The 70,173-nt window shown below is 53.2% G+C and overlaps 1 protein-coding gene across 1 annotated transcript; it reads left to right on the top strand.

Moving 5' to 3' along the window:
• The first annotated feature begins 13,891 nt into the window (after positions 1 to 13,891).
• On the top strand, positions 13,892 to 54,648 carry LOC121154143 (FXYD domain-containing ion transport regulator 6-like). Its single transcript, XM_040977013.1, has 12 exons — positions 13,892 to 14,020; positions 36,982 to 37,047; positions 37,634 to 37,672; positions 37,797 to 37,871; positions 38,251 to 38,287; positions 39,341 to 39,375; positions 47,041 to 47,055; positions 52,951 to 52,989; positions 53,142 to 53,216; positions 54,178 to 54,214; positions 54,345 to 54,374; positions 54,560 to 54,648. Exons 2-11 carry the CDS (start codon positions 36,987 to 36,989, stop codon positions 54,367 to 54,369), a joined length of 438 nt encoding a protein of 145 aa, XP_040832947.1. The 5' UTR covers positions 13,892 to 14,020; positions 36,982 to 36,986; the 3' UTR covers positions 54,370 to 54,374; positions 54,560 to 54,648.
• The last annotated feature ends 15,525 nt before the right edge of the window (positions 54,649 to 70,173 follow it).

Raw genomic sequence — 70,173 nt, 5'->3', positions numbered from 1 at the left:
CTTACCCTTACCTTTGCCTCCTTAGGCAAAACAGCGCCCAATTCGGCTCTAGGGGGCTGAGTGGGCTGTGAAATCCACCCTGTTCTTGCACTGCCCATCTGGGATCTGCTGCTCTGTCTCTGCTCCTGGTCAAATCAAACGGACCAGCAGGATGGACAGTTCTTTTTCCCAAGCTCCCAGTGAAAGTCCCTTCCCACCTGGTTGCTGGTGGAGTTCCGGCTGCTGGTGGAGTTCAGATCACCATTAGCTGAATGCTGCTGGAGTATCGGTCACTGCAACACCACACCATTGTGTCCACTGCTTTCCTGTGTCTGTCAGTCTCCAGGTACCCCTCTGCTGTTGTTCTGTCCTCTCCTATTTCCTGGAATGTGCCCTCTCTGCTTCATTATGATTAAATGTTTCTCCATCCATTTAAGCATGTTCTTACCCAATTCAGCCATCTTTCTTTTCGGAAATCAGCATTTTTGAGCGGTTTCAGTGCCCTCCATGGTATGGATGTGTCAGCTCCCTCAATCTTCCATGGTTTCAATGTTTCATGACACAGATAATACAGCAGAAAATTTCTTTTTTTTTTTTGTAATGTGTATTTTTTATTATATTTTTGACAATCTTTACATAGTTAATTGGGATAAGGTTACCTTTTTATCCCAATTAACTATATAAAAATTGTCAAAAATATAATTTTTAAAATTATATTTAAAAAGGTTCGAGAGCTATAGGCAAGTGGGTAAGACTATTATTTCCATATTGTTTCCTTCATGTTTAAAGGGGGGTATTAAGGGAGAAGGACCACCCAATTTCCCACCCTCCCCAGGTCCCGGATGTAGGGTATGCTCCGAGGTTCTTGCTCAAGTGGTTTTGATAGTTCTCCAGTTATGAATCACTGCCAATCTTGCCACTCCAAATGCTATGAGGTCCTTGAAGAATCCACTGATTGACAAAGTCCATTGTAGAGTCTCTGTTTGCCCTGTATTTCACTGCCAACATATAGCTGAAATGGTTGATTGACCTGTTCTGTCTTCTCTCTTTTCTTGGTTAGGGTTCTGAGTCCAGCATTTCGGTTGGGGAGATCTCCAAAGAAACTTTGAGGTGTTCTCAGACCAGATTCTTGTATGTACTAGCAAGTACAGGGCCTGGCACAGTCCATCGCCCTGATCAGCTGGTGATTGCATTCGCTGGGTTGGTTCTGTTTTCACTCCTGACTTCCACTGGAACCAATGGGTGTTGCAGTCCAGCCTGGTGCTGCCCAGCACATACTCAGCCCTCACATAAAACAGTGGGAGCTGCAGCCTAGTTGGAGCGACCCGCAATAACCCCCACCAGGCCCTCCCCCTACCCTGGTTTGCCAGTATGTATAGCAGACTAATCCAGTCTGTCCCACACCCCATTCCATCCCAGCCCCTGTCCTGGTTTTCATGCCCTCCTGTGGAAGTGGTAACCCAAGAGGGAAGAGCCCACTATTTCCCTCCCAGGCCTCTCCCACTCCCAGATTGTGCTCTTTCCAGGTAGTTCTGTGGTTTGACTTGACAGAACTAGGCCCCAGTGCCAGCTTCTGCCAGCTGATGCTGTGGCTAAGCCCAAACAACCCTCACCCACTCTAATTTTGTTTGCACCAGTAGGAATAATCAGCCCAGCCTGACTTTTCCCTGATCTAGTCCACATGAGGCTTACAGGTGTTGTAGGCCTGCTTAGTCTAGTCTGCCCCCATCCCAGCTCACGCTCTCCAGCGGGAGTAGCTATCCAGCAAAGGAACCACCCCTTATTCCCCTGCCGGCTCTGCCCCCTCCCTGCCTGGTTCTCACGTGTGCTGGTTGGGTGCTGCAGTCACATCCGGTACAGGAAACCTCACCTTGGCATTCCATATTGTGCACTAGTTTTTGTTGCGACCGAGCCTGGCCCGACCCACACTCTGTTCTGGTGCTTGGATTTGCCAGTGGATGACGTAAGCAGATTCAGCTTCGTCTGCCCCAACCCATGCCAAATGTATGCCAGTGGGAAACTTTCCATGGCCTGTTCTGGGCTGTTTCCTATCATGTTTCTTGCGCTTACCTGCCAGGTCTGTGTCTTGCCAGAGGAATTGCCCAGGCTCTTCCATCAGAACCTCTCCCAATGCCAGATTTTGCGCATACCAGTGGGTCCATGAGCCAGCCCTACTCAGTTCACCTCCCGTCTTAGCAGGAACAGTGGCTTTTCCTGACTGGCCTTCAACCCAAACTGGTCCTTGCTGTTGGATGTTTCAGCCCAGCCATGGCTCATCCATACCCACATATGGTTCACACATGGCTCAGTAGGGGTTGAGACCTTGCCTAGTCCATCGTACATCTACCCTGGTCCTCCAGGACACCAGACGGTGTTAGAGTCTGGCCCAGCTTGGCGTGTTGAATCCCAGTACACACTAGTGCCAAGGGAGACTACAACCACTTCCTGTTCAGAACGCAGCCCCCATTCCAGGCCAAGCGCCCCTTGGTGGGAACCTCAACCCAGCTAGGGTTGTCCCTTTAGCTCCCCAACCGGGCCTGTTCCCAGCCATAGATCACATGCATGCCAGTGATTGCTCTGACTCAGCTTGGCTCAGCCCCTCACCTGTCCCGACCTCTGCCCTAGACACTGTGGCTTAGTGTTCCTGGCTCATGTGGACCAGTAGGTGCAAGAGCCTAGCTCGGCATGACCTGTGCTCCCTCCTGGTTTCTAGTTTCGCCTGTGGGCTAAGGTTTGCTAGGTCCTGCCCGGTCCACCCTGTTGCATTACCATTCTGAATCAACAATCTCCAAAGGGCAAATGCTACTAAATGGGATTGCTTTTAGCCAAAATACTAACCTAGGTGTCAAAAAAAATTGCACATTTATTCCTTCAACAGTGTCCAAGTCAGCTACCTCATGTTTCAAGTTTTGCTAAAGGCTGACACAAAAGCATACATCAATGGATGCCTTGGACAGATGCCTGTGTGTGACTGTGAGCTGTCACATGTGTGAGGATTCATTTATTTATTTAACAAACAGTGTTGCGTGATAACACAAGACAGATTGCTAAGGGTGATACTGGAAGAAATTCCTCTGATCTCAAGTCTCATGGAGCCAGACATATGTCAGATACAATCACTGGCCATGAGGGTGTGAAGAATTTGCTAAGGATTCATCATCCATGGTGACAATCTGCCCTCCTCTGGCAATGGTGGCAGGGATCAAAAAGGGGGAAGAGATAAGAAAACTCTGTTGACCAAGGAGATTTCAGAGTTGATACCTGAAGAGGGAGGAGGCAGTCATTCACAGAACAAGGAGTCAAAAAGGGACCAGCATTGTGGTTTCTCAAGTAAAGTTACTGCCTGTAGCTCCAGTATCCCATCAGGCACCAGTTACAGTCCCAGCTGTTCCACTTCTGTAATGGGCATCTCCTCCTGGCCAAAAGGGGCCTGAGAACTGTGAGTCAAGGTCATGTCTTGCATAAGCCAAGGTCTATTTTGCACCCAGGTGGCACTCTCGGCTCTACCACTGAAGAGCTGAGTGACTCTGGACAAATTGCTTCTGCTTTTTCAGGTTCAGTCCTGTTTGCCTCTAAAATGGAATGACAGCATCTTCAAGGTGCAGGTCACCAGCTACAAGGGTGATGTAGTTGGCAGTGTGATGGGCACAGTACAGGCACACAGTAATCCCATAGTAGGTGTAGGTTAAGGGCAAGGTTCTGTGTAGCGGCTGGTCAGAGTGGCTTGAGCGAGCAGAACAGAATGATAAAACAACAGTCCCTGAGCAGATATGGAGGCAGTTCCACCTGAACTTCACTGTAACCCCTGGGACAAGGAGATGGATCTCACTCACATAGTCCTATCAGAGCAGATAACTGAGCACCCAGCAGCAGAGTCTCTTGTTCCAGACTCAGTCATGAAGTGGCAAAGCCTGGACACCAAGTGTGCCCTCCCCTGCTTTCCCCAAAGCACCATCCTGTTCCATGGCAGTTAGCAGTGTTGATCTCTCTTTCGAGGGAAAAAAAAAAGGTTGACCAAGGAAATGTGCAGGCCAGCCTGGCTCCCTTTGTCCTCTCTGGCCACAGGAAGAATACATTGCACTCTCTGACCTTGACCTCTCCCTCTACTGATTCTCTTGTTCTGTCCTCAGTGAAGGGCAGCTGAGAGCCTACAAATAGCTCACTTGACATCCGGCTGGCCGCCCTCTGGAGATTGGAAGTTAAAAATAACCTCGTCTGGGTGGTGTTTCAGGCCCCTTCCACGGGTAGAAGAGGACAGAACTCAGCTAGAGAGTCTCGACCCAGGGTCCAAAGCCTTTGGCCTTGCTGACTGAGTACTGGGAAGCCATTTTCTTAGCACAGAGGGCACAAGTTATGGGTTCAGGAAGTGTGTGTCGAAGGCTGCCCCACAAACACTACACACACTCACTTGGTCACCAGTCAGTGTTCCCTCCTCTCTGCTGGTGACCCAGAGACCCAGAGGAAACATCCAAAGCCCTATTCTTTCCCAGCAGGGCTCTCTGCACCTGCCAAGTGAGCAGCGTGCACGTCCCATACAGCTCATGTCTGCCCTCTACACCTGCTGACTCTGCCCCCATCCCAACCCCCTTTGGAGGTTAGCTCTGCCAAGAAGATGGCACCATGGACTCTTACCCTCCAGTCTTATCCAATTGCTTTGGATAGTCTCACTTTAATTGGCATATGAGTAACCAGGACTCTCAAGAACTCAGCATAACCCATGGTTAAAAACGTTTTTGGCACATTTTGGAATGTGTTTTTCATTCCTCAGTTAGGGCACAGGTATCCTGGAGATGAATGGGGACACACATTTAGCCACAAGCCATGTGACTCTGAGCAAGTTTGTATTCCTCTCTGGGCCTTGAACTCCAATTCATAAAATGTTCTCTGAGATCATACCCAGTTCTAAGATTCCATGGCTCTGTTTGGTTCGGGCTCTAGCTATAATAATCTCTTGTGTCTCTGGGACTGCCTCTCTGGAGCAAACCCCTCCTACCCATAGGAGAGAGAGAGAGAACAGACGGGACAGGAGACATTGCTGAGGCCATCTTTGGACATGCATTTCCCCACAGATGGTCTTATGGCAGTCCATGAGTCATGTTCCCAGAGGTTTGCCTCCCATCTCGCCCTTTCTCCTTCTCCCATGCAAAGAACCGCATCAGCCCTGGGATGCATTTTGCTTATTTCTGCCCTGTCTCCTCACTGCCTGTGTCCCTGGCTGCTATAACTCAGGACCACTGTGTGGCTCAAGACTTCACATCCACAATGCCATCTTTCTGGAAGCCACCCACAAAGCAGTCTGTAGGAGATAAAATGCTACACTCGGTGAGCATTTCCAGGGAGTCCTTGTCATAATCAGACAGCCCAGCCCCACCTCTGGAGAATCTGACTCTGGGGCCGGAACCTTGTCACCTTGCTCCAGTCACCTGCTACTGTGAAAGAAAAGCTCCCTACATCTTACATTGGAAACATTGCCCCCATCATTTAAAAGGTAGGGATTCCAGCAAGATCCTCCCAACAATTGCCAGTCAAGGTCAGTCAAGGGGGGCTGCCTTCAGCATGGGATGGGCACATGCAAGATAACTTCAGGACTCTCCCCAGCAGGGTACTGGTGACCTGGGAGACAGATGGCATCCCAGAAAAGTGGTCCTAACCTGTGAGGCATAAGCTGCATATTGCTTAGGGCCAGTTTAGGACGTTACATAATGATGCTTCTGCCTCTTGTGGTGCCTTAAAGCAATCCTGCCCACACTGAAGGAAGAGGAAATAGATCTACCTGGCAAAGTTTCATGGTGGAAGAATGGAGTTAGGGAGAGAGGGATGCATCTCTGGAGGCACAACTTATGACACCCGTAAAGGTGTTCCCCAGGGCAGTGTGTTGCACGCCAGGCCTGAGAGCCATGTCCCAGGCAGCCTGCCTCCCGCCTCCTCTGCTCTCCTGCTTGCGACACAGCGTGCAGCACCAGCACTTCAGGGAGTGGAACTCGTGACGGGTATTTGTCTACTTTCCTGGTCCTTATCATTCCCACCCTTTGTATCCCACAACTGCTCCTTGTATGTCCATTCTGCAGACACTGGGGGAGGGCTAAAAATACAAACCAGACTCCCTTTCTTGTCCTCAAGTTCCTCCCCAGCAGAGCAGAGAAAACAACAAGCGGGGCTGAGTCACGCCTTCCTCCTCCTGCACAGAGTTAGAAAGTTTCCAGCTCCAAGCTGGATAACAACTGTGGATTGTCTGTGTCATAGAGGCCAGGACTCTGTAAAGGTTTCATGAACACAGCCAGTGGCTACCAAGGGCGACTGTTGCAAGCCTGTCACCTGACCAACTACATCCAAAGCCCCTCCCACCCAGCGTGGAAAAAACAAATCAATAGAGGTAATGCATGGGAGGATGGAGAGGGGAAGAACAGGAAGGATACCAAACATGCCTCTGGCCTTAGAAACAATTATACCCGTGACATCATCCAAGAGAAAAGTGCATTCGGAGAGTGGAAAAGTGGGCGCACCCGAAGTCAGTTAGCAATAGACTGGAGAAGTCCGGGCTCAGCAGCAGCAACCTTCCTCTCCCCAAGGCAAGCCAGACAGCTAGCCCAGGAGCCACGGGTCCGCCTGGACTCCGTTGCTTGCAGCAACAGCACACTATCCTGCCTGGAACTTAGGGGGTTTCCCAATTAAGCAGCTCAACTGGCCTCTAGCCACAAATCACTTTTATTACTGCTTTTTCCCCCCAAACTCCAGGCAGGCGTGGGTGGGGTAGGGGTGAGAGAAGTTGATAGAAAGAAGAAAAGAGGGATCTCATCAGTCTTCCCTGCCCAACAAAAATGACTTGACTCGGGGTTACTGCCTGGTTGCAAAGCAGTACTACAGACTGAATGGGAGTGCCTGCTGCGGTCCCACACTTCCTCCTGGCTCAAGACCCCCATGGCTGCTCCCGCACCTGCCTCCTGGGTTGGAAGAGAGTGGATGATGATAAACAGGTGCCTCTCCACAGGAGTGCTGGCTCCAGACTCTCAGGGAGGGGTGGGGAGTGGCAGATGCCTGCTCATGCTAACAGGATGGCAGGCTTTCGGCATGGAAAGGCAAAAAGCCTGAGCTGCTCCAGTCTCGTCCACAGAGTCATTATGCCTTGAATTTCCAACATGATTATCTCCAAAGAGCATTAGCTCCTGAAAGAGTTGCTCCATTGGCCTCCAATTTGTATTCACTGGGAAAAGGCAAATGGGGTGGGTCTTTGCCAAATGGAAGCAGGCAGGGCAAAGGCAATCATGCACTCTCATTTCAGACACATGCCCACAAGCAGAGATCAGCAAGGTGACCCCTCACACTTAGGAAACAAGTGCCAGTTAGGCAATAATGGGTCTGGAGTGGATTTTTCACCAAGAACCCTATCTCATTCAGACCTTGATTGATGTTTTTTCTTCCTTACTGGCTCACAGTCTTCTGGTGGATTGGGATGGGAAGAGAGGGGATGCGGGAGATTTTGTTTCAGACTCCACCCTGCTGCACACTTCCACTGCTTTTGCTTTCTCCGCTTCTCCCACATCAAGAGCTTAGCCAAGAACGGGCACAGTGCAGGGACCACACTGATGTGCACATTGCTAGTGTCTCCCCTGGCATGTGCTAGGTGGCACTCACATGGCTGTAAGAGACAGGCAGGTGGTGGTCTTCTAGGGGAAAGGGACTTGTGCTGAATTTCTGCTTTCTCAGGTGAGAAGTCGGCTGCCCCCTGCACACATAGGCCATCCCACCTGATTTATATCAGTCAGGATTGTGTTGCTATGTGGAGAGGAAAACTAGCTGCTATGGCAGCAAGTCCAGAGTGACATCATTCATGGCTCTGGCAGCTTCTTTCCCTGCTATCCTTAATCAGGGGCTTCTTGTCCTCATGGTGGCAAAATGATTGCTTCACCTCCGGAAACTGCTCAGTCCGGCGTCAGAGTCTGATGAAACAAAGTAGGTGAAGGAGCAGGAGAAGGAGGGTTCAAAGGGCAAAGGACACATAACACTGTGTCATTTTTGGACATCTCACTCCTACTTTCTTGGCTAGAGGAAATGATAGGAACACCCACAGTTGTGTAAAAGTCTGAAGAAGTTAGCGCACTGCTGTTCAGTTTGATGAGAGGGAGAAAGAAGAGAAAGATCTGGCTAGGGAACCAATGACACCTGGCTCTCAGCCTTAGAACTCTACATATGGTTACAAAATCTTGCTGTTCGTGTCCTAACATCATGGGCAGAGTTACATTTTTGGGGTCCCAGGAAGGCTTCTTTTGTGATGTCCGAGTGGTGAGGTTCCCCTCTCATCTCTCCTCTGCTTCATCCTTCATCCCTGGGGACAGAAAGCAATGCTAACACACTCCACAGCTGCAGGTCAAGCTCAGGGGCCATTCCCTGAAGGCCCAGTTTTGAAACCACACTGAGGACTCTTGGTTAAGCTGCCAGGCAGGAATACAGCGAGCTGGCTCGGGGCAAGAACATGCAGGCATTTTTGAGTTTACAACAAGTCGCCAAATTTCTCCAGTGATGAATGAATTATCGTGCAAGACACTGGAGTTGATAATTGGGCTATAAGGACCAAGCTATTGCTATTCAGTGAGGACAGCAGACATAGGCCCTTAAACATGGCATAGGTCAGCTGTGTCTGTATGGCAGAGGAGCTACTGATGACCACAAAGGATGGCTTGAGTGCTGGCCTGGGGGTTCTATCTTCCATAGGGCAGGAAAGCACTGAGGCATACCTGCATGGCACGCTTGTCTTCTGGGAGGAGGATTCAGCAAGCCTCAGTAAGTAGAAGAAGCATCCATGTGGATTTAGCTACTGTTAGCTGACCAATTTATTTTTTTAAAAGATTTATTTTATTTTTTAAAATTTTTATTGGAAAGTCAGATATACAGAGAGAAGGAGAGACAGCGAGGAAGATCTTCCATTTGTTGATTCACTCCCCAAGCAGCCACAATGCTTGGAGCTGAGCCAATCTGAAGCCAGGAACCAGGAGCTCTTCCGGGTCTCCCACGTGGGGCAGGGTCCCAAGGCTTTGGGCCGTTCTCTACTGCTTTCACAGGCCACAAGCAGGAAGCTGGATGGGAAGCATGGCTGCTGGGATTAGAACAGGCACCCATATGGGATCCCAACACATGCAAGGTGAGGACTTTAGCAGCTAGGCTACCGCGCTGGCCCTCGCTGACCAATTTTATCCCAAAAACGAGTTAGTAGCAGACTCTTAGAAGCTCAGGAATCTTTACTCACTGGCCAGCAGACTGTCTAGTACCACCACAAGTGGAAGAGGAGAGCAGCTCAGAAGGGCTGCTGCTACTGACTTAAATTCACATTGGCAGGAAAAACTATCCAATCAACTAAGCTAGTCACAGAGGGAACTTTCAGGAATTCTTCTCAAGATTGGGCACTGGTTCTTCCCAGGGGTGTAAGAGATTTGTTTTCTCCTGGGCTGTCAGGGGAAACTATAGCTGAATGCTAATCGGAGGATGAGAGAAAGGCCGACTACCTGCAACCCAAACTGCAAGGCACCATTAAGAGAAACATTAGCATCATTAATTATGTTAGGCTACTCAAAGGGCAAGTGTTTATACAAACTAGGAGCTATATCCTGTTTCGTGGCAAGGAGCTGAAGCAAGCAAGCAAGCCTGCCTGGTTTATAGAAGCCAGTTTTGCAGTTAGCCACATTTTTGAGTTGACAATAGGTATCTTTCTAATATCCTGGTTCTGCATATGTGTCTTTAACTGAACACTTATTTTCTGCTCACCCTGAGATTCATACGGATTTAGAGGGCCTGACAAAACCGTCGTCATTTTGAATGGTTTTCACATGAGAAAAGAAGAAAAGGCCTGTGCAGGAGGGGTAAGAGATGCAGGACAGTGGAGTGGTTTGGAAATGAACAGACCTCTTTAGCCCAGGAGTTGGGAAATTGCTCAGTCCAGGGTCGGAGCCTCAAATCCAGGCACAGCAAAGCAAGCAAAGCAAGCGTGTGGCTGATGGAAGGCCGCACAGCAGCTGCAAGTGGCAAGCTTCTCTGCCCTGCATGCTGGCCACGCCTCAAGACGAGGCCCAGCTCACAGCCATTGGCTAGGTGGAGCAGAGTCTCCCCTGGAGGCTCCTGGCATCTCCCTTCCAGGCCCTCTGCATCCTGATGGGGCTATTTTGTGCCTGGGGAACTGACGTGTGTAAGTGCTATTTTTTGCCACACTACCAGGCACCTGGGGACAAGTGCTAGCCAAAGGAAGCTTTAGTGTACAGTTGCAAGTGACTTAGCACAAGCACAAGCTTTGAAGCATCCGGACAGCTAAGCTGTCCTCCCACGCCCTGTCTTTCTGTGGGTTCCAGTTGACCCTGCCCTCTCTCACCTTGCTTCCATGCATGGCTATGCAGCTTTGCTCTGGCACTCTATCTTCTCTGGGTTTCTACTTGTGGGTCAGGATGTGAGTCCGTTTCTCAGCTTCACAATAGCACCAAGCGCCTCGAGGGGTTCCCCGGAGCAGCCTAAGCTGCCTCTTCCAGACTGTTTCTTACACCAGTTGATATTCGCTAGTGGTGCCTGGCCTGCTGCCTGCTTCATTCTCCAGCCACTCTCTGCCACCGCCACAAAGTCTTTGCACAGACTGTTTCTGTTCCATTATCAGAATTGTTTCCTACCCTTGCCTGACACCTCCAATTCTTGCTTTACCCCCCTTCCTTTAGACTCGCTGACCCTTTAGCTTGCTTCTGAAATACTGCATTCTCAGGGCTCCAACCTCTAGAACATGCCCATGACGTGTTTACTCATGGAATAATTTGATAAATGTCTACCTTGCCATTGTTGTAAGGGACGGTGTCTCCTTTCCTCACTATTGAAACCAAACAAGCCCCCCCCCCTTGATGTTTAAGCAGGACCCAACCTCTTGTCTGCCCCGCTTAACCCGAAGTATCTTTGCCTGTCCTCCATCAAAAGGGAGTGAGTCTCTAACTGACTTAGGGAGTGAGCCAACTCGCCTTACCAGACCCCAGGAGTCCTTTGCTTCTCCAGTAGATAAGAACCTTAATGATTAGTGTTGTTCTGGGTGATTAGGGAAGGGAGATTCTAGCTCAAGGCAGAATATAACTACCACTTTCACATAACCCCCAGGCCAACTAGAGCCCACCTGGCCATCATAAATTCCCTAAAGAACCAGGCATCACCGACCAGTCCAAGAAAAGTCGCCAGCTCCACTGACCAACCAGGAACATGGCCACGAGGTGATCACACATTTCTCAGCCCTAATTTCAATCTGCAAGAACCTTTAACGCCAGTTCCCCTGAGAGCCCTGGAATTAAGCAATAGCTGTCTGGCTCCTTGCTCTGCACTCTGCAATAAACAACTGCTTTCATCTACCACACTGATGGCAGTGATTGGCTTTTTGCTCAGTGAGTGAGTGGACCCAGTTTGGGGATTCAACAGCAACACCTACAACTAAATCAGGGTGTTGTTCTGTAGCATTATATCCCCAAAGCTTGGTACAGAATTCAGCCAAAACGAGCTCTTCTCATCCATAAATGTGTTGATAAAGGGGGCAACTGAGTGCATTTTTCCTTGGTGGGAGGTATGGTTCTTCTCCCCCCAGACGAGAGATCTGATCTTCTCCAGGATAAACTCCTTATGTTGTATTATTACACCTGTCATACCTCAAATGCTTCCAGCAAGGCATCTAGGGAACATAAAAAAGCCTCAGCCATTCCTTGGACATAGCTAACTCCTGTTATTCCTGTGCAACCTCGGCTGGGTCATAGGGCTTGGCAGGGCTCTGCAGGAGCAATATAGCCAAACACTTGGGAGCTCTCTGGCAGGAAAAGAGGCTGAAGCAACAGGTGGTTGGGCTTTGGGATTCTTTCACCCACTGGCCTTTTCTTCCCTCACAAGGGCCTACAAAGCCTAGCTTAGCTGTGTCCTTGCCTGACTGATACTTTCAAAAGCAACGCAGACAAGTGGCAAGGGGTGGGACTTGAGGTTTATCTGGGGGCATGAATCTCCTTGACTGAGGACAGAGACTCCAAAGAAATGTGGTTTCATCTCTGCCCCCTGGAGCTAACATAAGGGAAAAGGAGAATTAGCTCCTGGGTTCATGGAAGGTTATATGATCTGCTTAAGGTCATATAGATTCCAAGACTTGAACCAGGCTTTGGCAAAAGAACCTTAGCTTTCACAGGAACCAGAGGACCTGGAGACTAGGTCAGAGGGGCAGCCATCTAGCCCAAAACCTGTGCTAGTGGATCAGGCTCTCTTGCCAAGGGTTTATTTCTCAGAAGGCATCAAAGTTTTCCTGAATTCATGGTTATTCCTGCTTTGGGATTTTTAAAAATATTCATTTTTTTTCTTGAAAAGTCAAATTTACAGAGATAAGGAGATAACACAGAGAAAGATTTTCCATTCACTGGTTCACTCCCTAAATTGCCCCAAGCAGCCAGCCAGAGCTGAGATCATCTGAAGCCAGAAGCCAGGAGCTCTTCCGGTTCTCCTATGCGGATGCAGGATCTCAAGGCTTTGGGCCATCCTCTACTGCTTTCCCAGGCCACAAGCAGGGAACTGGATGGGAGGTAGAGCAGCTGGAATTAGAACCAGAGCCCATATAGGATCCCAGTAAGTGCAAGCCAAGGTCTTTAGCCATTAGGCTACTGTGCTGGGCCCAATTGTGTGTGTGTGTGTTTTTTTTTAAAAGATGTATTTCTTTTTATTTGAAAGGCAGATTTTTACATAGGGAGAAAGAGAGACACAGAGAGGTGTCTTCCATCTGCTGGTTCACTCCCCAAATGGTTGCAATGGCCAGCTCTGAGCCAATCCAAAGCCGGGAGCTAGGAGCTGGTCAAGTCTATTCATAAGTGAGAGCACAAGGTCCTGGGCTGGGGCTGTTAAGAGGCCAGGCTGGATCTCTTGCTCAGTACTTACTGTCTCAGGGGTTGGGGTTTTTTTAAGGAAGTCCCTATGGCCCCGCCTGGACTTGGAAAATCACAGCCTCTCTAAGCAGCCCCTCCCTTTTTTCCTGTACATAACCTCCCCTCCAACACACAATTAGGTGCAGGCCTGGCAGCTTCCATCACAGTCCAGTGTCCCCTGCAGGGTTCACCTGCTGCTTGTCCCTACTTACAACTCCTGATGGCAACAGCCAGGTGACTGAGCACTCCCTCTAAGCAAGGGCTCCCTAGGGGAGCCAGGAAGTGGGGGTAGCAGCATCAACGATTCTCTTTTCCCAGATGAGGAAATGGAGACCTAAGAGGTCAGTACACAGAATCACTCATGGTCTCTTTTCAGGTAGTCGTACAAAGCTAGCGCATCTGGCTGGGGGCCTGGGCTAGGGAGGGTGTGGAGTGGTGGTGCTGCTGGGCACTAGGGTCAGGGTTGGATGAATAAAGTCAATCTGCCTTTCAGCAGACAGCCCCTAGTCCTAAAACCAAAGGGCAGCCACAACCAGGGCTCCTGCGGCTGCCACAGCCATTCGCGCTGTTGGTGCCTGTTGCACTCCATGGCCAAGGCTGCGATTCACGAACGCCAATCACTGTGCCCGGTACAAGGGTAGTCTCGCATTTCTCCATTTCCTAGCATTTACTATTTCGGAGAGCTGCTAGCTGTGTCCTGGGGTTTGCTCACTTCCTCATCTTCTCTTGGGGAAGGGCCAGAAAGCAACAACGGATCTCAGCCGCTCTGGCGCTTGCACGCCCCCTTGGCGGTTCCTCCTGTTGCATCGCGCAAGCCGAGCGCCACTTGGAAAAATTCTCCCGCTCACAAGCGAGCGCGCGAACACATTGTGCTGCGGAGAGGGGTCCGCGCGGTCCCGCGCCCGCTCCCCGGCTGCCCCGCGCCCCCGGGTAGCAGCCCAGCCCACCAGGAGCGCCCCGCCCCGCGCGGCCGCGCCCCCTCCCACCCGGGCCGTGCGCTCCCGCTCCTTGGAGGAGGGGAGGCGGGAAAACCGCGCAAGCCGCGCCCACTGCCCTGCCCCCAGCCCCGCCACTCCCCGGCTGCTCCGGACTCCTTCTGCTCCTGCCACGTCCTTCGGGGAGCATCTAGGAGGGCACCCGTCGCGCAGGTGAGCGGCTGGCAGGTGGGCAAAGTTGACCGGGTCTTGGGAGCAGGATAGCGGTGGGATGGGGTTCGATGCCCCACGCGCCAGCGATGCGGCTGGGTTTGTTTCCGTGGGTGGGTGCGGCTACCGCCAAGTCTCCGCGGGGCAGTGGAGAGCAGGCGGCTTCAGAGATGTAAACAAGGAGGGTGGGCATCGTTAGAGAAAGGGGACCTCGAAGGGAAAGGCAGACCCTGGGACCGAGTAGCCCTGGGGGCCAGGCAGTCTCTGCTTTCGCGGCTACATGGAGCCTGGAGCTTGGGTTTTCACGGGGGTAGGCGCCACTCCCACCCCTTATCCAGCAGGGAGTTTTCCTTTGTTACACGGAAGCCTGGACACTTGGCTTGGAACATGAGGATGTGAGACTGGTTACGCTAGCAGTAACCATTACAACTTGCTGGCCTGGTGCTTGGGGTCTGGGGACTGGGATGTGGCTGGACTGTGGGCAGCACGAAGGGGGACCCCCAGTGAAAAGACGCTAGGGTTCCTGTGTCAGCCCACAACACTTTTGCCCTCCGCCTTGGCGGTCCAGTCCTGTCTTCTTACTGGACTCCTGGGGTCTCATGTCTTCCAGAGCCCAGCGAAGCTGGCCCTGGCAGACCCTTTGTGCCTGCTGTGCTTCACACAAAATTGAATGAGCAACTCCGGTCTCCCCAACCCTTCTTTCCTGGCGCTGGCTCCAGGCTCTTATAAGTGGTGGCTGGTAAACAGAGCAATAGGAGAGAGTGAGAGCAGAGCATGGCCTGCAGGAAGCCCCCACCCAGCGAGGTCAGGCCCTTGCTGGCAACCTCCAGGCCTGCGGGGGGGGGGGGGGTGGAGGTGGGAGCTGTAGCTGCTGGAGGCTGCTCTCCCAGCATTGTGGCCAGGGTTTGCCACTTCTTTTGTTTCCTGGCTTCTGCGCTCTGGTTTGGAGATGAAGGAATGAGCATTCCTTCTGAGAAAGAAACGTCATGGGGCACCCGCCCCTCCTCCCCATGTTGTGTATGTGTGGATGTGTCTGTCAGTTTCCGCAACTTGGCCTTTTGCACGTGACCTGCCTGGTGGTTGCCATGGAAACTCCTCCAAGTCGGCCTCCCTCCTTTCCCTGCCCATTCCTCACCTCCCTGCCTCCTCCCTCCCCTCCCCCCATATGGTTGCCTAGATACTGGTGAGCCCTGGCTTCTCTGGATGGGAGACCCTAGAAATCTGGCTCCTGCCAAGGGCTCAGTGAGTGACCTTTACCCATCTCACCCCCTCACATACACTGTAGATGACCATCACACGTGTGTGCGTCTTGCTCTCCACACACACTGTAGATAACACCCTCATGCGTATCACCTGCAGTGCTAAGCTTACACTACCCTAGCACGGTGAGTTGGCACCTGCACACGTGCACAATGCCACATCCCTCCCCCACATCTCACACATACACACATGTGTGCGCTCACACACATGCACATGTACACACACATACACACTCTCTTCTGAGTAGGGCTGAGCTTAGGATGAAAGGGCCATTTCCTACCCCATCTGGCTCTAGGCTCCCAGGCCTACGAGAATGGGGGTAGGGAGGCTCCCAAAGCCTAAGGGAAAACCCCCGGCTGTCCCTGGGAACCCCGCCAGAGGAAGAGGAGAAAGGCCCTTGCAGAGTCCCTTTAGAGAGGGAGCAGTGGCAGAGGCCGGGCGCCACTTCTTCAGGTCCATGTCTCTGCCTACCTCCAAGGAAGACTGAGAGGCTGGGGCAGGCTGTGGGGCTGGGAGCTCCCACAAAGGCAGGAAGGACAGTGGAGGAGGCCAGAGCAGGGGAGGGGAGCAAGGAAGAGGAAGGGAGGTTAAGTGCTGGAAGTGGGGGTCCTTTGCTCCTGTCCGCAGCTGTGCTTCCCACTCAGCCCGTGTGACCGGCTGTGTCTGCAGGATGCAGGTTTGCAGAGGCCCCCAGGCTGCCCAGGCTCTTGCCAGATCTGTGCCTCGTGTGATCTTCAGAGTGCGCGTGTCCAGAGGAAGAGGCTCCCAGAGCGGCTCCTTGGACTGACCGAAGACCTCCTTCATGCTGGTGCAAAGTGAGGGCCATGGCTGGGGATGTGACCCTTAGGAGATAGGCACCGTCCTGGGTCTCAGAGTCCTAGATTTCTCAGAGCTGAAAGGGGCACTGAGGGATCATCCAGATTTATTCACTCACTCATTTATCTGAAAGAAAGAGTGACACAGAGAGAGGGGACAGAGATTTTTCTCTTTGCAGGTTCACTCCCCAAATGGCTGCAAGGGCTGTGACTGGGCCAGACTGAAGCCAGGAAGGAGCCTGGAGACTCCCTCCTCATCTTTCTCACAAGTGACAGGGGCCCAAACTTGCCTAGGTACGTTAGTGTGGGGACAGATCAGTAGAACAGCTGGACCCAGCATGATGACTCAGTTAGCTAATCCTCCCCCTGCAAGCACTGGGATCCTATATGGGTGCCGGTTCGTGTCCTGGTTGCTTCTTTTCTGATCTAGCTCCCTGCTTATGGCTTGGAAAAGCAGAAGATAGCCTAAGGCCTTGGAACCCTGCACCCATGTGGGAGACCCGGAAGAAGCTCCTGGCTCCTGGCTTCAAATTGGCTCAGCTCCAGCTGTTGAGGCCACTTGGAGAGTAAACCAGTAGACAGAAGATCTTTCTCTTTGTCTCTCCTTCTCTCTCTGTAAATTTGTCTTTCCAATAAAAATAAATAAATCTTTTTGAAAAAAGCACCCATGGCTCTAGCCAGTGCTCCTATGTGATGCTGGTGTCACAGGTAGTAGAACAGCCTCCTTGCACTACAATGTTAGTCCCAGTAGCTGACTTCTGACTCACCAGTGAGGATTTTAGAGTATACCTCACCTAGTCTGCTACTTTTGCTTGTGTGTGTGTGTGTGTGTTAACGTTGGTATTCTGGACACTGGGGTGCCCATTCCAAAGTGAGGGGTCCCCGGTGGGTGGGTGGTGGCTGAAGGGTGCATCAGGGAGAGGGGGAAGAGACAGGGTGGGTCCCTAGAAATTCCCTGTAGCTTTTGGGGACTCAACCTTCCCAGACAGGACCCCTGTCATCCATCAGAACACACATCTCCCACCCCAGGTCCTGCTTGGATGGCTGCCCTGCCCTTCCCCAGCTCCCTGCCCCATCCTTCTGTCCCAGTCCCCTGGAGGGAGCCGAGCTGTCTGGAAGGAGCACAGCCCTGCAGGGGGAAGAGGTAATTGGTGCCTTCCAGTCCCTGCATCACCCCTGATCCACTGTGCTTCCCAAGAGAGAATGCGCTCCAAGCAGATTGCTCCTCGCCAGAGTATCTATTGCTCTGGGACACAAGCTGAGCTGCGGCTGACTTCCTGGAGTACCTGACCCTGCTCTCCTGCAACTGGTCGCTTCCTCCAGGATTTCAGACCTCTGCCTCGGGGGTGAATCATGCCTGCTAGGACACAATCTCTATAGGGGTGTGGATTACACTGTCCTGTCCCCACTTCCCTCCGGGTCCCAAACTGTGCTAAGGATTCCACAACACAAGTTTGGAGCCAAGCCGCAAAGGAGGGGCGTCCAGGCTCTGGGCACTTTAAGGAAGCTCCCCTTTCACCCAGTGGGTAGAAAGTGAGGTGGGTTCCATGCAGGGCAGGGACCAGACCCAGGCTCTAGGAAGTCCTCACGGGGCGGGGAGCTTTTGGCCACCTGCAAGTCTCTGACCAGAAGAAGTGGCCGGAGACACAACACACAGGACATGTTCTGGCTGGGATGAAAGCTTGGAGCCCATTTGGCTGTATCTGTTCTGCTCTAGAAAGTGTCAAAGAGTGAGGCCTTGACCTGGAAAGGCAGGAAGCCAGCATGCAGGCCATGTAGGGAAATGTGTGTCTCAAAGGTTTATGGCGGAAAAGGAGGCCCAGAGAGAGCAGGGTGGGGACTGCAGGAATGTGGCTGCAGCAACCTCTCCCCACCGGCACGTTATTTGAGTGGAGGCGTCCAGAGGTGCCAGGGGTGGGGTGCAGAAGGGGTGGTTCTAGCTGGAGGGAAAGTCGGGCCTGGGTCTAAGACTTGCCCCTTTATTCCTGTGGGCCTCTGCTGTCCCCACCGAACCATGAGAGAATGCCTGGTTGTTTGCCAGAGGTACAACCACCTACTTCGTCCTGTACCTTTCCCACCCCACATCTCCACTTGCCACAGAAAAGATTCTGCACCTCTTGTCCCCCCAGGAGGGCCCCACACTTCCTCACAGGTGCACAGTCGCTGGCACCGCATCCCCTTCCTCACGCACACATCAGCTTCCACGCTTGATGGGCAGCAGGTGTTGGCACATCCCTGTAGCCTTCTTGCTGCACTCAGCCTCAGTCTGCCACTCAGGCCCTAGGAATGGCCTCTGAATTTCCATTCTCTCAGCCCTACCCATTGTACCTGGGAATGCTGCAGCTGAAGTGCACCTGTGTCAGCCCTCTCAGGGCTCCGGTAGACTGGCTGGACGCTCCAGGCATTGTATCATCTGGCTCTGCTGCCTCTCCGGGTACTTATCCCAAGCCTTAATGCTCTGTCCTCTGCCTGTGCTCAGGCCGTCTTGCCCCAACTGTGGAATTGGAGTTCATGACCTTGGGAGATGCACAAACTTGGGGTTATAATCTAGATTCTGGTTCTTTCTAGCTTTGTGAACTTTTCTGAGCCTCATTTCATTGATTCATGTAAGAAATAGTGATACAGAGAGACAAAAAAACAGAGAAGACTTCCATCCACTGAGTCATTCCCCCAATGCCTTCACCTGTCTGGGACTGGGTCAAAGCTGGAGCCAGGAAATAGGAACTTAATCCAGTTCTTTGGGGTAGAAAGCAGGGCCTCCGTTGGCAGGGCAGTTGGGGTCAGGAAGCCAGAGCCACATAGGTGCTTCGGTGTGGAACCTCGGCAGGTGCCCCCTCTACAAGCCTTAGTTCCTTCAGCTATGAAGTAAGAGTGTGTGGGGACTCAGTGGGGCCCAGTATGTAGGAAACATTCCACGGAGGCTGGCTGTTGTCATGATGATGATAGGAAAGATACATTGCTATTGGAACCATATTATTCTTGCTATGATAGCATCCTTTAAGACGCCTCCCCTCTCTCCTTCCACACCCTTCCCCACCCCACCAGGGTTTAGAATTCCAAGTATCAATCCCAGGGTACTATGGAGGTTCTTCTCCCTCAAGGATCTGGCTTGCTGTGCCCCTTTTCCTCCGCACACACGTCTTCTCCCTTCTGTCTCCCATGGGTCTCATCGAGGGCACTCTGTCTGTTCTGCCCACAGTGTCTGGCTTATAAGGAGTATGCATGCCAGTGTGCCCACCTACTGAGAACTGCCAAGCCAATGCCCTTGGGAGCCCTCCCTTGCCCGTCAGTATCCCCGGCACACACAACATGTTCTCCACTTCACACTACTACCTCCCTCTGCCCGGGTCCTTTGGTAAAGCCTAAAAATGAAGCATCTGATCTTGGTTGGAGTCTGGGAGATGTTGAACTCCAAGGAGAAGTGGACTCATTGCTGGGATTCCACAGACAGAAGAAAGTGGGGAGCAAGGGTGAGAGTGTGCCCAGAAGGCTCCTAAATGACTGGGAATCTACACCGAGCCTTGAGTGGGTCTGAGCTTGGATTGGTGGTGGCAGCAAGAGAGATTGAGGCTAAACTCTGGCTGTTCATGTGTCGACCTTCATTTAGCAGCTGTGGCATGTATGCACAGCAAGGGACCCAGGGTGGTTCTGCCTCCAGGGAGTTTAAGATTTTATAGGGGAGAGGGGCATGTGCTAGGGGCATGGGAGGGAGGTAGGCTTTGGCTCTGTGGGAACTGGGGGGCTGTGAGAAGAGATGGGGGAAGGGAAGGGAAGGGCAGTGTGTTTTTTGAAACAGGCACAGATAGCATCAGGCCACGGCCCTGTCTCCTCATCAGGGGTAAAGGCGGTTTCCAGGCTCAGGGTCTGGATTCATCCTTATGCCACTCCCAGCCCCATAGGAGGTGATGTGGATTTGTGCAAAGTGCTCTCCAGGAGCAAGCAAGCAGAGCAGAGAAGGGTTGGGCAAGAGAAGTGGAGGGGCCAGGCCGAGCTGCCTGGGGCTCAGAGCAGGTGGCCTGGGCCTGGCCTCCGGGCTCCTAGTCTGGGAGCTGCTCCAGGTTTCTGTTTCTGCCATTTGGGCTTCTCTCCTGTCCTCTCGTGAATGGGTCTTTGTCGTCAGGTGTGTGTGTGTATGTGTGTGTGTGTGTGTGTGTGTGTGTGTGTGTGTGTGTGTGTGTGTGTGTGTGTGTGTGGTGATCCTATCCTGCCCTGCCTGTTGGAGCCCCTCTGGCTTTTGTGCAATACCGTGACATCCAGACTCTCTGGAACCTGCCGACATGGCCTGGGGTTGAGGGTTGGCGGAAGCAGAGGACAGGAGCCAGGGAGCCGGCCTGTACTCAGGTTGGCCACACAATAGCCCTGTGTGTGCCGCCTCAGAATGCGCCTATGAGGAGTGCATGGGACTGTGGCTGGGACGCTGGTGACAGTGAAGTGACATCATCCTGCTGTTGCGCTGCCCTGGGGCCTTTGCAGGGAGACTTGGAGAAATCAGGCCTGCCTGCGTGATGTGTGCTCTCTGCTTCTCTCTCCAAGGAAGCAATCATGCTTCTTCCCAGACCCTTATTTCTCTCTTTTTAAATTTCCCCCAAATAATTCCATGTATAAGATGAAGGTGCCTCAGCTGTGGGATAAAGGAGCTTGCTTCTCCCACTTTCTCCTTTACCTCCAGGATGGACCATGGTGAGGCTTTGACTCTGGGGACCCAAGAGGCCTGCTTGGAAGCTCACAGTGGTGGGGTGCCCCTCTCCTGTGAATGAGGGACAGGTACCGGGCCTTGGGGTGCTCCAGGGACCCTCTCTGGCCTGAGGGAGGAAGGAAGGAACCGGCTGGGAGGTGTCAACAGCTGTCTACTGCCTTTTTGGCAGTTCACAGCTCCAGGCCTGTTGGAATGTCACCTCCTCTGCTCTCCCCCCGCTTCCCACTTGGGGCCTCCAGTTTTTGTTTTTGTTTTGTTGTTGTTGTTTGTTTGTTTTCTCTCTGGAACTTACTTTAGTGGGCGGTGGCAAAGGAGCAAAGTTAGGCCAGTAAGCCATGAAAAAGCCATGCCTGATACTTACCTGGCAGGGGAGATGTCATGATCATGAAAAGCCTTGCCTGGCCCTTGGCTGTGACCCAGAAAAGCCCAGCTTTCTTGAGGGTTTATAGGTGTCAGGGTATGGGAGGGGCACAGGAGGCTGTTCTTGGGTTGAACTGAATGTTTTCCTACTTTTCTGTTGTTTAGGGCAGGTTTAGATTTGTGGAGAACTGCAGCGAGAGTTCAGGGTCCCCACATCTTCCTCCCAGTGCACCCACTTCCTATTGTCAGTTAAGATCTTACAGCAGTGGGGTACAGCTAGAGAACTGGTACTGATGCTCTCCTATTAATGAATGCTGATACCCTATTCTTGGCCAGGTGGCCCCTACCATTCTTTCCAAAGGTAGACCTGCTTCAAAGTTACTCTCTCTTTCCCTATCACTGTCTCCCCATACATGCAGGCAAATTTCAGCAGTATGGAAAACAATCCAACTAATACAACACAGGAAAGTTACAAGTGATTATTGGGATTCTCTCCAAAAGAGAAAGGGGTTAGTGACGTTTAAAAGTCTCACCCTGGGAGAATGCAGGCGGTACAGTTGGTCCTTATTTCACTTCGGCACCCCCCCCCATTGGATTCTGAGCTGTGACAATAACTGGGGGCCTGAGAGGCAGCTCCCAGAAGTGACTGGTGGCCAGGTTTGTGGCTTTGTCAGCATCCCCTGCGGCCTGGATGCCAGTGGGCAAGTTTGCCAACAACTGGTCTGCAGCATACTCCTGCTCCCAGCATGGATGCCCACAGCTGCTGGGGGGAGGGTGAGACCGATAGGAACCCCTGTGTCAATGCAAAGGCTTGTCTGTCTATGGGCAGCTGGGATCTGACAGCCGACAGCCAGCCAACCTCTCTCCTGCCCCCAGAGGCCCCTGGGTCCTGGCCTTACTCATAGGCACGCCAGAATTGACAGGAGCTTTGTTTCTAGGTTAGTCTCATTGGAGCTACTTTTCTCTGACCTGGATAAGAACACTCTCCATACCGTGCATCCAGCTGAGTCCTAAGTAAGGTTTTGGCTGTTTCCCCCCTGCAGGTCAACTGTATTCACCTCCCCACCCCCAGATACTTTTTATTGAGTTAGAATGGCCATGACTCAAAATTAACTTTTTCAAGGTATGGGTCAATGGTGCTAAGGAAATCCCCCCGTTGTATTGCCCTGCCACTTTCTATCTCCATGATTTTTTATCTGGCAGACCTTAAACCAGTATCACATTCCTCCCCCAGTGCTAAGCCTACCCACCCCCATCCCCAGCTCCAGCTCCTGGCAACTGCCATTCCACTTTGTATCTGTGAATTTGACTCTTCCAAGTGGACACACACAGCATTTGTGTCTTGTGGCAGGCTTACTTTGTGTGTGGCTTCAGGGTTCATCTGTGCTGTAGCGTATCAGGACTTCCATCCTTTTTAGGGTTGAATAATACTCTTTCATATTGGTATCCAAGCTTCACTTCTCCATGCACCCGTGCATTGAGACTTGGGTTGCTTCTGTGTTTTAGCAGTTGCACCTGAAGGTGCTGTGTACACGGTACACAGACCACCTCTTCAAGGCCCTCTTTTCCATTCTGTGGGGTAGATACTTAGAAGTAGAGTTGGCTAGATCATGTAGTTGAGTGTGTCCCCGGCCCTGCCTTTGTCTGACAGGAATAGGTCCCCCTACCTGCAGTAGAGGCTTGAAACTAACAGATAGTCCCAAGTCTATCATGTGGCTCAGAGTCATGTGCAATGGAAAATTTATGGTGAGTTGTTTATTTCTGGAACTTTCCATGTGTTATTTTTGGACTAGAGCTACTGCAGGTAATTGAAGACGTGCAAAGCAAAGCCATGGATGGGGGTGGCTTTATTTTTTGTATTTTAAGGAACCTCTACCCTATTTTTGACAGTAGCTGTTGTGTTTTGCATTCGTACTGGCTGTAGTCTTGGCATCCTAGCCCACCTTCTGTTTTCATGTAGTCATCCTCACATATGAGATGGTAGCTAAGTGTAGTTTGTGTTCACATTTCCCTAGAGATGAGTGACGTAACCATCTTCTTTTCCAACTTCCTTGTGTAATTGCTCTAAGACTTCCAATACTGTGTTGGGTAGAAATGGTGACAGTAAGCATTCTTCCTTCATTCTTAAACTTAGAAGAAAATTTTTCAGTCAATATCATCAACTATATTCATGATGGACTTTTCATGCTTATATTACATTACATTATATTTGTTTAACTTACATTATGTTGAGGTGTTTTTAATCATAAGAAGGTATTGAGTGTTTCGCTCAAAGACAAAGTTACAGGGAGGGAGAGACAGGGAGAATCTTTCATGTGCTGGCTCACTCCCCCAAGTGGCTGCAAAAGCCAGAGCTGGGTTGGTCCTAAGCCAGGAACCAGGAGTTTCATCTAGGTCTCCAAAATGGGGAGGTCTCTAAGTGCTTGGGGCTCAAGCACTTAGACCATCCTCCACTGCTTTCCCAGGCTCATTAGCAGGGAACTGGATCAGAAGTGCAGCAGCCAAGACTTGAGTTGGCACCCATATAAGATAGCAGCACCAAACCACAGTGCAGGCCCTGGATGTTGAATTTTATAAAATGACTTTTTTGGTATCTATAGAGAGAGCGTAGCAGTGTTTTCCCTTCATTCTGTTTTCTTGGCGTATTGCATTGATTGGTTTTCATATGTTGGACTTTCCTTACATTCCAGAAGTAAGTCAGGGCCACCATTTTTGTTTCTCTTAGCCCCTGTGCATTGGTGCGTTTGCTGGGGAGGCAGCAAGGATGAGTGGAAAGAGCATAGCATTTGGTGACAATTCCTAAGCGCTATTGTGAGCTGTGGGGCCTTGGGCAATAACCTGGTTCTAGTCCTCATTTCCTGGGCTGGAAAATGCAGTGATCACCGGCACTGAATATAGCTGGCTTTTCTTGGAGCTAATACTGGTGAAGTAGTTTGGTAAATACCACATCTCAGCAGTGTTTGCTGTGATTAACATCATCACCATCACTGTCATCACGCCCTCACCCAGCACTGGGGCAGGGGTTGGCAGTGGGCTATGGAATATGCGAAACACATGTTCCCTTTTCTCCATGGTCAGCCACAGACACCCAGGGGGATAAGAGTCCCTGCCCTGATACCTAAGGAGGTGGCACGCTCCGGGCTGCCTCAGGAAGGGCCGATTGTGGCTTCTCTGAGAGGGCTTGGAAGGAGGAAGCAGAATGGGCCAGGCTGGCCAGAGCTGGGCTCAAGGGTCTCCAGGGCTGGCTCAGGCTGGCCACTGCCCTGTTGCGGTCTCCAGGGACCACATGTTGATTTTGCATGTTGATTCTGTCTCTGTACACAGAACCCTGCTGTATTTGCTTTCTTCTACTCTCTGGAACATCTGTGAGACAAGGGCACCCCAGGCAGGGTAGGAACTGCCAGGGCAGGCAGCTTGTTAGGGTAAGGGAGAACCTTACCGGAAGGGGGGTGGTGTGGAGGCTTATCTGCTGCTGCCCAGCAGATGGTAATAACTCTCTTTGCTTCGCCACCTGTGGCACTCAGGTTTTGCTGGGTCCACCACACTGCCACCGGGGCTGCCCCTGTCCTGGCGTCCAGCCTCCTCCTTCCTCTTTGCCTTGCTGGCCTCCCTTCCCTCCCTGGAGTCTCCTCCCCTGCCATCTGCTGCCTCTTCCGCTTTCTCCTGTCCTTGCGTTTGATTTGGCTCCTGAACCTCTAGGTGGGGGACTACTCCCTTTGGTTTTCCATATCCAGTGCATCATCCCTATCAAGGCAAGGGTTTGAGGCCCTCCTCTCTGCCCTGCATCAGGGCTGGAACACTGGAGCATTCCCATGGTTAGAGGGCAGTACCCAGGGGAAGGGAAAGGAAGGAGAGGAAATAGCTGAGCCCTTTTCTTGGCCCTCATCTGCTTCTCCTTCCTGCATTCCAGGAAAAGGTAGAAAGTGAAGGGGGGGAGATGGAGGAACATGTTGGGTGGGGAGTGAGGGAATTAATAGAGCAACAGTAGATGTGGACAGAACAGCTGGTTTGCCAGGCATTCAGCACTCTTTTCCCATTTTCCCATGCACCTCTTGGTTGCCTGAGACAGAAACAATTGGGTCTCATTGAGGCTCTGTTCTGTGAGCCCCACTGCAGGAGGAGCAGGTGCTGTGGGTTTGAGAGGGACAAGACCTTCCCCTGCTCCTGCTCCCTGCTTTTCCCAGCCAGCTCCTACCTATCTACCCTTGGCATCTTCTGACCCCTCCCCCATGCTTTCTACCCCCACATTTCCCAGTGTGGCTATGTAACCCCTCTCTCCCTCCCTTGGCTTTGCCACAACACCCCCAGTGGCCAACCAAGCCTCCTGTTAAGTCCTTTAGCTGCTTGTGGGGGAGGGGCTGCAGTTGCCTGCCCTAGGCTGACCAGTGTGGCTGCAGTGGGCAGAGCAAGCTGAAGAGGGGATGGGTGTGTGGGCAGGCAGGCCATAACTGTCCACCACAGAGGCTACCTCAGCTAACCCTCACCACTCCGAGACGCATGCTCTCATTCTCACTTGATAGCTACAAAAGCAAATATTCCCCAGAACTTGCATTAAGTGTGTGAGGCCACAGAACCTCTGAGTAGCCACGAGGCAGAAGAGTGGGGTGATTTCTAGCCCTGGGACTTGCAGCAAGTGACTTAACCTTCTTGGCCTCCCTTTGCCCATCTACATAATGGGAAGGATTGTAAACCACTGAAAACACCACTTGACATGGCCTGAGCACCTAGCGAATGTCAACATCTTGTACCTGTTTACCAGAAAGTTTACCAGGAAGGTTGCCATGACTCATCTCACTCAGAGTTTAGAACAGCTTTGGATCATAGACAAGGGAATGGACTAGCTGAATCAGCTCTGCCTCCCACCCTTTGCAGTCAGCTTCAGGCGGGCTGTGTGTCTGTGAAAGGTGATCACCCAAGCGGACAGTGCTGTCTAGCAGGAGTTGAAAATTCTAGCCTTGTCTCCTTGTCTGCAGGCAGGCAGCTACGATGGCCAAGCAACTAGGAGAGGAGCCACCTGGGGTGAGTGACCCTGCCCCCCACCAAAGAACCTCAGTGCAGCTGCCCAGCAGGGCCCTTGGCCCCTGAGGGGGTGCAGGCTGTCCCCTGCCATGTAAGATCAGGCCTGCCCAGTGAAGAAGGCTGCCCTCCCTCTCCACAAGGCCGGCAGAGCTGGATCCAGTTCTGGCATCTGGCACATAGTCAGCACATGGCTACTGTTTCTGCCTCTTTCTTTCCCATGTAAAATGGGCTTGGTTGGTAACAAAGGGCTTTGGGAAGATGCTAGCTGGAGTCACCCTCCAGACGCCCAACACCTACTCTGCTGCAGTCTAAAGTCAACTTCCAGTCCAAGGAACCTCCTTCCTGCTTCTCTCATCCCATAGCCTGGGTCAGCCAGGCATGTCCCAGGTATGTGCACCCTGCTCCTCCCACCCCAGCACATCCAAGACAAAGAAGGGAGTGGAGGCCCATGGAGAAAAACTGGAGGCCAAAGAGGTGTCTTCTAAGCCTGGTCCTCTCCCACCAAGCTGGCTGAATCAGGTGCAGCTTCTCTGTTTGGATCTCAGTCTTCCCAAATCAGAACTATGAGCTTTCCTCTCACTCCAACCCATCCTGGCCTTTTGTGACTCCAGTGCCATCTGGTAAACCTCATGGTGTCTTGGTTATACTCTTAGGTCTGCACTCTCAAATCTTTTCACAGCTTCTTCATTGTTATAGGTCAAATCATGTGCCTAGGTATGTAATAGTCATAGACGAGGGTAGCCAGAGAGGTCAGACAATCAGATCTGGGCATTTCCAGTTTGTTCTTTCTGGAGTGGGGCCCATATCTTTCTCCAAGACCAAGTCCTGGACCTGAGCCGTCTTCAGGATATGCGATTGTGCGCTGAATCTGCAAGGAGGCAGCAGGTGGGGTGCCGGGGGGACAAGGCCTGGAAGCAGGGACGGCTGGCTGGAGGATGAGATAAGATGGCTTCAAGTGTAACTTGGAGCTGCTGCATTTTGGAGAGATGTGATTTCTAACTCATTTTTACTGGAGAACCAGGTATTCCGATCTACCGCATGGCTGCATGAAGTCAAAAGTGATGGGACATGTTGCTCCATCCCAGCCAGTGGCTTCTCTTTCTCGGCAGCTTTTACCCAGGCATTAAGTGACATGATGTGACTCAACAGAGAACAACTATCACCCGAGCAACTCTCCTGATTGCCATCTCCTGCACACGCACGAGCAGATGTGCCAGCCGTGAGGCCATCAGGGGGAGAGGGAAATGAGCTAGGCAGCATGTGCTGCTGCCACCGGCCGTCAGCTGTTTACCAACACGGCCTTGGGTGAGAACAGAGAGTGGAAAAGATAGCAGAAAGGAGGAGTGGGAACATGAGGAGGCTTAGCAGCTGCCCACCTTTCTGCAGGGCCTGGATCCCCAAAAGAGACACGCTGCTCCCTCAGTTTGCACTCCCAGGCTCCTGCCATGGTCCTGAGCCCCCTCCCACAGCTGCACCCACTTCCATCTTGCAGGTCTCTCCCTCCTGTCTTGTGTCTAACATTCAGGGTACGTCATGCATGGCCCACAGAATCATCTGGCCCTGCCAAGGCAACCCTAGTCGGGACTTGAAATTCCATAAACCCACATCCAGAGGAGAAAACTTGCAGTTCAAAGCAACTTGCAGCCTTGTTGCCTGAGATTGCCCTGCTCAAAAGAGGAGCTAGTCGGGTCTAAAATCTCTGTGCTTCACATCCAGGCACTCTTTTTTCTAAAAAAGGAATTACTTATTGATTTATTTGAAAGGAAGATCATCATAAGGAGAGAAAGAGAGAGATCTTCCATCTACTGACTCACTGTTTTGTTTGTTGCAATGGTCAGGGCTAAGTCAGGTTGAAGCCAGGAACCTGGCACTCCTTCCAGGTCTCCCACCTGGGTGGCAGCAGCCCAAGTACTTGGCTCCTATTCTATTACCATCCCAGGCGCGTTGGCAGGAAGCTGGATTGTCAGTGGAGCAGCTGAGTCTCAAATCTAACCCAATGCCAACATCGCAAGTGACCTTACACGCTGTGCCACAGACTAAGTTTAGTTTTTAAGTTGCTCATTTTATTTGGCTTACGAATGATGCTGCAAATTCCCTAATGTCCCAAGATTCCCTGCTACTGATTTAGTCTCTGTGGCTGAAATAAAATTTACCACCTCTGCTGGGTCTTAACCTCCACATCCTGGCCAAGCCCCATCCAACCAGCTTCCTCCCTAGAGAAGGAATGTGTGGGAATGAGGAGGGAGGGAGGCATGGAGGCCCTGGGACACCCAGATGCAACAGTGTACAAAGGCTTTCTCTGTCCCTTCAAAGGTTCTGTGTGCGTCCTTGGCCACTGGCCATGGGGGCAGGGCAGGGCCATCAGTTATCACCGATGAGATTCTACACTGTGGGTTTGGGGGACCCAGGGACACCCTGCTGAGGCCCAGGCAGCAGCTTGGAGGAGTGGAGAGTTTGCCATTCCCAGATCTGCAGCTGGCAGTGTAACCCAGCCAGAAATATTATCTTTAGCACACAAAGACAGGCCCTGATTCTGGAGCTTGGCATTCAGTAGCCTCTATGGTTGGATTCCAACCACCTTGAACTAGTCATTGTTTCAGTTTTTTATTTATTGGAGTCAAAGAGATGGAGATCTATCATCCACTGATTCACTTCTCAAATGTCTTCCATGGCCAGGGCTGTGCTGGACTGAAGCCGGGAGCTAAGAATTCAGTCCAGATCAACCATGTGAGTCAACTGAAGCATCTCTGCTGCCTTCCAGGGTGCACATGAGCAGGAAGCTGCTGTTGAGTGAAAGTGGGGTGCACATTAGCCACTAGGCCAGACCCCGGCCCCCGTCACTGTTTGGGAAGGCGGCTTACACTAGAGAGGTCTCTATCCCAGCCCCATCCCTGCCTGTGCAGACACTACCAGAGGATGAAGGCTCTGTCTCCTGCTCCACCTCATCTACAGTCCTTCGAGGAAAACCAATTCAAGCAGCCACTACTGAGTGAAGTGCCTTGAAGTTCAACTTGAACTGAACTTGAACTTGAATGTGATTTGTTAGCTCTGCTTTTTGCTTTTCCCTCTTGCTGCCCTTGTTCTTGTTTGCTTTGCCACTACATCCTTGCTTTTCTTTCTCTCTCACCCCTAATACAACACCAGCTCCTCCATGGAAACATCCCAGGGCCACGCTGTGCCTGCTGCCCTGCTAGGCCCTTGCTGCAGACAATCTTTCCCTTCGGAAGCTCTCTCCACGTGGGCTGATGTTCTGGGGCTCTTTGTCCCCGATTCCTCCCTGCCTCTCCTTGACTGTATCTGGGTCCTCTATTTATCCCTCTGTAGACCTGGTATGGTATGGCTTGTCCTAGGAATTCTGGGATTGTCTACAGAATTGACTTGGCCATAAACATCTCTGGAGGTGGTTGGGGGTGGAGAGACAGAAGGGAAGGCTCAGCGGTGACTGAGCTACCAGCCCCTGAGCCACATGCATGGAATCCTTGCCCTGTGTCTTTCCTACTGCCATGAGGGGCCTGCCTGCTTGATGATTCCTGCCCTGGCTAGAGTGCATCAAGAGGCCACTGTGAGACGCCTGTCCTGTCCTGTGTCATCTCGGATCCAAACCCTAGGCCCCTCGGGTTTGAAGGTTTGTAACATACAATCCCACCCACCTTGGTTCCCATGTCCTGAGTCCAGCCACTCCATTGGCTAAGCTGGGAGCAGGTGTAATGCGAAGTGAGACTTGGTCCAGAAAGTCCAGTAAATGTGACCACACATACTCACACAAAAATCAAATGAAACAGAAATATTTTCTTTTAAAAATGTTAATTTGAGGGCCCGGCGCGGTGGCGCAAGTGGTTAAAGGTCCTCGCCTTGCACGCCCGGGATCCCATATGGGCGCCGGTTCTAATCCCGGCAGCCCCGCTTCCCTTCCAGCTCCCTGCCTGTGGCCTGGGAAAGCAGTCGAGGACAGCCCAAAGCTTTGGGAACCTGCACCCGCGTGGGAGACCCAGAAGAGGCTCCTGGCTTCGGATCGGCATAGCATCGGCCCGTTGCGCTCACTTGGGGAGTGAATCATCGGACGGAAGATCTTCCTCTCTGTCTCTCCTCTCTGTATATCCGCCTTTCCAATAAAAAAATAATAAAAATAAATCTTAAAAAAAAAAAAATGTTAATTTGAAAGGCAGAGTTACAGAGAGAAGGACAGGCAGACAGAGGAGAGAGAGAGGTATCTGTTGATTCACTCCCCAGATAACTACAAGGGCCAAAGCTGAGCTAGTCCAAAGCAAAAGCCAGGAAATTCTTCTGGCTCTCCCATATGGATGCAGGAGCCCAAGGGACTTGGGCTATCTTTTGCTGATTTTCCAGGCATAAGTATGGAGCTGGGTGGGACTTGAACTGGCACCCACATGGGATACTGGCGCTGCAGAAGGAAACTTAGCTTACTACATCCCATGAAACAGAAAGGTGTTAATGTGTAGCAGGTGTTAATGCGTAGCAGGTGTTCAAGATCTGTGTTCTTTCACATTTTGAGTTAGGCGTTTAGGACATGCTGACAGCCTGGTTCCCTGAAGGGATTTTCCCCAGGACACCACTGACCCCAGCATGGGTATTACAGAGGTTGACTTTTCAGAAGAAAGCAGATTCAGCCAGATAACTCACAGCTCCTCTCCCCACACTATACGCTTCCTCAAACCAAACAGGCCAATGGAAGGTGGGGCCAGAATTGAAGCCCAGGTAGCTCTTGAAATAAGCTCTGGGGACTAACCAGGCAGCCCTTGGTCAGGAAAGGCCAGGAAGCCCCGCCCCAGGCCCCTGAGAGGGCGTTAAACCCAGGCCCCTGAGAGGGCGTTAAACCCAGGCCCTTGAGAGGGGCTCAAGTTGGTACTTGCTGCTCATTCTCCATTGAAAAGCAGCATCACTTCTCTCTGGAGGAAAGCATCTCATGTTAAGATCAGAAGAGGGACAAAGAAACTAGGAAAAAAAAATAATAACAACAGCAATGAAAAGCAAGGAAGGAGAAAAAAGGAGCAGAAAAAGTAGGGGAAACAGAGAGCAGAAATCAGACTAAATATATCAACAGTGATAATTAACTGAGAGGGGTTAAATTAGAAAAATCAGCTTTTTGCTCTTTATAAGACGATCCCACAAAGGAACACAGGAAGGTGGGGGAAGTGAAACGGAGTTTATAGAACCAACTCACAACAATGAAGACGTCTGAAACTGTGTTCTGTTAGGGTAAGACACGCAGAAACAAATCTATCAACTTTCTCCTTGAGGTCAATTTTAAAGCAGGTATCAATTTTTACTTGGTTAGTTAAAAACTGAAAAAAAGAAACCAGGAATTTTAAAAGTTTACCTGATGGGTATACAAGAGCTTCTTCTTAACGATGAAGGAATCCTCAACACTCATGAAACAAGCTTTGGAAATGACTGACCCAGTACTAAGTCATAAGCAAACCTCAGAACATCCCAAGGAGCTGTAGGCCTCACACCGTGCTCTCCGTCTTACACTTAAGTTAGAAGTTAATGGAAAAAAACAGCTTAAAAATTACTATACGCTTGAACAGTCGCAAAACACACACATGTTCACGCACAAATTAAGTCAGAAATCAGAATGGAAGTTGAAAGTTCTGAGAATTGAGTGGTTAAGAAACCACATTTTAAAGAGCAGAAGCTGGAGGGAGAGTGGCACTCACAGGAACTTTTATAAAAGGTTTAGATGCCCAAGTTAGGGGCTGGAAAAATGCAAATGAGTCTCTCTGCCTCTCAGATGAATTTTTAAAATATTAACAATTAATAAAAAGACAAGGCATTCGTTGGGTGGAAATATTTGCAGTACTTAACCACAGAGATTTAGTATTCAGAACAAGAACGTAGTGGAGGAAAAATACAGTTTAGAGAGAATGAACTGAGTGGGTGGAAATGCTCTTTGTCTCCTCTCTGCTTTCTCTTTGCCTCTCAAATAAATAATTTTTTAAAAATGGGCCCAGCACAATAGCCTAGTGGCTAAAGTCCTCACCTTGCATGTGCCAGGATCCCATTATGAGTGCCAGTTCTAATCCCAGCAGCCCCGCTTCCCATCCAGCTCCCTGCCTGTGGCCTGGGAAAGCCTTGGGACCCTACACCTGCGTGGGAGACCCAGAAGATGCTCCTGGCTCATGGCTTCGGAGTAGCTCAGCACCAATCGTTGTGGCCGCTTGGGGAGTGAACTAGCGGACAGAAGATCTACCTCTTTGTCTCTCCTCCTCTCTACATATCTGACTGTCCAATAAAAATAAATCTTTAAAATGATTTTTATTATTTTTATTGGAAAGGCAGGTTTTACAGAGAGAAGAAGAAACAGGGAGAAAGATCTTCCATCAGCTGCTTCACTGTCCATATGGCCACAATGGCCAGAACTGAGCTGATCCCAAGCCACGAGCCAGGAGCTTCTTTCAGATCTGCTATATGGGTCCCAAGGCTTCGGACCATCCTCTGTTGCCACAAGCAGGGAGCTGGATGGGAAGTGGAGCAGCTAGGACACAAACTGGCACCCATATGAGATTCTGGCATGCGCAAGTCGAGGATTTGGCTACTGAGCCATTGAACCAGGCCCCATGATTTATCTTTTTTTTTTTTTTTGAAGAAAAGATTTCTTTATTTTACTTGAAAGAGTTACATAGAGAAAGGGAGAGACAGAGACAGAGGGGGAAAGGCAGAGACCAAGATCTTCCATCCACTGGTTCATTCACTTAGACAGCAACAACAGCCATAGCTGAGCCAATTCAAAGTCAGGAGCTTATTCCAGGTCTTCCATGCACATGCAGGGACCCAAGGCTTTGGGCCATCCTCTGCTGCTTTCCCAGGCCATTTTCAGGGATCTAGGTTGGAAGAGGAGCAGCCGGGACTAGAACCGGCACCCATATGGGATGCTGGCACTTCAGATCGAGGACTAGCCAATTGAGCCACTGCACTGGCTCCATGAACATACTTTATCTGAGCCTCTAAATTTTTCAGCTGACATGTCTGACAGAGCCAAGTATTGATCAGAACGTGCAAGTTATGGGGACAATCATGCGAGATGCTAAAATGGGAAGGGTCCTTTGGGAAATAATTTAAAATCATTGTGTAAGACTGGGAATTTGGCATCTGTGCCGCCAACAAGTGATTTCAGCCTGAGACTTACCTCTAAAACTTAATTTTTCAAACCGCTGTGTGTGACCCATTCAATGGCCTTGCTGTTTTACTATTTTAAAAAGGAAACAGTAGAACGTGGGAGTCTTTTGTCCATTGTAAAGGTCATGACTTTCTGTTGTTTCTGGAATAAGTGAATGCATGGGCTGGTTTGGAATGCGAAATGGATTTCTCAAGAAAACGGCAGTCAAAAGGATGGAGGCCCAGTGCCCTCAGAATTCTTGGGTGTGTGTCCTGGGCACATTGCACAGAAATGTTCCAGAGCTGCGTTATCGACAATAGCCCAAACTGGGGAGATGGGGTGGGGGAGCCAACCAGATGTGTATCCACCACCAGGAGGATGGAGGGGATTGTGTGATGACGCCGCTGCCTAGGCCACTGCTTGCAGCCCTGGGTCCTAGAGCACTGGTTCGAGTCCCAGCTGCCCTGATTCCTATCCGGCTTCCAGCTAATGAGGCTGGAAAGGGAGTAAATGACAGCCCAAGTACCTGGGCACCTGCCACCCACGTGAGAGACCCAGGTGGAGGACCAGGCTTCTGGTTCTTGGGGAATGTCACTCTGCCGTTCAAGCAAATAGATAAATGTACCTTTTAGAAGTAGGTAATCATTTATCTGTACAGTGAGCTGTTACCCAGCACTGCAACTGAATGGGCAATGGCAGTATGTAATACTCTGGCTCAATCTTAGACGTAATGTTGAAAAAAATGCTCCAGAAGATTGTAAACAATGTAATGTCATAATTATAAGGCTAGAAGAATCTATACTAAATAGCATATTATTTAGACATCTATAAGTGCTAAGGATATTTTTTAAAGAACATGGTGTTCAAGGATATGCATACAGTGGACCATTATTCAGCCATAAAAAGGAGAACAGTATATGTTTTTTTTCTTTTAAAAATATTTTTTATTTACTGAGGTATATGTAGCATAAAATCTGCCATGTTTAACCATCTATAAGTAGCATTAGGTACACTCAATAGAGTGGTGCAATTCACCTCCACCCATTACCCAGACTATTTTTCATCTTGTACATTGAAGTTCTGTCCTATCTTCTTATATATATATTTTATTTTGAATTTTTTAATTATGTGGTACAGTTTTTGTATTGACTTGGATTCCCCCAACAAACTCCCACCCCCAGACAGAATTTTCCCCATTTTGCTACAATGGTATAGTCCTTCATAAGGAATCATAATTCCATCAGTCTCTTACTTAAGTGTACCCCAACATTACTGGTACAGACAGTGTCAGACAATCCCACATCCCATTGTCTACACATTTCCAACAGTTTCATTGGGAGTCCATCCCTTGCCTGGAAGCAGGGATGCATGTTGCACTGTACCCCCACATCTGGATATGGTACACCCCAGTACTCCATCACTATACATTTCCATAAATGAGAAGCCATGAAGTGAGGTCAACAACTGGTATGAGTTAGAACAACAGCCACAACAACCACAACAGATTACAGCACCATGAAAAACACACCACTGAGTAACCAACGTATGGATGACAAAAAGGAAACACAAAAGACCCTTGGAAAAAATGATGTCACCATGTAATCCATGAGCTGGCAATGAATTCAACAAGAGAGAAGAAATTATTTGGAATAAATAAAGCTGAAATTAAAAAATTTTTAAAAGCATGGGATGCAGCAAAGCAAACCAACAAAACCCAGTATGGACTGGATTATTGAAATTACACTTTCCATGCTGGTTTCCTTATATAAGAGAGAGCATATAGTATTTGAAAACAGCACATGTTATACATGCTACAACACAGACTAACCCTGAAACACTAACCCTGACACGGTGTGGGTGAAGCATCTGCAGTGAGCAAGCCCACAGAGCCACAATCTGGACTGGTGGCTGTCGGGATTCATGAATGGGCAATGAGAAGGGATGATAGGAAGTGTCGGGAGCTTGGATGGTGAGGGTTGCATGACTTTATGAATACATGGAAAAGAAAGCGATCAGTGCACTTTTTGGGGGTGACACAGAGGCAAGAGCGCCAGTAGGTGAGACATGCCTTCCCAGCCTGTGTTCAGGTGCTCACTGCGGTGTCCTTGGCCATGAGTGCAGGGTTGTGCAGCAGATCTAGAACTTACATCTTGCAAATGGAAATGTTACGCCTGCCAATGAAGAGATGAGGAGCCAGGAATGATTTTATACATTCGTGTGTTCAGGATACTGCTTGCCTCTGGGAAGGAGACCACCAGCATGCCACTTGTTCATGGGTGTTAGAAAGTCAGAGTTACAGAGAGAGGGGAGACACAGAGAGATCTTCGAAATGCTGGCTCACTCACCAGGAGGCCACAGCAGGCAGCACCAGCCAGGCTGGAGCCAGGAGCTTCATCTGGGTCTCCCATATGGACCATCCTCCACTGCTTTTCCAGACCACTATCAGGCAGCTGGATCAGAAGTGGAGCAGCCAGCCATGTCATAAAATGACACCCATTTGGAATGCAGGTGTTGCAGGGAGCAGCTTTCTGCACTTATGCCACAAGCTTTCCCGACATACATCCACATAGGACACAAACTGTCAACTTTAGAAAACGTATAAGTATGAAGTCAGCATAGGAGGTAAATTACTGCCCTTTGACAAAGCCTCAGTCTGATTCCATGGGCACCGTAGGAAGCCCTGGATGCAGTTATTCTGACCCCTGCTGGCTGAGAGATGAAGTGCAACTGGGGCTGCTTGCTCAGGGAGCATCCTAGGAGGTGGCCGCTGGACATGTGGTGCCTCTGCCAGTCTCACCCTATGTGAAAGGGAGCGTACAGACATGAGCTTTCTGGATATGTGTTCCTTTGGCTTCTATGACTCTTGACCTCCATCCTTTAAGCCCAAGAGTGGTGTGTGGTTCTACTGAAATTTAACCCTGAGTGAGACCAACTAACCCTGCCTTCTGCACACCCCAGAGACCAGGACTCCAGGAGTCCCTGAGCAGCGCTAGCATCTTCTAGGGCAGGAGGGCCAGGGAGTGGATTCTCATGCTGAATCTGTCTATGCAGACTCCTGGGAGGAGTGCGGGTGCACCTGTGAGAGCTGGCTTGAGCATGCAGAAGGGCCACTTGGGGCACATGTGGCATGTAGAGGTTCCCATGGAGCATCCAGTTGGCAGCATGGTCCCTGCCCATCCAGCAGGCTGGGCCAGGGGCCTGTGGTTTAATCTGATCTCCAAAGGAATCTCTCATGAGCAGGGGTGGTGCTGGTGGTTTGGTGCCAGCCCAAAGACTCCTCATCAGAATGAACTGGAACTGGCCCCGGGAAGAGTTAGTCTGGACTGAGATTATCCCCAACATCCTTCTGATTCTAGCGCTTAGGTCCTAGAGGCTGTGTGGTAGGGAGATGAGAGAGGGGTTTAAGACCTTGGCTCTGTACCTGCACTGGGATGAGACCACAGGCCTCTGGGAGTGTGTAGCCCTTGGCTGCGGCATGCGGTGATCCCGCAGCCTGCCAGCCCAGGGTCCTGTTCCCTGTGTACTAGCTACACGGGTGCAGAGCTTTCTGTAGGCAACTGGATCACATCAGATCTCCTGCCCAGGGTGTTTGAACTCAGGCCCACCAGGAGAATTCAGGGTAGAACACTCAGGAAGGCTGATGGCTGGGTTGAAGCCTCCTCCCGAAGGTGTTGTGTGTTCCTCTCTCTATCCACAGACACCATGGAGGTGGTGCTCATCTTCCTGTGTGGCCTGCTGGCCCCACATCTGGTTCTGGCCAGTGGTAAGTGCCTTCCGTTCCCCTGTCCCCAACCCTGCTCCCAGGACCTGACAGAAAGAGGTAGGGGTTCAGGTTCTTCCTGTCTTAAGTTGACAGAGAAAGTCCTGGAAGGAGGCAGCTGTTCACAGATCCCACATGCCCACTTTTCCCCACAGGGGCCCAGCAGGGGTTGCTTTGGGACCTGTTAGGCCCTCCTGCCCTTTCGGCTTTGAGTCTTGGGGGGATCAGGATTGCATACCTGAGTCTAGTCCATATCATATAGGATGGTGTTTATGGTATTAATTCCTAACTTGGTCCCAGTGTCCCCATCTGTCCCCAGAGGTTGTAGCACCTTCCTCTTTGAGATGATGCTGGAATACGAATGAGCCATCAATGTACCTGTGCCGTGGGCAGTGACCTTGCCAGGCCTTGGAGCACCTGCCTGCCCTTGGCCTTCAGGTTGAGCCGCATCTGTGGGCAGGTCTGCCCCCTCCCTGCGTCTTCAGGGGGGAGTCTCAGTGGGGACTGAGATGAGCAAGGCCAGAGCAGAGAGCTGGGAGCCAGGGCATGGCGCCAGCTCCCTCCTGACCACGTCTGCTTGTGTTCACAGCAGCTGAGAAGGAGAAGGAGAAGGACCCTTTCCACTACGGTGAGTGGTGACAGTGACCCTGGGGGCTGCCGGTGGCTGGCTCTGTCCTGGGGGAGGGAGGCAAATGTGCTGGCGTGGCCTTTGCCCAGCTCCATCATTCACCCTCTCCCCATGCCTTCCACAGACTACCAGACCCTGAGGATTGGGGGATTGGTGTTCGCTGTCGTCCTTTTCTCTGTGGGGATCCTGCTTATCCTAAGTGAGTATGTGTCCCCCTGTCCATCAAGGCTGCCAGTAAGCAGGGAGGAGGGACACCGCATGCAAGCCCAGCCCCCTCCGTACAGTGCTGGGCACTTAATCAGTGCTTAGTATGACAGGAAGGCAGGAACAGGAGCAGTGAAAACATGCTGGGAGGAGAAGTGGCAGAGTGGCTGTCCTGGGGCTGGAGCCATGATGGGAGGTGGGAAACAAGTGCCTGGAGAGTGGCTACACATGGGTGTGCATGCAACACACTACACAGATCCCATAGGGATGTCCACCTGCATGGCCCCAGGACAGCCCCTGCCATGGCCAGGCTGGGAGCATGGACTCCAGTGCCTGTTGTGAGCCTCACCTTGGATGCCTTCTTTGCCTCGCAGGTCGCAGGTGCAAGTGTGGTTTCAGTCAGAAGCCCAGGTAAGGATGGTGTGGCCATGAACATGGGGCGGGGGCAGCCCTTGATCTCTGGTCTTAGAAAGGGCATGTGTGTGTGTGAGCGTGCACACACATGCACACACATGCTGGGGGTGTGGAACAGAGGAGAGGTTGGAATCTCGGGGGCTGCCACATCCCTCTCTTGCGGATGTCTGTGAGGGGAGGAGGGAGGGTAAGAATGTGCCAGAACCTTCTCTGGGGGTCCTTGGCACAGTTGGGCTGGGGAGAAGGGATGACGAAGGCACTATGTCCCCTTCTGATGTCCAGCTCCTATCAGCAGCATCTGAGATGCTGTCCTCACTTGCCCCACTATCTTGAAGTTTTCCTAAGGTACTCTTGGCCTCCCTTTCTATCCCCCCAACACACAAAGGTCTCACCCCATTGACCCACCTATGAGTGCCCTGTGCCTCTGTCCCATTCGGTCCAGGTTTCTCTCTGCATCCCCAATGGAGAATACTGGGGGCAGCTTGGAGCCCCTGGAGCCACATGCTAGTGGCCCTGGCCAGCAGGGGGCGTGGGGAGCTGTGGGTTTGCACTGGACATGCCACCTCTTTTTCCTGCAGGGGCCCCGGGGATGAGGAAGCGCAGGCGGAGACCCTCATCACTGCCAATGGTAACTATTCCTGACCTCCCTCCTGGGTGAAAGACTGGGGGCAGCAGGGGTCCTTCTGGGGGTGAGGGAGCAACTGAGGCCCAGTCCTAGGGCCTCCTTTGAACTGGCCAGTGGTGCCCCATCGTGCCAGGTGTGGGCTACCTAGGGCCTATGCAGCACCTGTCACCACAACCACGCAGGCCACTGTTGCCGGGCCACGGGAGGGAGGACTTGGAACACACAGGTTTCCAGCCCAGGGGTTCAACAAGGCTAGGGAGCTTGCCCTGAGCTCCTGTATGCAGCCAGCAGTGGAGTGAGGATGCGATTGAGACCTCGCTGGTTGTGTTTAGCTGTCGGGGATTGGGACGGCTGCAGGGCTGAGGGCTACGCTCACTGCAGTGCCTGCTCCTTTTTTTTTTTTTTTTTTTTTTTTTCCTTTGCAGCCACCGAGCCCCAGAAGGCAGAGAACTGAGGTGCAGCCCCCAGGCAGGGAGGTGAGCTGCCGTCTGCATCACCATCGTGGTACACATGGGCTGGGTGGAGGATAGGGGGGACTAGCCTCTGCAGCCTTTATTGTGCACCTGCTCTGAGGGACCTTTGGGAGTGAGGGACAGTGAGGCAAACCAAGGGCAGGGACACTGAGTCAGTGTTCACCTAGCCCGAGGTCAGCTCAGCCAGGCCCCTTCCCAGCCTCCTCGTGAGTGTGGCCAGGCAGGGAACTACAGCAGTTGGTGAGATGCTGCCGGCGTCCCGACAGCCTGGATGACTCTGTCATGAATCAGCAAGGACCTTCTGGAAAGCCACTTTAAAAAAAATTCATGAAATTTCCAAGCCTTCACAGAACTGGGGCCCGGGTTAATGACATCCTCTACCATACCAGTGTTCCAGTGCTGGGGCGAGGGGTCCTGATTTGAGGATTCATTTACATGGTGCACCTGTAGGGAGCACCAGAGTCACTGCACCAAAGCGATGCCCTTCCCAGGCTCCCACCTAGCCTGCCAAAAGAAGCAGCAGGTGGGACCACGGGGGTCAGGCCTGTGCTGTGGATGCAGAAACCGAGATCAGAGAGCATAGTCATGCAGACATAGGCAACAGGCTGGACTCTGACATTGGATGCCACTTCCATGACGACTGCTGTCCTGCTGGTACCCGCTCTCAGAAACTCAATGAACCCTGCAGGGGGAGTGGGAGGAGCTGCTCCCCCATCAGCTGGCTTCCATACGTGTGAGGAGTGATGGCACACAGCTTCATGCTCAGTCATCTGGGACATCAGATGGAGGACACACAGGCCGTCCCTGTGATTCTGAGACCTCAGGGTGCCTGAGTAGCACTTGAACCCTTTTCCAAGGGCCTCTGCATCCTGACCGTCTGCAGGTGGGCAGAGCAGGGTTCAAGAGATCCATTGTCTCGGCAGAGTTCCCCAAGGTGAATAGTGGATTCAGCTTGAGAGGATTGTGGGTCGTAGTCTAGCAGCTGGATGCCATCTGGTAGCTTGCTGTCTTATCTGCTGGTCTCTCCCAGAATCCTTCTCTCTCAGAAGGACTGGGGGCATTGCTGAGGGTGTCCCCAGTGTGACCGTGTCCTTGTCATTGCCACCGTGAGTGAGCCTTAGGCTCTCCCCTCCCTTCTCTGCATCCCAGGCCTGTCCTTCTTGCTTAGCTGTGGACTTGGGGCTTGGAAAGGCCCTTGATCCACAGGCCCTGGAGGCACCCAGCTGTGTCCTAACTGCGGTCCTCTTGCTCTCAGCCTCTGCCACCTGCAGGTGGCTGCCCGGACCTTGATGTGGATGCTCCAGAGAAACAACCAATTGGGTAGCAGACCATCCCCCCAGGAGAAGCTGAGAAATCGTGTGTGCCCCGCTCCCTGCCCACTCTCACATCTGCATAACGATGCTGCCTCCACCGGCCTCCTGACCTGTCCTCTCCTGTGACGTGTCCGTGTGTCTGTGTGTGTTTGCTCACCGTGGTCTCGTAGCTGCTTGTTTGTGGATGACGCTGTGTTTGTGAACTGTGCACACACTCACTTCCCTGGGGCAAGAGCTGGGCCATGGTACCATCAGTTCCTCTGCAGCTCCCAGTACCCTTCGCTCTTCCCAATCTCTCCCCTGCCCCCCCCCAGTACAGCCCTCATCTTAATTCAGGGCTGAGAGGGGTGAGGCCAGAGCTGGAGCACGGGCAGGAGGCTCCCAGCTGTCACGGATGCAAGGAAGGCTTGGCCTCACTGTCACTCTTCCTGATCCTCTGCTCCCTCTGGAGCCCCTCATTCCTGTACCCCACTCCGCCACCAGGTCTGTGATGAAGGACACTCAGAGGTCACAGGTGCCAGGGGAGGAGTATATGGGCCTGGCATAGCCTTAGGCAGCCCCTGCTCTTACACGGTCATCTGCCTCTGGTTGGGGGCAGGGGGCACTCTCCTGCCTGGAACAGCACCCAGGGCTTCCGTCCTGCTCCCCTCGCCAGTAACACACCCTGCATGTCTTCTCAGCAATAATCCTGTGTGCCCGTCCCCCTGCTACCCCATCCATCCTGCCACCCAGGTCTCCCTGTGCAACCCGGCTCATCTGGGCTCATGTTCCCTGTCCCTTATGCTGGGGCGCAGGCAAGAGATGTTGAGGATGCCATGGGGAGCAGAGGCAGTGGGTCAGGGTGGCCTTGGTTGCTCTGGCTGCATCCTGTTCGCCAGATGGTGGTAACAACCCCTGCATCCCTTCTCTGCCTAGCTGTGGTTGGAGCAGTGAGCGGTGAGCGAGGCCTGGGCCCCGGCACCCTGCTGCACAGGGCTCAGCTGCAGGGTAAAGGTCAGGAGAGTGGAAGTTCACAGTGGCTCCCACCATTCCTATCCCAGCATCCTCTGGAAACCACCACACAGGGCTATTGTACCCAGGGCTGCTCTTCCCCGTCTTGTGATCTCTCGCGATAACATCAGACATGGGAATAAAATATCACTTGTTTCCTAATGGTTCTGGGATGCTTTGCTTTCTGGTCAAAAGCTTGTTCGAGTGTCAGGATGAACTGTGGAACTTAAAGGGCCAAGCATGGTCCATTCTGGGCTAGAGGAGGAAGTGGAGTCTGGAGAGGGAGCCGAGCAGGTGCGTGTTTGTCCCTGTAGCTTGTGCAGACCCCCTCCCTCACTCCACCGACCTCTTTTCCGTCCCTATTTGCCCTTCCCACAGCTCTCCTGGTACCTCCCCAGTCACCTCTGTGGACAGGTGTACTCTGCGTCTTATAAAAGGGTATCACAGTGGCTGAGTGAGGGTTCAACAACCAGGAATAAAGGAACTGGCTGTTTTTGCTCAGGTCTAAGGCTTCAGGCAAAGGCTTGCTGAAGAAGGATGTGGTGGGTTATATGGGTTATGGTCAAAGTCAGACACTCCCTCCCCGGGAAAGCCTTCCTGGACCTAGAGCAATGAGTCCCTGTTGTCTTCTGGTCATACTTGGTCCCTGGCCTGGTCTTTGGAGTCACCAACAACATCTTCCCAAGAATGTTACTAAGAAATACATTGTATCATTTGTTTCTTATTTGAGAAGCCAAGGGACTGAGAGGAGGAGAGAAAGAAGGGGAAAGAGTTTCCATTGACTGGTTTATTCCGCCAGGACCCTCAATGGCCAGGGCTGGGCCAGGTCCAAACCCGGAGCTGGGAACTCAGCTTCACTTGGACCATTCACTGATACTTGGAACCAAAGCCAGGGACCAAACCCGGGTACTCTGGGTGTAAGGCACTCATGGCCTGACATTCCTCTCCCAACACACACCTCTTAATTTGGTTTAATGTGTGTGTGCGTAACACACGGGGCCCAAGCCCATCCATTTTCCCTGGCTGCCTTGGGACCTGCCTGGTGTCTTCTGCACGCCCACTCTCGCTTCTGTCCTGTCTCTGAGCCCTTGGCAAAGACTGAAATTTATAGCTGAGAGCAAGCACAACGTGTCAGCTCAGGACCCATGTGAGTTTAAAAACCTGTCTCTGGCCAGGGGCTGGCATGGGGCGTAGCAGGTAAATTGCAGCTCGTGACATCTGCATCTAATATTAGAGTGCCTGGTTCAAGTTCTGGCTGCTCCACTTCCGATGCAGCTTCACGCTAATGCGCCTGGGAGACAGTATTTAAGGCAGGTCCCTTAGATACTTAAGTCCCTGCCACCCTCGTGGGAATAAATCTGGGCTGTCTGGGCTGTTGGCTTTGACCTAGTTCAGCCCTGGCTATTGCAGACAGTTGGACAGTGAACCAGCAGGTGGGAGATCACTCTCTCCATCTGACCTTCTTTATTTCAAATAAAAATATTTGATTTGAATCCTGTGGTCACATGTAGACGTGACACATGAGCTGGTGACTGGTGCTCACGGGACCTGAGTGCGTCAGTGGACTGACAGGCTTGGCAGAGGCTCTGGGGGCATGACTGGACTGCAGGTTGCAAGCACACGGAAGTCTGTGGGTGCCTCTCCTAGATGTGACTGGAGCCAGACGGTAAGCCTGGCACGGTGCATTGGGCAGCTCTGGCCCTTGGGGTGATGATGTGACTGCCAGGACACACTCTGCCATCTCATCGCATACATGCAAAACCTTACACAGATTGTGATTTACTACTGATGGGCCAGACCCCACAGCTGGGGACCATCTCTCTCCACTGCCCTGGGGCGTACCATGCAGCCAGCCTATCATCTTCCTTCTGGGGTGGCTGGTGTCCCGAAGGAGGGCAGGGTGGTCCCAAGGCCCAGGTGACCCAACACAGGGCACAGCTGTTCTGACGAAGGGAAGGGTGGTCCCATGGCCCAGGTGACCCTACATAGGGCACTGACCAGCAAGACATGCTCCAGGCAGGCTCCTGGGCAGGAAACAGATAATATGATAGTGAAGTCACTATGGCCTGACATGGCTATGGAAAAGAGCCAGCCTGCCTTCTGACCCCCAGCCCCACCAAAAGTGCTGTGGCCCAGCTCCCTATAGGAAATCTATAGGTTACAGATTAGAACTTGGACAATGGTTCTGGGAAGAGAGTCAGAGTCTGAGCACCGGCAGCCAGGAGCTGTGAGGGTGAGGAGGATTTCAAGCCAAAGTTCATGCCAAGGTCGCCGTCACCGTCCCCCTCCCCTGTCCTCCCCGGGACTTAAGACGCATGGATTGGCTGGGCAGAGCCAGGGTAGGAAGGCTCACCATTTCTGTCTGATTCACCCCATCTTGTCCCTGGCTGTGCCACCCTGCTCTAGGTCCGCATCAAGAGAAAGAGATCAGGTGTGTTAGCCTGAGCTGGGGTGTGGGATACAGGGTGGGGGTGGGGCTTTGGTAATACCTGTCTCCAGGCCACAGGAGCCCCGCCCCCCTTGCCATTAGTGTGATTCATGGCTGTCACAGCCAAGCTGCAGGGGGCAGAATGAGCCAGCTCAAGCCACCTGTTTGTTGATTCTGCAGGGTCAGCCCCAGCCCCGTGGCTGGTTACACAATAATGGGGCACCTGCCCAGGCAGTGATGGCAGAGCAAGTGAGGCTGTGATCAGATGTCCCAAAGGACTAGGGATGGGGGTGCGCACGTGGTGGAGGGGGCCCTGCAGGGCTGTGAGAGCAGGTTTCTGCTCTGAGCCTCCTTACCTTGCTTCTCAGGTTAGGAGAGCCTGGGCAGGTCCCACCTGTCCACCCTTTTCTTCAGGTGGGCTGGGCCTCCTGCCACACAAACCTCAGTCTCCCCAGTGGCAAGGGGAAGGCCCCTTCTTCTCCCTGCAGGCTCAGAGGGGGCAGCCTGGCCACTTGTGCCTGGACTACCCCTGGTGCCCAAGCCTCTGTTTTTGTGCATGGCATGACCTCATCTTGGGAGCAGAGTTGCCCTCCTTCTGTGGGTCTGGGTGCAATTCCTGGCTTCTTGTTCCTAAAAATCTGCCTGACGGAGTTTTGGATACAGCAAGACAGAACTCAGGTGTAGCCAGAGCAGTGGCTGTCGGGAGTAGAGCCAGGTGCCACACTCACAGAATTTAGCAGACGACGTAGTCTGAGGCCTCATGGAGGCCAGAGAGAGCTTGGCGAGCTGCAAAGGACATGAATGGTTTTGCCAAACCACCTGTAAACCACTGGAGCCACATCAGAGAGGAGTAAGGGGTGGACTGCTCCTGGAGGGCTTCCTGGAGGTAGCGAACCTTGAGCTACTGATCAGAAATGAGGAGGTGTGTGGGTACCAGCAGAGGAACAGTCTCTACCTCTTCCAGCCCAGCCTGGGAGTTCTGAAAGAAGGCAAGAACGTATTCCTTCCCCAGGGACCATGAGAGAAGTGGGTGGGTGAAATGGGTTCGTCCTTGTCATCAGCTTGTGACCTTGACACTTGAATGGAGTACATTCCCCCTTGGCAGTTCCCAGGACCTCCATGCCCTGCACTCAGGCTGCCTGGAAGCCAGCACCAAAGAATGGATCCCCTGGGTCCACCCCCTCTCAGTCCTGCCTTATAAGACCCCACCTGACATCTGGAGCCGCAGCAGCAGTGGGAGCCAGTGCTCCTGGGGATCCAAGACCTGTGGTTGGCACGGATGGGGTCCTGGAGGAGCTGCCACCTTCCCCACACCATGCCCACAGGGCCAGACACTGAAGGCTGGTTCTGAGCGCCATCTGGGAGTTTCTGACTTCTGCCGGGTTGAAGCCCCGTTCAGCTGCCAGCCAGAAGGAGCTGATTTGATGCCTGGAGTTCAAGACCATGGACTCTGACATACAGCCCCAAAGAGGACTGGGGTGGGTTTGGGAAACTCCATCCTGGGATGCTGGGGTACAACTTCTGCTCTGTGAGAGCTAAAGGGGCGAGGGTGTCCCACCCAGCCCATCAACCACTTTAGCAACTCAGTAGGTCCCATCATGGCTTGCTGTCCTGAGCTTTTAGAACTGGGGACAAATGGAGGGCGGCTCTCCCTATCCCAGCAATCCAGCAGTGACCACCTCAGCCTGCTGCCAGAAAGCTGGCCTGGGGACACCTTGGCAGGGCGGCCAAGGGCACTGTCCTTTGGGATGGCCACTGACATGGAGGGATGACACAGGGCCCCAAGGCTTGGCAGGGGCAGAAGACAGCTGATACCTTCTCTATACAGACAAGGGGTCTTGGGTCAGAGGGTATTTCCTGGCCCTCCCCCAGCCTTTCTGGAACAGCATAGAGGGATTCTCACTGCTGCCCAGCTCCACGTGGCAGGGAAGACGAAGAACAGGATCCCGAGCCAGGGGTATACCAGGAGGGGAATGTGTCACTTGGCTCTGTCCAGGGAGGAAAGAGTGGTGGTGGTGGCACAGGCCAAGGGTCCTGGAGGGTTCTGGCAGGTCCTAGGGGTCCCAGAGGCAAGACCCTGTCTGGAGCCTGCCATCAAGAGAGCCCCTGCAGAAGCTTGAGCCAAGAGCAGAGATGCTTGCCGGAGTTCCCCTCCCCCACCCTGGGGGGGTTGCAGTGGGGGCTGGTTCAGGCCGAGGGGAACAAAGCTGCCACTCATGAAGACCTCGGTGAGCGAGAGCCATCGTTGACGCGGTTCCTGCAGCAAGCCTGCAAGGTAGGTGTGAGCATCTGTGCGGCAGACAGAAGGAGAGGCACACTGCGGGGGGCGGGGCACAAGTCCGACTCAGGTCAAAGCAGCTTCTTCCATCCAGGAGGTCTAGCCCTCCCCAGGAGGAGAAATTTGGGAGCTGTCCCCAGGAAACATGGTGGCCACAAGAGGATGGGGCCGAGGCCTCTTGGAAAGGATAGGGCTGGGAATGGAGCCCGGGCAAAGGCGAAAGAATCTGGGCTTGCTGGCCACCTGCTGCCCCTCCCAGAGACCAACCGCAAGTCAGTGCCAGGGGCAGGGCAGGACAGAGGCCAGCATGAGAGGTCAGCCTTGGGCCCCAGTAGCTACTACTAAACAGAACTGGGGTCCTCAATGTCTGCCTCAGGTGCTGCCACCTTTCAGACACTCTTGCCCTCTTGGAGCTTAAAATGTAGTTGGGTTGCAGACAGACGAGAGAAGGACAGTCTCAAAGCTATTGGGGAGTGTTGAGAGCTGCAGAGCAGACGGCCTCAAGAGGGGCTTGGCTGTGGTGCTTCCTGTGGAGCATTCAAGACAATGGGCATCAACTGGGTCCTGAGGCAGGAATGTGCCCTGTAGGGTCCCAGAGACCAGCGAGGCTGCCATGGAAGCATGGGGTGGGGGGTCCCGAGAGGTCACCAGAGGCCGGGTGCAAAAGGTCTTGCAGGTGGTAAAAGGACCTCGGCTCCTCCTTGGAGCCTTTGGAGTGCTTTGAGCAGGAGTCTGACCCATCTGGTCATGACCCTGAGTCTGACCCTGTGTCCTCCAGGGTCTCAGGTCAGGGTGGAGACACTGTCCTTCACAGTGTGAAGGCTGTGTGTGTGTGATTGTGAGAATATGTATATAGGAGAAAGTTTGTGTGCACGAGCGTGTGTGAGAGTGCATGTGTGTATGTGTAAGAGGTATGCATCTACTTGTGAGTGTGTATGAGAAAGTGTAAGTGTGTGTATGGACTGTGCATGTGAGCGTGTATGTGTGAATATGTGAGTAGTGTGTATCTATGTGAACGCATACGAGAAAGTGAGAGTATGTGTGACACGTGTGAGTGTGTATAGGCGGAAGTGCTTTGTGTATATCTGAGTATGTGAGTGTGTATCTGATTGCATGTGAGTGTGTATGTGTTTGTGCAAGTCTGTGGCCGGGGAGTCCGGCTGAGCTCATCACCTGCCTGGACCCCTAATCACGCGCCTGGGCCAGGTCACCTTTAAAGTCCCTCCCTGCCCTGGGGTTTGTGCACCTGTCAAAGTGCCTGGCTTGGGAATTTCCGCTCTGTGGCTCTGAGCCGTCTCAGCAGGCAGCTTTCCACCACGAACATGTGACAGGGGCCACCATGCAGGCTGGCCCCTGCCTGCCTCTCCAGGCAGTGGGGGAAAGCATAGGAATCAGGGCTGTGGGCTCAGGCCTCAGCCCACCCAGGCAGCCCCCTCTGGAACTGCAGACATCTATTTTCAGCATTTTTAAAGCTCCCTGAAGGAAGACATGGCTACAGAGGGACAGAAAGGGGGACTTGTCAGAAAGACTAGGGCCTGAGGCCAGAGCCAGCATCCCTCTCAATGCTACTGCTCAGTGGCCATGTCAGGGAGACCCTGAGGGAGATCTCAGATCCCAGACCTGCTGCACAACATGACACTTGACCTTGCTTGGGCTGGTCACAGGCCTCAGTGACCCAGGAGCAAAGCCTGCTGTGCCACTCTGAGGCTGGCCCCAGCCTCCTTCCCTGCTCTGGGGTGGGGAAACAGGCTGTCTCCCGGCCATTCCCCAACCAGGCTGGGAGACAGCAGCACCCCCTCCAGGCCTGCTGAGACTGCGTGCATCTCCGTCTCAGTCCTCTGAGCTACAGCAGCAGCAGTGGGTCTGACATCACAGCCTGTGCAAGTCTCAGCTGGAGGCTAGCCCCAGTTCCAGTGCTTCAGTTGCTCCCCGTCCCTCCGGAACTTCAGGCCCCAAGGGCAGGCTCCCCAAAACCAGTCGCACCCGCAGAGGCTGCCACCACTCTTCCCAGTCTCAGCGGACCCCTGGCTACAGAAGGTGGCACATCAGGGCACAGGACGAAGGGACCTGCAGGATGTCTGCTCCCTGAGTAAAGGCTCAAGGAGCCCCACCCCCCAGATGCCCTTGACCATCTCCCTCAACTGCCAGATCTTGGCAGGGGGTGGGGGTGCTGGAGGAAAGAAGGGACTCTGATTTCGCTGACTCCAGCCCTGACCAGTGTGCTCCTGGCTCCTGGCAACTGTTTTGTGCACCTTGGCTGCCTGCAGGGTACTGGCTGCCACTGTGAGCCCCTGACAGCTGTAGAGCCAAAGTGAGGGCTTATTAGAGCTGCACCCCCTTCCTTGGATGCAGGTGGAGGTCAGCCACCCTCCCCCTCCCTCTAGGCAACTCTCACGTGGCTCCCTTGCCCCAACCCATCCCAGCAGCGGGCGGGCGGGCGGGCACGAGTGAGGGCTTCCTTCCTGCCCCTCCCCTCAGCCTCCTGGCTCTGGGCTCAGCCAAGGTGTGCAGACAGGCCGTGCCATTCTGCGCATCCAGGCCCTGAGTGACAGACACCTCTCTCACACCCTAAGACACTGCCAGCAGCTCCTGCCATGGACAAGTGGTACCTGGGTGAGTCCCCCGAGGCCTGCCCCACCTGCCTTCTCAGCCACTGGCCCAGGTGTGTTCCTTCCTCCCCCCACCCCAACTTTCCAGTGCGCCCAGCAGAGAAGCAGCAGGGGCTCTCGGGGCATGCAGCTCTGAGCACAGGCCCCCGACTGTCTCGTCTGCCATCTGTCTGTCTCTCTGGGCAGCCTGGCACCTGCAGGAACTCTGAAGGCAGACCCTGGCTGCAGGTCTGGCTCAGCCATTTGACCTCTCTATGAAGGAGGGATTTTGTTTCCCATGAAGTGGGGGCCCCTTGCTTCGCAGAGCTGAGGGCATAACGAAAGACTCTACTTGCTGCAGCACCGGGCACATGATGGTACATGATCCAGCTGCCAGCCAGCTGTGAACCATTCATCACCTAGCTCTCCATCATCTATTGGCTATCTACCTATGGAACGTCTGTATTGATCACATAGCTAGCATCTTTTTCTTAGCTACCATTGTCACCATCATCCAGCCATATGTACCGTCTGTCCATCTGTGTCTATCAGCTATTGGCTGTATCGATCTACTGCACCATCTGTATTGATCAGGCAGCTATCATCTATTTCACTATCATGTAGCATCCTCTTATATCCATCTCTATTATCATCCAGCTAACTATACTTATTATCACTCCATCATCTGCCAGTCCTCCTTCTCTATTCATCTGTGTCTCTCTTCTCTCAATCTGTCCCGCACCTCTCACTGTCCCTTTCTCTGTCCACACCTGCTGTCTCGCTTCCCACCTGTTTCCCTCCCTTGTCATCGGGGAGCCCCCCCATGGTGGCCCAGGGGACAGGGTGCACTGAGACAGGGAGGTGATACGTAACAGCAGCTCCGATGACAGCGGGTGGAGCTGCATGGCGCTGGCAGAGCTGAGCCTTCTAGCTCTGATTTTACTTCCAACCCTGTGTCCCTAAGCGCGTACCTCAGCCTCACGCCTTTGCTTCTCTGGTTTGCCCAGGGTCACAGGGCACTTCTCCAGGGGCCGCTGCCGGCCACCAGAGACCAGCCTCTGCTTCCTGACCTGAAAATGACCCCGTGGGGTTGGCCATGGGGCAGCACCCAACAGCAGGTGCACCACAACATCAACTGCAGGGTGGGATTTTCATGGTTGTACAGGGGGCTTCCAAAGGATCATGGAAAAACATGGAACCCAAAGATGGTGTGATTTTTCCATGTGCCTTTTGAGGCCTCTTTGGGCTACTGGTCACTTGGCCCTGGGACAGGAGCTGCAGTGAGGACAGTCCCTGGTGTTAGGGTCAGGACACCTTTCCCTGTCTTGCTCACTCACTCCTCCCAGGTAGTACTGTGCCCATTTCACAGATGAGGGGACCGAGGCACACAACACTTCAGCCAGTGGAGGAGCCAGGGTGTGGCCTCAGGGGTGGATCCCCTGGGGATTCCTGGAGATGGCATTTCCCCCCAGAAGGAGCAAGCTGCCCTGAATGGCCACCAGCCGCTGGCTTTGACTCTTCGTTTCCCACCAGTGTGTGTGTGAGAGTCTCTTTGGGAGAGCTGGGCAAGGATGTTACAGGGCTCCCTGAGACCCAGGTAGTGGGAAATAGCCAAGGGGTGGGGGTGAGGAAGGGTCCCTGACTTTCAAAGCCCCAGACTAGACTGTCGGGCTGTACCTGCTTCTCACGGTCTGTGTAACCTCGGGCAAGGTGCCCAACCTCTCTGGGCCGCTGATGCTTCTTCTGTAAAATGTAAAAGTCACACAAAGCTCAAGATGGTGGCAGCCGGGAGAGTGCTTGATTAGCCAGCAGAGCGAGAGCTTCCTTCTCCTGAGGGTGATGGTGGGAGGAGGGGGAGGACTGATTCCTATGGACCCCCACAGGAAAGCACCGAGTGCCAGGTAAGCCATTCTGGCGACCAGGTCCTGTCCACAGGGTTGAGGGGTGGTGGTAAGTGGGCGTTGTGGTGGCTGGGGGTCTCCGTGCGATCCCTGCCTTTGCCCTGAGAGCTCCCGAAGTCAGCTGAGACCTGCACTCCCCCAGCCCCACAACTGGCTTCCACAGCTGGCCAGGTGACCTCTGCTGATCCATCCCAGGCCCTTCAGCCCTTTAGCCCTTCAACCCTTCGCTCTGGATGTTTCCTCTGGGAGGGCTTGGGACCCCAGCCAGCCCCTCCCACCCCTCGCACCTCCGCCTGCCTCAGCAGGAGCCCCTCTGTTCACGCTGCAGCCTTTCTTGTGACCAGGGTAAAAATTACCTGGCACTGTTAATGTTTAATGTCCGCACCTCATCCCAGGCCACCCGCGGCAGACACTTGCCCCGAGGCAGGCCGAGGCGGTGGGAAGCTGGCAGAGGAGTCCCCGTTGGGCTGGGGAAATGCCAGAGTTGCAGGCTGCTGCTGTGGGTGAGTGTGTGCCCGCCTGTGCTAATGGGGTCCCCTCTCACGCCTGCCATCCCCGAGCAGGTCTGCGTGCAAGGCATTGAGCACACATGGCACAATGGGGTGGGGGAGAGCGGACAGGAGGTGTAAGCTGGTGAGCATTACCTGTTGCTTTACCAGGCCTTGTCAGAATTTCCAACCAGAAGCAAGAGGAGGACGCGGGTCCTGGCTAGGGCAGAAGGAGGGCAGCTGTCCCAGCCTGGCCCCCACCCTCTGACCCATGTCCAGAGCACATTCCCTAAAGGCAGCCTGTGATGGGAAAGGACTCAGGTCTGTGGCTAAGGGGCACCTGCTGACTGCATGGGGAGAGGGTGTCAGCTGAACTAGAAAAGGGGAAGGCCTGGTGTGGGGGAAGGACTCTTCAAGTGGCTCCAGTATGGGAGGGACATCCTAGTGTGAGCTCCCCGTGTGACCTTGAACCTTAATCTGAATCTGACTTTGCAAGGTTCTTGTGGGGGAAAGAGTGCCCCTCAAGCGTGGCCTGTGCACCTGCTCCTGTTGAACTACTGGGCATCAGGCCCCAGGGGGAGTGGGCACTGACCCTCTGCTGACCTGGAGATAGGCCACCGGAGACACGGTCCTGCATAGCCTGGGAGGTACCTACCTTCACACCCCCACAGCCTCAGGCCTGGTGCCCTGTGCCAAGAAGGGCATCTGGCAGGCAGGCAGGGTGGGAAGTCCTCCATTGTCCCAGGGCAGGTTGACACCTTGCAGGGTGTAGGACAGACCTGGGACATCTGCCGGCTCCTGGGCAGCTCCAAGGTAGTGTCAGGGAGGCCTGCTAGGCCATGTCAGGGCTGGCCGGGCAGCTTTACTTCCAGAAGTTTCTTTCCTGCCTGCCTGCCAACTCTGAGATGACCTAGCTTAAGCACCTGGATTCTTGGCTAGCTAGCCCAGCCCCACCACTTGCTCACTCTGTGACTGTGAACGAATCACGTCCTCTCTTTGTGCCTCCATTCTCCTAACAGGGATGCCCCCTGGTGCTTAACTGGGAGGCCAGGACCCCCGCGGGTGGTGCGTGAGTGTGGCGATGCAGGCAGCAGCGCTCATGCTCACTGTGAACTTGACCCAGGGTCCCATCCTGCCTCCCGCTTCCACAGGGGTTTGGTTAAGCTCCCAGAGTGGGCCTCCCTTTCCTCCTGCTGCTCTGTGAACTTTAAGGTTCTGCTTCATTGGTTCACTGGCTAATGTTTGCACAGCATCCTGTAGCTACCTCCTGAGACAGAGGTAGGCGGCATCTCGACTGACCACCCACGAAGTAAGGAACAGGAAAGCGCCCACCCCTCCCCCACACAGCACGGGCACCTGCTGCAGACAGGGCTGAAGCAGCCTGGCACAGAGGTGCCCCACAGGCAGGGCACACACATACTCCCCTGCCTCGCCTGCCACGAGCTTCCCTGCGCCCTCCAGATCCCTAGGCCAAGAGGAGAGGGGAGGGACAGGGAATCTCCATCGTTCCCAGAGCTGCTCCACTGTCCTCGAGCCCCCGCCCCCTCCTTCAGCCCACCTCTGGCGCTCTCCGCAGGTGGCAGCTCCAAGGATGGCGTGGACCCATTCTACTACGGTGAGCCGGGGGATCCTTCCCAGTCTCCCTGTGTCTGTGCTCTGAGCCCTTTTGTCCCCCTCCCTGCCCTGGGGCCGCTGTGAGTGTGTGGGCGTGTGGGTGGCCAAGGGAGATGTCCGCCCATGCCACTTGTTCCTGCCCTCTCTGCCCAGATTATGAGACCGTCCGGAAGGGGGGTCTGATCTTCGCTGGCCTGGCCTTCGTCGTGGGGCTCATTATCATCCTCAGTGAGTGGGGATTGCTCACGGTGCAAGGAGGGTTGCGGGATGGAGTCATGTCTCTCCCCAGGTTCCCCAAGCGAGACTCAAGCCCCTTCACCAAGCGGCAGTAGGAGGCCAGGCTGCCTGCACCTTGGGCCGCAGAACCAGGAGCGCGCCCACTCGTGCACACAGGAGGAGCTGCCGAAATAGAAGGGCCGGCTTCCCCCCACTCCTCCCCTCATCCTGGGAGGCCGTGCAGCAGTGAGCAGCGGCACCTGCTGTGACCTGAACCACTTCTTAGTGCATTCAGGTCCTGGGCCATATGAGGGAGGCCCCCCGCTGTTTCAGGACCTCCCCTGGAAGAGGGGCAGCAAAGGGCCCTGCGCTCCACAGCCAGGGGTCGCAAACTCCCTGGATCTGTTTGCTTACCTGCTGAGATGGGTTGACCCTATCTGCCAGAGACACTAGCGGTCAGGTAGGATCCTGGGCCCTAGTCCCAGCAGGCAAGCACAGTAAACACTTCTTGGTGTGTTTGAGTGCAACCCGAGACGGACACGCGGAAACACCACCAGAGGCAAGAAGACGCTTTCTGCAGCGCGCATGTGTTCTTGCGTACTGGAAGCCCTAACGCGGGTCTGGGCACTGTCACTCCCACACGGTATGGCAGGCGGACCTGCCTGAGCAGGGCGCAGAGGGGACTTCTTGCCACGTTTCTGTAAGTGTCACGGAGTTGCATGCCCGGCGCTGTGTTGGGGGCACTGCGGTGACCCCTTACCCCTGCCACCACGTCTGGCAGCGCCCACCCTGGCAGGTGCCTGTGGAGCCTCTGTAGTAAGCCCTTGTTGCTGGCGAAGAGCCCTGGGTTCTTCCTTGCTCCCTGGCCAGCTTTACATCAAGGATCTCCCAGCCCCAAGCCAGGAGGAGAGGAGGCTGAGGAGCCAAGTCCTCAGAAAGTCCATATACACGAATCCCTTTTTCTCCTTTCAAGGCAAAAGATTCCGCTGTGGGGGGAATAAGAAACGCAGGTGAGCGCGGCCTTCGTGGGGTGAGCCAGGGCTGGGTGTGGGGTGAGGATTTTGTCCTTGTGGCTGGGGAGGGGTGGAGGCCAGCCCCTCCCACTGACCCCCCTCCTGTCCTTGTTCCTCCCCATCCCAGACAAGTTGGTGAAGATGAACTGTGACCAAGGTGCGTGGCGTGGGGGGACAGATGGGAACTGAGTGGGGGTGGGTTCAGCCCTCCCCCATGACGGGTCAGGTGGTCGGCCACCCACTGTGGGCTTTCTGTCGTGGGCTGCAGGGGTGGAAGGGCCCAAGATCCCAGCGTTGGTTGACCCTTAACTTCCAGCCCCATTCCTGCCTTCGTTTTTGCAGAGTCAGCCCTGGATGCCCAATGGAAGCGGAGGATCTCCAAGTTGTCCCGGGGCTGGGGATCCCTTGTCCTGTCACTGCCAGCACCTGGGCTGAAGGTGGAGCCAGGTTCACTGTGAACCCCGAGGAGTGCAGGGGTGGGGGCACTACTTCCTGCCCATGCCACTCTTGCCCCCAATAAAACCAGCCCCTGCCTTGGCCTTGTCTCCAAGATGAGCACAAACACAGATGGGTCTAACCTTAGGTTTCCAGTAACTGCTCCGCCACCTGCGTATCTGACAGCAAGAAACCTGAATCGACAGGAGTCTGGGGACGGAGAGCTGGGGCTCTCCTGAGACTTCAGCCACCAACTTGTAGCCATTTGTGGCCACATCCTAAGGCTCTGCCATTTCCCCAAGCACACCAGGGTGGGGAGAGCCCAAGGCATGGGGCTGAATCAGGCTTTCCCTGCCACCCTGATCCTTGTGCAAGGTTTAGGACACTCCTTCCTCACCTTTGGGCTCCCATGACCCCAGCTGAACCTGTACCTGCCCACTTACTTGGATGCTCCTGAGTTAAGCCTTGGCACTAGATGCCCAGGAATGGACAAGGAGAGGGGCGCCTTGTTCCCATGTACTCCAGGCCTCGGCCTCTGTCCGTTTAGGCAGGGAACCCCCCCGAGCCGCCCTCTTTCCAGCTAGCAGGTGGTGTGTGCCTCAGAGTGGCCAGCTGCTTTTATCTCCTTCTCTGCTCCGGGCCCGTGGAAGGTGGGGCACTGGAGCCACCTGGCGTTGCTCCCTAGGTCTGCAAGGAGTTCCACTTGATGGAGCAAGTGGACCAGCGCTCCTCCCTGGAGTTAAGCTCTTTGCCTTAGCCCCCCCGGGTTTTAAGCCCAGCAACCCTCAGAGGTCTTGGCAGGCAAGACCTTCATTCACAGGGAGGCTGAGGGCCCCAGGAGTCAGGAACACTTGCTTAGGTGAGAGCCTGTGTCCAAGCCAGAACTGGGAGCCTGGGGGACTCCTCCCGACACCCAGGAGCAGGAGAGGGGAGACGGACTTCCTGAAAACCCCACCTGGACACCTCAAGAGGAGTGAAGCAAAGAAAGAGAAACTAGGGCTGGGGAGGCAGAAGCCACACAGGGCAGGCAGCGTGCAGGTGATGCCTGCTTTGAAGAGCTCCTTCCTACAGACAGGTTGTAACTAGCTGATCCCTAAGCAGGGTTCGGATGTGTCTGTCCAAGAGGCAGGTGCGCACCAGGCTGGGAGGAATGGCTGGGCATTCCAACCAGGGGCACTTTTGGAGGAGGAGGTGGATTCCCATAGCAGAAGGAGGTGTCACGGCAGGTCAGTGGCCCAAGTGGGGAGACATGAGACAGCCTTCCTAGAATGTTCTGTTCATTGCCCACACAGCCTCCTGCGTTCAGAGGAAATTCCAGGGGGCTATGGAGGGGAACCTGTCCTGTGTGAGTCATTTCCCCTGGCTCACTCGGCCACCAGCCCCCTTCCTGGACAAACACGAGACTGTATCGGGTCCTATTTAAACTGCCAGATGCCCAGGAACCTCTCCAGGCGTGTTGGAGAGGCCCCTTGGAGTGGGGTTCATGTAAGACAAAGCCCTACAAGCCCCAGGGGGCCCACCTGGGGACAAATAGGACGGACGAAGGTGTGACTGACTGCCTTGGACAGGAATGGTTCCTGGACAGGAATGGTTCCCCTTCTCCCTCCAGGAAGGTCACATGGACTAGCAGTTGCTGAACTTTCACTTCTCTCCGGAATTTTCCACAGTGCAGCCCGCACTGAGTCACACTGGGACGTGATTAGGGGGATTGTTCTTAGGAACACCGGAGTGACGAAAGCAGCCCAGACCTGAGGATGCAGGTCCCCATACGACCACCAGAGGGAGCATGCGGCGCACGCCAATTCTTTTCCACCGGGAGTTGGCAGTCCAGCCGCGGCAGCCTTGGCTGCGGGGAAAGCGAGTCCAGGCAGTCTGGCCGGGGCTCTGGACTGTCTTCCCCACGCCCCGAGTTCCCAGAACTGCCATGAGTCTAGCTCCTGATCACCAAATCACAAAGTCCTCACGACACCCAAAGACAGGAAGGTGTAGGCTGGGACCCCTGTGCGTGCTGAGTCACCTGCTGCCTGTGCCACCCAGCCTGTAGCCAGCTGCAGGAAGGCCAAGAAGCAGCTGGGGAAGGTAGGTGCTGGCTGGCCCGAGGCAGGACTGGATCAGCACTGACTCTGCCCAGAGTGAGTGTGTACCTGCCAGGCTCTCCACTTTCCTTAAGTACCCTACCCGTACCCCAGCGATCCTAAACTCTGTCCAACTGCGTAGAGGGGCAACCCAGAGAGCTCACCCAGGGACCTGTTCTGGGGGTTCCTCCAGTGAAGACACTGAGCTCACTGACAGACAGCTGTGGGGGTGGAGAGGGCGAGTGGGAGGTGTTGGGCTCCAGGGGGGACCAGGCTCTGTCATTGCCCACAGCACGGCTGCTCAGAGGCCTGACAGTGGAGCCCTGACCTGAGTCCTGAACTGAGGGGCTCTGAGCTAGCTCACCTGCTCCTCCCTGGAGGCGCCCACTCATCAGAGGGCTGACAAACATCTAGCCAGGAGAGAGAGAACTGTGGCCAAAGGCTCAGCAGCTCTGTTCTGTCACCGCAGTAAATCACTGCCTATCAGGGAAGACAGGTCAGGCCTGGGATTTCCATCAAGGTCAAGGCTGTTGGGGGGACAGTGCAGGCCCCAAGGGAGGTGCCCAAGTGCCCCAGGTTGGGAAGAACTCCACAGCTCAGATTCTGAGCCCCCTCCCGGGTCTGGGGCAGGAGTCTCCAGCCTGGGGACACAGTATGTGGTCTGCAGGTGCAGGAGCGGGGTGCAGGGGCAAGAGTCGACTTGCAGCTTTGAAGCGTGAACTGCAGCAGAAGCTGGGGGCCTGGGTCTCCCAGGGTGTGCCCGGGAAGCACTGGAAGGAGCTGCATTTGCTGGAGCTGGACTCAAGCCCTGACTCAGTAGGCTGCTCTTCTGGGATTGCTAAGACCTCAGGTGACTCCCACCACCCCACTCCAGGAGGCCTGCTTTTAAAGAAATTCTCACCGTGGTGTCCCTAGATGGGGTCTCAGATGTCACAGGTGTCAGGTGTCAAGGGTGAGAACGGCAGGAGGCCAGCGGAAAGAGAACCCCAGGACATCCACCTGCAGCTCTGCACGCTGGGCTGACTCCTCCAGCAGTTTTGCCCTGGGCCTGCTCTGCGACCTAGGACTCTGGTCAGTCTCTGGACTTGGGCTTCAGGACAGGCCAACGTGAAAGCAGAAGTTGCAAACTTCAGCTTAAAAGCGAAGGGGCTGTGACTTTCAAGGCGAGGGGCAGAGGTAAGCAGGGAGGCCACAGCCTGACCCCAGGAGCACTGTCCTCCAGTAGAGCTGAGTGTACGCACTCACGCGTGCCCTCCAGCACACACAGGCTGCAAAGGCAGACAGAAAGGCACACTTGAACTTGACAAAGCACAGGACGCTTTGGCTGGGAGCCAGGAGCATGAAGCATTCTCTCCCGGTCTTTGTTTCCTGAAAGGGCTATCAATCAGTCACGTGCCCAGTGCCTGGGGGAGCCCAGCGGCCTCTGCTCCGAAGCGTGTACCATCTTAGGTTCATGTCCCTGGACGGAACGCTCTTGGTGCAGGTAGTAAAGCACTCGGGAACCAGGGGACAGACGCTCTCCCTCTGTCTGTGTTTTACTGTTGCTCTGCCTTTCAAATGTAAATAATTACAAAGTAAAAAAAAGTCATTGGGGTGGCACAGTGGTGTATCAGGCTAGTCCTCCACCTGTGGCATCACTAGGGCGCTGAGAATGGCTCAAGTCCTCAGGTCGTGCACCCTCATGGGACCAGCCAGCTGACCAGCCCAGCACTGCCCATTGTGGCTGTTTAGGGAATGAACCGTTCGAATGGAAGAATTCAGTGTGTACATGTGTGTGTCTTCCTCTCTCTGTAACTGACTATCAAGTAAATCAAAAATTAAAACCAAAATTCATGCAGGAACGGGCTAGAACCCTCAGATGCCCATCCGGGCAGGTCCAGACTCTGCTGTCCCACCCTCTCCGGCACCCTGGGGTGTCACTGCCTGCTAGTGGCCTGCTGGCAGGGTTGCACCTACTGTTCACCAGCTCCACCCCCAGGCCCCAGTGCCTTGCCTGGTTCCCACAGGCAGCCTGACTGCCCAGGGGAAGGACCACGCAAATGAGGACAACCAGCACCTGTGCTGGCTTGGCATTGCCACCCCCAGCAGCCCTGCTTCTTCACCCAGCAGACCTGGAACTGCTGTCCACTGTCCTAGGAGGTGCCCTTAAAAGGGTCAGAGTTGGCCTCCCTGCATCTGCATGGGCCCCTGAGCACGGCTCTGTTTTCTGGATTGTGTGTCCAGCGCGGCCACCTTGGGCAGGTGGCTGGGCTTGAGTAATGTGTGTCAACTGGAGCTGTCATGTCTCCCTGGCTGCCATGGTCAAGATCATGGGTCTAGGACTCAGTGGTCTTAGGGTTTAACATGGACATGGTCACCCAGGGCAGGGTCCTTCTGGGCCTCAGCTTCCCCAATTTCCAGTGTGTGAAGGTTTCCTCCCAGGGCATGGAGGCTGCCAGGGTCATGCCCTCCGAGGCCACCCCTACTCCAGAGCCCCACACCAGCCACGGATGTGCCCTTGCCCAGGTGCCTGCTGCCCCCACATCCCCTGCTGGCTCGGACACGGGCACCCATGTCCCCTGAGAGGAAGGGCTTGTGACCTCTGGCTGGGACCAGGGAGCTCTGGTGAAAGAGTTGTTAACGATGGGTTTTCTGGGTGGTTGTGTGTGCTCATGTGTGTACATGTGTATGAGTATGCGGGTGTATGCACTATGTGTCATGTACATGTGTGGGGGTGTGTTTCCATGTGGATATGTGCATGTGAGCAGGAAGGACTGAGCAGAAAGTGTGAGTGGAGTGGAGACCTGGGCAATGGGCTCCAGCCAGCCTGGCTGCGCTCAGCATGAGAGGCCCAGTTCACCTGCCACAGGTTCCCCAAGGTCGCCAGAGGCACAGGCTGGGGCAGGGAGGGAGGCCAGGCGTTGGCCACGCCTAGGGGACTGGATTTAAGCTGAGGGGGTGAATCTTACCAGGGACCCCCGACACACACTCCCCGCTCTGGCGTTGCCTTCCCAGCCACGGGCACCAGAGGGAGCCAGGCGACCAGCTTCCCTGTGCGAGGGACGGGACTTGGCGGGCGGCGGGCACCGTGCACGGACTGGACCCAAGCTCAGGAGCCCGCGCGCACTGTGGGGAGGTGCCCCGGCCCAGCCTCGCCAGGGCGTGCAGATGCCACGGCGGCGGTGTCGGGACTCCCGGGGGAGAAGGGACGACCTAAGTGTCCCTGAACCAGGGTTTCCTCATTGGTCAGCTGGGGATTGTCTGAAGAAACTGCCCCAGGGCCGGCAGACTCACTTGTGTGGGTTCAAGTGTCAATTGGGCACGGAGGCCACAGTCAAGGTGGCACGTACCGGATCCGAGCCCTGCTGGACTGCTGATTTCCAAGTACGCCGGCAGACGCACAGCCCCGAGGGCGCAGCCTCGGCTCTCCCCACCTGCGTGCGTGGGTGACATCGTGTGTCTGTGAGTGCGTGCACCTGTGTGGCTGCACAGCGACGTCGTGCGCATTCCAGCCTCTTGCTCTGGGAAACCTTTTCCTCGGGAGCTGCGGGAGTGTTGATGCCTGTCTTGCCGAGGGGTCTTCGGGTGGGCTACCAGGCGCCAGTCTTCACCTCCGAGGACAGCTACACTGACGCTTCTCAAGGGAGCCCCGGCAGACCGACCTTCCTTCGGCTCTTCCCAGTCCAGTTGCGTCTGGTAAAGTTCCTTGTCTTGGTGGAGTCGCCACGGTCGGATCCTCAGTCTGTGATGGACACCTGCTGGCCACCTCGGGTACTGCATCCCCTCTAGGCAATCACCTCCACAGAGGGAACGGGTCCATCACCACGCTACAACTGCTGCGTACCCATTGCTACAGATGCGGAAAGTGAGCCACAGTGGAGCTCTGACTGCAGGTGCCTCAAACCCATCCTGCCCGTACCTCTAGCTCTATTCCCTGCTGGGCAGAGGAGGCTCCTCTTAATCTTCCTGGTGTAGCGGCTAGGATCAGGGCCAAAGTTGAGAGTTCAGGGTTGGACTCATTGAGATAGACTTGTAACCCCTGTAGCAACGGCTCCTCCAGGCAGAAGAGTACAACGCTCAGTCGCTGCTGCTTTGGCTACTTACCAAACTGATGATGCCAAGAGGGAGCTTGGAGAGGCAGGCATCTCTGGGAGGAAGCTTGGGGACTGGCTGCAGTATTGACTCTGTGACCCCTGGCCACTGGCACAGTTGCTTGGGGTAGGGTTAGCCTGAAATCTGGTAGGGGGGTGGTGAGGGGGTGTGTGCCTGGCCTAGGGTGCCTCGCAGTTGGAAATGGGGTTTCTGCCTCATCTCTTAGAGGTATGCGTGGAAAGGTGCGGGGACGGGGAGCGGGGACATGATGTAGTAGGACTTGTTGACAAAGCATCCTCAGCAGGAGAGCAAACAGGCTGTCAGCCCACGATGGTTAGGTCTGGTGAATGGATATACCTCAGTTCACCCTGCTCTTCCTGCCTTCACTGTACACTTAAAATGCACCATGTTCCCTTGCTGATTACGAACAATCGAGACAACTCACTAGCTTCAGACCAGCCACATTCCCTTTACAGAAAGTCCTAGCGGGGCAGGCACTTGGTCCCACAGTTACAGCCCTCAGAACACCCACACCCCACAGCTCAGTACTTGTGGGTCCAACCCTGGCTCCCTGCTGATGCACATACCTGCGAGGCACCAGGTGCTGCTTTAAGGCGTTGGGCGCCGTCACCCACGTGGGAGACCTGGATGGGAGCTCCTGGCTTAGGCCAGCCCTGGCAGATACTAGGAGAGTGAACTGGCAGATGGGAACCAGCTCTGTTTCTTTGCTTCTCAAATAAATGAATAGTAACTTAAATAGAAAACAGCCACTGCCACGTGCCTAAGATATAAAGAGGGAAGACCATGAGGCCAGGGTGCTGGCCTGGGGTCTCTGATATCTAGTAGCTTTGTGCGTTGTCCAAGTCAATCAATTTCTCTGAGCCTCCATTTCTTGATATGTAAATTAGGAATGCCGCAAATGGTGCCAGTCGTCCATGGCAGGTGGAGGCTCTGTTTTGGTGGTGCCCTTAGAGCACTTGCATGGTGCACTGGTCGGCAGCAGGTGCACTGGAGTCCCTGGCTCCACTTGTGATTGGCTGAAAGAAGAAGCTGCTTCGGTTGACTCAGTTTGAGGCTCTTCAGTCCGACTGAAGAGTTGCTAGAGACATGGCCCCAAATTGCTCTGCACTCATGGGATCTGGCTGGATAGAGCTGGACCTTCCTGCCAGCCCACCCCCCCACCAGAGTCCCCTCTCCCACATGCCTGCTGGGGCTCTGCTGCCCTGGGCTACCTGGCCCTCAAGCCCAGCTCACCTCCTGCCAGTTTCTATTAGCCACGCCTTCCTCTGAGTTCAGGCAGCTCTCTTCATCCTCATTTCATGCAACCCCTGCCCTGGATGAGATTAAAAGTCATGGGTCTCAGGCCGGGCACGATAGCTTAGTGGTTAAAGTGCTCAGCTTGCATGCACCGGGATCCCATATGAGCACTGGATCTGATTCTGACTGCTCCACTTCCCATCCAGCTTCCTGCTTGTGGCCTGGGAAAGCAGTCAAGGACTGCCCAAAGCCTTGGGACCCTGCACCCACATGGGAGACCTAGAAGAAACTCCTGGCTCCTGGCTTTTGATTGGCTCAGCTCCAGCCATTGTGGCCACTTGGGGAATGAACCAGCAGATGAAAGATCTTTCTTTTTGTCTCTCCTCTAGGTAAATCTGCCTTTCCAATCAAAATAAATCTTAAAAATAATTAAAAAAAAAGGTCACGGATTCCACCCAAGAGCGCCATGTCTTCATCTGACCAAAAATGAACTGAAGGTCTTCCAGGGACCTAGCACCTACCTGGGTGGTAGGGGTGGACGGGGTGCAGGGTAGGCCAAGTGCACAGACAGCCCGACTTGGGCAGAGCAGGCTAGCAGGGGCTCTGGGCCTCAGCCCTCCCTCTGTGTACCTAGGGCTCCATGCCCTAGACTCTCTAGGGATCTGGAGTACTCTGCATAGGGCTGGGGACAAACTCGCTAAAGGGATGAGTGACCACCATGCTGTGCTTCCTCTGGGTCAGTTGTGGGCCAGAAGCAGCAAAAGGATAGGATGTTTAGAACACAAGAAGGAAGAAACTGATTGTCCCCAAGTACCTGACACTGCTCCATCACTCGGAAAATCACCAGGGCCATGGACAAAAGGCTCTGGGAAGAAATCCTATTGATCTTTGGTTTGCCAAGCCTGTTTGACCATTCATTTCTGATTCCCCCATGATCTGCTCATGAAATACTTAGGAAATGTCACATTAGAGCTTTCTGTTTTTATAATGGGTTGGTTAGAAAGATTAAGTTTGCCAAAGGTACTTGGCTTTTTCAAGACCAGGGTGGCCTGAAGTTAGGACCTCTGGCTGTAACCCTGGGATGGGGACTAGTGGCTGAGCTGGGACTTCTACTGTTGCACTTTAGTTGCTTCTCCCAGTGTGTGTAGGTGGGCGGTGCCATCTGGCCCAAGATACCATGTGATCTGCCAACATTCAACACGCAATGGGGTTCATGTTTCCTTCACAGGTAACCCGTGCCAGGGCCACAGGGCTGAGGAGGCCAGCCCCATGGTAGTTCATGGGAAAGAGCTGACAAAACCTCAGGTGATGGTAGGAGAAGGCCACACATCCACCTGGGGTGTTAATTCCTGAGTTCAGTGTGGCTCAGACCTTGCCCATCTTGGGGAGACAAGGCCCAAGTTGAGTGTAAGCCAAGATCATGACAGAGAGGCTACTTGTTCATCCTGGCAAAGGGAGGCGGCAGGGTGTCGGTGGTATCTGCAGCGGTCTGGCAGAGATCAAGCACTTCCTGTGATGTCCACAAGGCCAAGCGGTTCTGGGCTCCAGAAAAAAAAAAAAAAGTGTGTGTGCATGGTCCTAAGCTACTACTTCTGGGTGGGGAGAGAGCCCTTGGCCCTGGTAGCATTTAACCAAGGACTGTGATGTACCTGTTTGGGGTGTGTAGCAAGCCTGAGGGTGAGGCGGGGCCAGGGCAGGAGGTGGTGGGTGTTGACACTTTCCATGGGCTCTACAGGGGCCCCTGTTCAACTTTGCTGCCCACAACATACTCGGGCAACTCCTGTTTCTGTGACTTTGACATCCAACAGGTGGAATTTCTGGGCTGTGTAGTCTTCTGCTCGGAGTGGCTGAAGGACTTACTGGTATATTCTATAGACTCTTGGGATTTTAATAGATACCCCCCCACACACACACACACACTTAATTTATTTGAAAGGCAGATCGAACTTGCACCTGCCGGTTCAGACCCCCAAATGGCCATAAGAGCCAGAGCTGGGCCAGGCCAAAGCCAGGAGCCAGGGACACCATCTGGGTCTCCCACATGGGTGACAAGAATCCAAGTACTTTGAGGCCTCAGCTGCTAGCTCCCAGGCACAGCATCAGGGGTGCTATGGAAGCAGAGAACCTGGGCTGGAACCACCGCTCTAGTAGGGGGTGTGGACATCCCAGCCAGCTGCCCCACAGCACCCGCCCCAGCCTCTTGGGCTTCATGGGCATCTCAGTGGTCCTTGCTGGTGGTCTGTCACGGGAAGGACACTCCTGCAGAGTGGTGGTACAGGTGGCTGGGGCTTCCACAAGACCCTCCTGTATAGAGAACAACATGTCAGACTTATGGTGACAAGGCCAGATGTCCTAGAATGAGATTTCTGTCACCCAAGTCAAGGTCATGACTATGGACCAGAGCATTGATTTCCTTGTCACCATGGACAAAAAAAATCTTTTCAAGGCAGACATGCACTTGGAAATAACTTCCGTGTGCACAGCGTTGTACAAATGGGCAGTTTACACACAGAACTAAGGTCCCAGAGGCAGGAGAAGAGCCTTGGACAGCATCCAGCAAACCCGAGCTGGGCCCAGCTCCACTTCCTCAGAGGAACCCAAGGAGAATTCCTGGGATGCATTCAGGTTTTGCAGGGTCTGGAGTGTAGCCCAGAGCCTCCTTAAGGACTAGAAAATTATGTATAAATATGATTATTAGCGTAAGATGACCGAAAGTCATTGCAACAAATCCTGGATGAACTGACCGATGCCGCGGAGTTCTCAGAATCTGGACAGCCGGCTTAATCCTGCTTCTTGCCTGTTAGACACCCTTACCTGCAAGCAGTTCATCTTGCCCCACCCCCTGCCACCTCCCAGACACCTCCAGTCCTATAGCCTGGTGTCCTTTGGCCTGGTGAGTGGGCCAGGGGGTGGAAAGAGCATCTCTACCAGCTGTGTCCTATACTGGAGGAGTCTGGGACCTGTCACCTGCACTCACACATGACTAGCCCCAAGCCAGGGCAGAACTACAAGTGCCCCTCCAGGCCCCCTGGGAAGGCAGCAGATAAGAGAGGCAGCTGATAACCTCCTATCTTGCACATTTTCCAGTCATCTCCGACCACAGGAACATGGTCGGGGCCCTCAAGGGATCTTGAAGCTTAAGTTTTTATTGCTATCCTTGTAAATTCTGTCCTGGAAGCTTCCTTGTGGTCACCTCTGTCATGAGCATAACCATCCCAGCACTATCTGTGTGTTTGGCTAAGATCAGAAATGGAAGGAAGCCATGCAGACGATGATGAGGGTGGCAGCCGTGCAGGCCCAGCAGGTGTTCGTCAAGACTGCTTCACACAGGCTCCACCATCCTTGGAGGCTGGGAACATTCAGCAGAGAAGTTCAAAGCAGCGTGTGCTCTGATGGCAGTGAAAGGACACGTGTGGCTGTAATCAGGCTTGGGCGACCTTGTGGGACCAAATCTGTCTCACCACTCAATCAGCACTCACTGAGTGCTCCCCTGGTGCAAGGAGGTACCAGCTAGGGGGACCTGCAGGTACAGATGCAAAGGGTTAAAATCACGTGTGCATAACCAGCCCCAGTCCAGGAGAGCCACGGGCCAGGCAGACCCAGAGGCAGTCTATTCGGCCAGGCCTGGCTAAACAAGAAGGCTCAATAGGAGAAGGAAACACTGGGGGCTTGAGAAAAAAAGAGAGAGAGAGAGAGAGAAATTAAAAATAATGTGCAGAGACTACATAAAATTTTACACACTCATTGTGAGCATCCCATGGGTCAAGCTGAGCAAGGTAACTGCGTTAGCCAGCGAAGGGTATTCCTACTCATTAAACTTTCCCTTTTTCCTCTCTCTGGATTCCTTCGTAGCCACCTCATCCTCTTCCCTAAAGGGAAACGTGGCTCTGACCTCCAGCTCCATAGAATTCAGACTTCATGGATGCTGATGCTCAATTTCAGAGCTGTGAGTTGAGAAGGAGCAGGGCGAGAGGGGTGGGCACTGTGGGGCAGTGAGTCAAGCAGCCGCTTAAGACATACACATACTATCTCAGAGTGCCTGGTTGAGAAGTCCCAGCTGCTCTGCTTCTGTCCTAGCTTCCTGCTAACGCATACCCTGGGTCCTTTTGATCATGTGAAAGAGCTGGATGGAGTTCCTGGCTCCTGGTTTCAGCCTAGTGCACCCCAGCTATTTTGAACATTTGGAGAATGAATCTGTCTGTGGAAGATCTCCTTCCTGTCCATCACTCTGCCTTTCAAATAAGTTAGCTGATTAAACTTGAAAACAACAACAAGAAAAAATAGCAGGAGAAAGGTTATAGTTGTGCAGCCTTGCTAGGGCCCTCTACAACCCCTGCCCAACCTGTCCGGAGATACTGCTCAGACAGTGGCCTCAAACAAGGGCAATGGGGCTCCCAGCGAGCCCTTGCAGCGGCAGGAAACTAAGGGCTATAGGAAACCCTAAACTCCAATGATGTTTTCATGTAGAGTATGGTTAGGATAAGTGGCAAGAAATGCCAGGCCATCATCTAAGTTAAATATACAGAATCCTGGTCTAACATGCAACCGCGTCAGCTGAACCACACCATCATCTCTCCCTCTGGGTGCCAAAGTCTGTGTGTGATGCAGAGGGCAGTTGTCCAGGTGTATACGGAGGCACCAGAAGCAAAACCTGTGGGCACTGTGTGACTTTTCCTGGCTGCTTGTTTGCTTTGGAGTTTTTCAGCATGAGAACTTGCATTTCTGCTTTTTCACCTGCTGCCAAGAGCATCCACACATTCACGGCACAGACCAGGGCACACACCTCCTGGTGCAGGCTCAGGCTGGATGCGTTTTACCCTGTCCTTCTGATAGGTGGTCCTGATAGTTTGCCCCCTCTCACTTTTCTGAGGAAATTGAGGTCCAAAAACATAAAAGTGACTTGGCCAAAATCCCAAGGCTGGCCATGGAGGTACTGGAACTCAGGATTTTTCCCTCAGAGGCTGGGGTGCTTTCTGCGAAGGTTAAAACCAATCACTAATTGAAAAACTAAACAGAGAAATCCTTGTGGCTCTGTTCCCTCCCTAAAATCAATAAGTACCAAGAAGGTCAATCACAAATTAGCATTGTAACCCCAAATGTTAAGAGTTTAACATTCACCTGATTCAGTATTGATTCCTGAAAAAACCGTATTTTTCCTGAAATTGTCAAATAATGTTCAGAACATATATGCAGTCTTTGAGAAAATAATTCTACGCTTTTGTTTTGTTTTGGAAGAAAAATAATCCAAGATATATAAGCTTATTGTTTGGAGGAAACAATAAAAACATCTGCTGTTTCTCATGACGGCTCTCATCTTAATATAACATGGCAAAATAATATCCTTATAAATATCCATGATTAACCTGAATTGGAGAGGGCTCACCTTCCAGTGACTCCGTGTGGCAGCTTCAACTGGCTTTGCGAAGCACAGAAACGGAAAACCAAGAAAATGCAGTAAAAGAGCCGGCTCATTGCCCACTGTTCTGATGCTTTAAATAAAGTATTGAAACCAATGCTCCAAAGGGCTGGTGCGCTCCTGTGTCCACATGACTCACACAGATCCGAGGCCTTTTCCCCCCCAATTCGGGCCTGTACCCAAGTGCCAGAGCAGGATTTTGGAGTGCATTCAAACTGAGCTGCAGCACAGGTGTGCCTGCCTGTAAGTGTTTATGTTTACCTGCACACAGCAATGTCTGCCTGGGGGACTCTGTTTGCTCTCACTCTGGTGTGCACACATTTGGATGTGGGTGGAAGTATTTCCATCTGACTTTGGATGGACGAGGAGCTGTTCCCCCTCTTTTCTTTTAAATCCAAATAAAGCAACCTGGGAGATCGTGCAGGAGCTGGTCAGGGTTCACCCTGGGCATGGGTGCAGCAGGCTCCTGGACTCTCCCCAATCAAATCTCACTCTTCCTTTGGAGAACACTGGCTGGGATTCCTGATCTTGTTTGCTCCACTGCCCACTGCACAGATCCCAATGAAGATGGGGGTGGGGTGGCTTCTGAACACATCCGAGCCAAGCTGTCATCTTCCGAGATGTCTTCCTAAACACAAAGGAGGAGCCAAACCTGGGAAATTGAAAGAGAACACCAAAGGGTTATCTGCTTCCAGGTCACTCTCTCATGAGCCATCTCCACAGCCTCTCCCACCTTCAGGTGCACCTCCTATGTGTCTCTGGACTCACACCCATATTCTCAGCTCCTTGGCTCTGGCCTTGTCACAGAAGGAGTGCAGGATGTTGCCCAACACACCCCCAGCAGAGCTCTTTCCCAGGCTCAAGATTTTTGGAAGCCAAATCAGTGACTTCCATGATATTCACCTGTTGTTCCCATGCACTAGTTGCTGGACTTGTTTAATTCCTGCTGGGACTTTCTGAGGGGGAGGTGAGAACTGTGCATGTATTACAGGTGAGGGAGCTGAGGCTGGGTACACATGCTGGCAAGGAGCAGAGCTGGACGGAGCTCGGCTCTGCATGGACTCTAATGCCTGCTCTTGCTGAAGGGAGCCCTGGAGTCTGCTCGCCCCTCTAGAACTGCAGGTATGGCTCCTCTCCAGGGGACAGCCAGAGTGTAGTCAGGAGGGGACTTAGGTGAGCGGATAAAGCACCATCCTGTTCTCTTTCCGGAGTGCATGGCCTGGAGCTGGAACAGCTGTGCTGCTACCCTGGGGCCTGCTCTGACCCTGTCCTCTCCCAGCAGACAGCAGCCCCTTTGGCCCTGTCTGACTTAGTCGTCTATTTTAGGCCTGGCCTGGCCAGGTGCTCTGGGTTGCCCAGGCTTAGTTTCAAATAACTGAATTCCTCTTCATGATCATCTCCGTTGGAAGGGAAGGAACATGATGGGACCGTGGCTCAGAAGATCCATGGGCCATGATGCCAGGAGGGTTCACAGCTGTTCCTCTCTGAGGATGGGGCTGCACACTCCACACACCCCTGTATCTGTCCTAGGTCTGTGTTTACAGGTGCCACGATCTCAAGTGCAAACATGTTGAACTTCATGGAGCTAAGCTCCAGAAGCAGGAGACCTGAGTTCAAGCTGTTTTTGTCAATGACCGTGACAAGCTCTGCATTCCTTTCCTCACCCATGTAAATGCCCTCGCACATCAGAGTTCCTGGCTTCTCAGCTGCTGCTCCAGCTTCCTGCTGCTGTACACCCTGGAAGGCACCAAGAGGAATCGGATGGCAGATTGAGTTCCAGGCTCCTGGCTTCAGCCCAGTGCAACCCTGGCTGTTGTAGCTTTTTGGGGGTGAACCAACAGAGGAGAGATCCCTGCTATTCTGTTTCTTTGCCTTTCAAATAAAATGAAAAAAAAAATTAGAAAGATAAAAAATGACTGATAATGCTTCAGCAATAGTGTAAGAATGACTTGGAGCAGCTGCCCTTAAAATTGTCAAGGCACTAAATAGAAATAACAAGTAAATGGGCCCAGCAAGTCCTCACAAAATTCAAACAAAAACAATCACCCTCTGATCCTGCAGCACCACTGCACAACACACATCCCAAAGGGGCGCAAAGAAGGTGTCTGTGCAACTGTGTTATGGCAGCATTATTTCTGACAGCTGAAAGGTGGAGATCCCCCTAAGAGTTCAGGGAGGGATGAACCGATAAACACCTGGAGTGCACACCACAGAAAGTACTACTCAATTCTACAAGGGAGTGACACCATGACACTTATCCTAACATGGATGGACCTTGGGAACATGATGCAAAGTGAAACATCAAAGGATAAAACAAAAACAAATTCCACTAATTGTAAGTGACCTGGAACAGGCAGATTCACAGATGGAAAGTAGAATGTGGGGTAGGGGAGGGGCTGGTGGGTTGCTGTTGGATGGGTGTGGGGTTGCCCTTTGAGATGGTGACAGAATTCAGGACATGGTTTAAAATGGCACCTTTTGCATTTCGAGTACACCTTGTTCAGAATCTGCTTACAATTTCTGGAGATCTGACAAAACCAAAATCTAGGAATGAGGAGGCCTAGCTCTCATGCCTCGATTTAGAAGAGAATATTTTGGGGTAAGTAAATGATCTTCTTGAATGAATTGGGGCTAAAAAGCAGCCCGCTTCCTTCCTTCATAGTTTGAGAACTGGGTCCATTTTGTGTCCAGGCAACACCACA

The sequence above is a fragment of the Ochotona curzoniae genome, unplaced genomic scaffold (assembly GCF_017591425.1).
Source record: "Ochotona curzoniae isolate NIBS_2020 unplaced genomic scaffold, NIBS_Ocur_1.0 contig_2723, whole genome shotgun sequence".
Taxonomy (NCBI): domain Eukaryota; kingdom Metazoa; phylum Chordata; class Mammalia; order Lagomorpha; family Ochotonidae; genus Ochotona; species Ochotona curzoniae.
This window is presented reverse-complemented; position numbering and strand designations above follow the sequence as displayed.

Bases quoted from the DNA above. Each gene is read 5' to 3' on its own strand.
- LOC121154143 (XM_040977013.1), top strand. From the start codon at position 36,987: ATGGAGGTGGTGCTCATCTTCCTGTGTGGCCTGCTGGCCCCACATCTG. The intron at 38,288-39,340 runs GTAAGGATGGTG...TTTCCTTTGCAG, and splicing joins GGTTTCAGTCAGAAGCCCAG to CCACCGAGCCCCAGAAGGCA. The intron at 53,217-54,177 runs GTGAGTGGGGAT...TCTCCTTTCAAG, and splicing joins GGGGCTCATTATCATCCTCA to GCAAAAGATTCCGCTGTGGG.